This window comes from Leptodactylus fuscus, chromosome 2 (assembly GCF_031893055.1).
Source record: "Leptodactylus fuscus isolate aLepFus1 chromosome 2, aLepFus1.hap2, whole genome shotgun sequence".
NCBI classification, from domain to species: domain Eukaryota; kingdom Metazoa; phylum Chordata; class Amphibia; order Anura; family Leptodactylidae; genus Leptodactylus; species Leptodactylus fuscus.
The window spans coordinates 110,172,578-110,244,666 of NC_134266.1; the positions used below are offsets into that span (position 1 = coordinate 110,172,578).

At 42.4% G+C, this 72,089-nt stretch overlaps 1 protein-coding gene across 1 annotated transcript; it reads right to left on the minus strand.

Moving 5' to 3' along the window:
- Positions 1-6,837: 6,837 nt before the first annotated feature.
- On the minus strand, positions 6,838-57,009 carry KDM5B (lysine demethylase 5B). Its single transcript, XM_075264376.1, has 28 exons — positions 56,636-57,009; positions 45,200-45,277; positions 42,686-42,808; positions 42,398-42,568; positions 40,721-40,771; positions 37,311-37,430; positions 37,133-37,229; positions 36,005-36,090; positions 33,375-33,533; positions 33,054-33,173; positions 32,820-32,978; positions 32,554-32,735; positions 32,310-32,472; positions 27,944-28,063; positions 25,749-25,943; positions 24,946-25,127; positions 23,910-24,031; positions 22,833-22,983; positions 19,520-19,634; positions 19,071-19,423; positions 18,318-18,456; positions 18,060-18,239; positions 16,649-16,810; positions 16,068-16,547; positions 15,830-15,941; positions 13,223-13,425; positions 11,942-12,208; positions 6,838-7,752 (listed from the first exon to the last, which is right to left on the minus strand). Exons 1-28 carry the CDS (start codon positions 56,768-56,770, stop codon positions 7,615-7,617), a joined length of 4,563 nt encoding a protein of 1,520 aa, XP_075120477.1. The 5' UTR covers positions 56,771-57,009; the 3' UTR covers positions 6,838-7,614.
- Positions 57,010-72,089: the final 15,080 nt, after the last annotated feature.

The following is a 72,089-nucleotide window of genomic DNA, read 5'->3' on the forward strand; positions in this document are numbered from 1 at the left end:
GGATCGCCCGGATATTCCGAGATTGGTGTACAGGCAGCCACCGCGATCCAGACAGAGATGCAGTCCTAGAGTTCTTACAGAACGGCCTGGAGAAAGGACTAGCACCTGCCACCCTCAAGGTTCAAGTGTCAGCTCTATCTGCTCTCCTGGAGACACGGTTATCACAAGATCCTCTTGTCAAACAGTTCCTTAGGGGGGCTTCCAGGCTCCGCCCCCAGGTACGGCCCCCTGTCCCCAGGTGGGACCTGGCCGCGGTTCTACAAGGGCTATGTGCGCCCCCTTCTAACCATTATCTGAAGTGGACTGGAAGTACCTGTCATTTAAGGTGACTTTCCTGCTGGCAATAACCGCCGCCAAGAGGGTTGGCGAATTGCAGGCCCTAGCGGCCTCCGAACCTTACATAACCTTCTTCCCTGACAGGGTACAGCTAAGGTTTGTTCCGGGATTTTTGCCAAAGGTACCAACACTTCAGAACACCAACCAAGTGATCACCCTACCGGGTTTCTTTCCCTCTCCTGCTACGGAGCAGGAGGAGAAGCTACACACACTGGATCTGGTAAGAGCACTACGTATTTACCTAGACCGTACAGCACCATTCCGAAGATCAGAGAATCTTCTGGTTAATGTGTTTGGCCACAATAGAGGCGCTAAAGCATCAAAGGTAACCCTGTCGAGATGGATCAGAGAAGCTATCAGCTGTTCCCTTCAGGCCCAGAATCTTCCTGTTCCAGATTTCTTACGAGCCCATGCCACCCGAGCAGTGGCGACATCATGGGCAGAGACACGGTTCCTCTCTCTAGACCAGATATGTGCTGCAGCCTCATGGAGCTCACAGCTGACTTTTGCCAAACACTACAGATTGGACTGGCGTACAGCCGATGCTACAGCGTTTGGGCACTCCGTCTTGGCATCAGCCTGCCAGGAGGACCCGCCCTAGGGGAAACAATACTTGCTAAATCCCCAGTTGTGCTGCTGTTGGGCGTAGGGGGAAAGAAAGATTATGAATGATGATTTGTTTTCCCAAACAGCAGCACAAGGCTCCCTCCCTAGGAGGTGCTATTGTACAGATTTTGTGTATGTGTGTGTAGCTCATGGCATAAATTGCTCTCTGTATATCATACTTGTTACTAACACAAGGGAGGAGCAGGTCTTCCGGCCTCTTATAGGGGTCAAAAGCTGTTAGGTAATTAAAAATTCCACCTGTCCTAACAGCTCATTAGGGGCAGGAATACCCCAGTTGTGCTGCTGTTTGGGCTAAGGGAAAACAGATTATCATTCATAATCTTTCTTTATTAAATGAGGGGTACCAACAATTTTGTCTGTGTGTGTGTGTATAGAGAGAGAGAGAGAGAGAGAGAGAGAGAGAGATCGCCATCTATCCCATATGCAATAGAAATAACCACCTTTTGTATTGCCTTATGAGTTATTATAGCACCCCCTTATAAATAATAGTCTCTGCTTATAATTAATAGTTACACCTTACTAGTAATAGTTTGATAGTCTTCAGTAGTTGATACCTTTTTAATGGCTAACTAATAATGATGACAGATTACAATGTTTCGGAACGTCTAGGCTCCTTTCTCAAGTAAATTTAAAACCATTTCTGAAGGATGCATATTTATGTACAAAAGGACACATAGGGATAGAATTCCAGGAGGAAGGGGGGTAAAGGGTCATTAGCTATTGGTAGAATCAATGTAAGAACAATATAAACAAATTCCAGGTATCACAATAGCTAATAACCCTCTAACCCGCCCTTCCTCCTGGAATTCTATCCCTATGTGCCCTTTTTTAAAGGTTTTAAATTTGGTTGCGAAAGGAGCCTAGAGTTCTGAAATGTTGTAATCTGTCATCATTATTAGTCATTAAAAAGGTATCAACTACTGAAGACTATAAAGTTTTTTGTTTTTTATATTTCCTACCCACTGGCTAACACGGTACGAGAACAAATATTTTCCTTATAGTAATAGTAATCTTATAAATAATACTCCCCCACCCTATCAGGAATAGTTTCCCATTATAAGTAATAGTTCCTTATAACAATTAGGAAAAGTATTATCTAATGGGATGACCAATCAGTATGGGCTACCTCATAGTCAATGGCTATAATGTGAATAAAAAGAGGGTTCTGAGGTTATAGAGTAGTTTTAGAAGCTCCTCACCACCAGAGGTCCTGCATCCAGACTAATACACTGCCCTTCAGAACACAAGTAGTCCTCAGTATATCCCTTTAGCTCCTTCCCTTTAAATATGGTAGCCGCTCAGGAGATCGCAGGCATTAAGGTCTCTGGCATCTCAGTCTGGGTGCTACATGGGCGCCGCCATTTTATGGAGGATCAACTGCACTTGGAATGAGATTTGTGTCGGCCATCTTTTGCCAAGACAGCCAGGAGCCTATTGAAAGGCTTCTAGGTTTGTCTGGCATTCATTTGTATGACAGGCTGCTTTATGATGATACTTTTATCATCATTATTGTAATGTAGCGGGAAAGGGTTAAGACGGCTACCTACCTTTGTGTCTCTCTTCAGAATCTCATCGCTCTCTCCAAAGTGCCCTGCTCCTATCTCATCCGGATTGCCAAGTACTCCCATCTTCCCCTTCTCTTTCTTACTACTGCTGCCCCCTTCCCTACTGTCATCTAACCCCCTTCTAAGTCTTTAAGTATAGAGATAGTTAATTATTAGGTGGGTCAAGGAAGTATATGTCTTTACTTTGTCTTTTCCTTCACATTTAGTGTATTAGTGTTTAAATATATTGTATTATCCTAAACTATACATTGTCATAATGTTGAAGGTAATAGAAATAATTAATAGAAGGAAGAGAGTTATAAAGGGATTAATATTATTGAAATGATTATTAGATTATTATTTCTCCCTTTTATTGAGGAAAGCTCCTATTTAGTTCCAGTATCAGAACAAGCCTGTGTTTCTGTTCCCATCTGACTCTGCTGTTGCTCATACTAATCCCTTACCTCTCCATAGACTTCTATGCACGTATAATCTGTCAAAACTTTCAAAGAGAAGGTTAGTTTAGCAAAGGGAGGCGAAAGCAGAGAAATAGCTTAAAGACATGAAATAGAAGCACTTTTCCTCAATTAGAAGAAACTGTGATATATCTTAAAATTTATTTTACAGATGTGTAGTTTTACAGATGTGCCTCTTCAACCTCTTAAAGACTGGGACACTTTTTGTCTTTTTGTTCCAGTAGCTGTCACTATAACTTTCTCATCAACACAGCCACGAGGGCTTGCTTTTTGAGAGCAATGTTAACATTAATGATACATATAATGCATTGTGCAATAAATTATTTGTGGTATGGAATAGCACAATCGCAACTGTGCTGTATTTTTTCTACATCTTTCACAGAGCAGTACAAAGATCATGATGAAGAGGATCTGTCGCAAAGTGTAAAATGCTAAAAGACACCTCATTTTACAGCTGTTGTGCCTCCGACCAATTGGTATTTCAAATCCATCCACCCAGTCAAAAGAAGCAGCTCCTGGTATGTTGTACTTTAGCAATTGTTCTCCAATTGGACGGTAACCTTTTATTTTGTAAGAGAAAACAGAGCTACCGGACTCCAGCATATGGGGGGATCCCTGGAGGACGGAGCAAGCGGTTCCTTGGAAATAAGAGTCAAAAGTGACAACCCTCAAAAATTTGATCACTGAGCAACACTGGTATAAGGTATGGTACATGATAAGTTACACTCACCGGCCACTTTATTAGGTACACCTGTCCAACTGCTCGTTAACACTTAATTTCTAATCAGCCAATCACATGGCGGCAACTCAGTGCATTTAGGCATGTAGACATGGTCAAGACAATCTCCTGCAGTTCAAACCGAGCATCAGTATGGGGAAGAAAGGTGATTTGAGTGCCTTTGAACGTGGCATGCTTGTTGGTGCCAGAAGGGCTGGTCTGAGTATTTCAGAAACTGCTGATCTACTGGGATTTTCACGCACAACCATCTCTAGGGTTTACAGAGAATGGTCCGAAAAAGAAAAAACATCCAGTGAGCGGCAGTTCTGTGGGCGGAAATGCGTTGTTGATGCCAGAGGTCAGAGGAGAATGGCCGGACTGGTTCGAGCTGATAGAAAGGCAACAGTGACTCAAATAGCCACCCGTTACAACCAAGGTAGCCAGAAGAGCATCTCTGAATGCACAATACGTCGAACTTTGAGGCAGATGGGCTACAGCAGCAGAAGACCACACCGGGTGCCACTCCTTTCAGCTAAGAACAGGAAACTGAGGCTACAATTTGCACAAGCTCATCGAAATTGGACAATTGAAGATTGGAAAAACGTTGCCTGGTCTGATGAGTCTCGATTTCTGCTGCGACATTCGGATGGTAGGGTCAGAATTTGGCGTCAACAACATGAAAGCATGGATCCATCCTGCCTTGTATCAACGGTTCAGGCTGGTGGTGGTGGTGTCATGGTGTGGGGAATATTTTCTTGGCACTCTTTGGGCCCCTTGGTACCAATTGAGCATCGTTGCAACGCCAAAGCCTACCTGAGTATTGTTGCTGACCATGTCCATCCCTTTATGACCACAATGTACCCAACATCTGATGGCTACTTTCAGCAGGATAATGCGCCATGTCATAAAGCTGGAATCATCTCAGACTGGTTTCTTGAACATGACAATGAGTTCACTGTACTCCAATGGCCTCCACAGTCACCAGATCTCAATCCAATAGAGCATCTTTGGGATGTGGTGGAACGGGAGATTCGCATCATGGATGTGCAGCCGACAAATCTGCGGCAACTGTGTGATGCCATCATGTCAATATGGACCAAAATCTCTGAGGAATGCTTCCAGCACCTTGTTGAATCTATGCCACGAAGAATTGAGGCAGTTCTGAAGGCAAAAGGGGGTCCAACCCGTTACTAGCATGGTGTACCTAATAAAGTGGCCGGTGAGTGTATATATCAGGGGTCGGCAACCCATGGCATGCGAGACATATTTTGCTGGCACGGCAGCCAGCACGGGACCTGCATGTATTAAAAGAAGAGAGAGCATCCTTTATTGCTCTGCTACAGCAGTGATATAGGATGCTGCTGCTTCTCTTGCTGCCTTCTCTGCCCACCAATAAGAGATTGGTAAAGGAAGCCCGGGAGGCAGAGCTCATCAGTACATAGAACAAGGACCTTGCCTACTACAGAGATGAGCTCCTGCCATGAGCATCCTGCAAAGGCTCCCAGAAGAGGAGGAGGAGAATTAAGAAAACTCCTGCCAACAAGGTGAAAGTAAAATATATATTAGGTACATGCTGGGATTTCTATGCCTATTAATGTCAGGCTTTTGGGGGTATTAATTTAGTTTTAGTAACTCCATCTGTCTCACATTAATAGCAGTGAACCCCATTATGTCCCTCACATTAACCCCCTGTGTGCGTCACATAAGGGTTACTAATATGTGAGACATTTGGAGGTAATAGTAAAGGACTTAAATAATGAAGATACTTAATTATTAACTCCATGTCTGTCACATATCAGTAACTGTTATATGAAGCACACAGGGGCTAATGTGAGGGACATGATGAGTTTAACTGCTATTAATATGAGACAGATGGAGTTACTAAATTGTAATGCAGATGACCAGACTTTTTATCCACAATTGTGGATACATTTCATTGGGCCCAGACACAGCCATTGCTTAGGCTGCAAGTGTTACCTCACTGTTACCAGTCGCATGCATTTATCCACTAATTGTTGTGTTACACATGGACCTACATTACTCCTAGTTGAAAAGTTCACACCTATGCCCGGTCTCCGCTTTAGCCATTCTGCCGGATTTCCGTCTTCTGCCAAGAGAAACTGGACAGGAGACGGAAACCTGGCGGTCAGTTTTCAAACCCATTCATTTGAATGGGTTTGCAAGGCGACTGCCCGTAAGAGTCTTCCAGCTCTCTGCGGCGAAAGTTTTTTTGTTTTTTTTTTAACCGGACACAAAGTCGGAAATGCAGGACTTTGTGTTCAGTTAAAGAAAAACCCGGCGTCGCTGCGGAGAGGTAGAAGACGCTTACGGGCGGGCACTTTGCAAACCCATTCAAGTGAATGGGTTTGAAAACTGACCGCCGTGTTTCCGTCTCCTGTCCGGTTTCTCTCGGCAGAAGACGGAAACCCGGCGCAGGTGTGAACCTGCCCTAAGTAGTGGTAAATGCATGTGGCTGGGAGAACAATATGACAGTATCCTTATGTTACAGTGTGTGCTATATGACTTTAGTTTAGGTGTCGTCAGTATTGATTTTTTATTTAAATTGCTGCACCGAACAAAAAAACGCAGCCTACCCTTGTTATATACAAAAATACTACTACAGCAATAGAAAACTGCATCTGTTGACCATTAAGTGCCAATGCTGCTCTGCCATCATATTCTCAAGGCCAACAGCAGGTGACCTCTGGAATGGGTGTTCAAGGAAGTAACATTTTAAATCTAAATTTTAATTTTCTGTCTGGGATTTCACTTTAAGGCTGGTCTTACATGGCCGTAATGTAAGTCCGCAAATGGTCCGCAATTGAGGGTTTTCAATTGCGGACACATTATATTCAATGTGGCCTCTTAGACCACCAGATATTTTATCCATGGTATGGCCGGGTTGCAACCGTGGTCCACAATTTATAGGACAGAACTCTATGGGCGACTGCGGCAGGACACGGACATCTGCGGAGTCTATGTTGCCGATCAGCAGCTTGCAGACCGTACATTCAGTATGGTCGTGTAAGACCAGCCTTAGGGCTATTACCTTTAAGATAACATATGTAGTAGGGTTAAATATATAAAGCTGACCTCCAATAAAATTACATGTATAGTAAAATGAGCTTTTTCTGTTATAACCAAGGATTTTATTCCACAATATAAACTGCAAAATTTAATACAAGCTACAAGAAAAGCCAAAAACAAACAAGAAATAATAATTAATAGGGATTTAAAGGGAAGATGACATACAGCTCAGTTTGCTATGTCTAACACTCTGGCTCCCCTAAGCACCTACTCACCCAACATTTCTGTACAAGACCCTAATTTGAAGGGCTTTATTTTAGAGCATAAGGTTCAGCATCTGATTTCAGTTTTGGAATTTAAGAAAGAAAAGAAACAAAACCAAAGTTATTGCTCAGGAAAATGTTCCTACATAAAAAGAAAACATAGAAACTGTATGGTCTTAAATAGAACTGAAACTAAGTCTTGGTACCTCACCCCAAGTAAATGAATTAATCCAGACTCCCTTGTGTACTGCACTAACCTGCAATCCTTATAATTATGAGGTACGAAAGGGACAAAAGTTTTTCTTCAGATACCAAACAAGCTATAACAAACTAATTTTGCTGGAGAACCAGCTGATCTGTAACTTGTAACAGCTGCAGAGTTGAGGAAATTATAGAAAACAATTCATCTTTCAGTAAAGTCCGAGATCCCTGGAAGGAGCAATGGATTTATAGGGTCTGAGAAGCACCATTGGGAGCCGGATCTGGAAAGGAAACCAGGCATGTGTCTAAAGGAAAGTAAAAGAATCCTAAAGCTCCTGTGAGTATTGTTCTCATCAATCCCACCTAGAACTTGGGTAGGGGAGTACAGTCTTGGTTCACATAGAGGATATATGGTCCTGGTCTTATTTCAGTGCAGTCACGTTTGCTTCGTTGCAGTGAGTGCACACATAATCCTCTTTTTCAGCTGTTTCTGCAGACACACCAACGCAGACCTGGTGAAACCAACGATTACAGTTTCCATCACACTGTACCCAATCCACCTGCAAAAGCAAACAAAATACAGTCTTAGTTAAGACAATTTTCAGTTTAATTTGGTTAGTTAACAGCGCACAAGACTATTGGGATGGCAATGTCTAATCTACAAATAAAGCAGTTAAAATGTAACAGTTCAGCTGTTAAAATGTAATTGACATTTATTTTGTCCAATAAACCATCTAAGACAAAGATTTTCATTTTTTACAAGGGGTTAAAGGAGAAAAAGCACCCCACAGTTTGTTACATGGCAGAGCTCAGAATAGAATGAGCGCTATTTGGATTTTGAAGGGCAGATTTTGCTGGAATACGTTTTGAGTGCCATATCGCATTTGCAGAGCGCCTAAAGCACCAGTATAATGGACCTCCCTGAAAAGTGACCCCCATATTAGAAACTGCATCACTCAAAGAATTTCTCATCATTTAGAGCACAATAGTGGGACCAAAAATAACTTACAAAGTGAAAATTTAAATTTATACCGACTCCACGGACGCTATGATAGACAGTTTGTACTGCAGCAGTAGGGGAGAGAACACAAACATGAAATCAACAGCCACCAACATATGTCCTGAACCCAAAAACAAGCTAGAACAGCTTAGGGGCAGGAAAAACAAGAAAGAAGGGTGAAACCTGTGACCCCCAAAGAACAAAATGAGAAAAGGATTTTATGGAGAGTATAAAAATCTATTTTTCTCCCTTATATCATTACAGGAATGTCCTAAAGCAGCAGTCCCCAACCTTTTTTGTACCAAGGACCAATTTCATGTAGGCCAATTTTCCTGTGGCCCGGCAAGAGGTGGGGATTGCAGAGAGGTTTTTGGTGGCATGGCAGGGTTGTGGTGATTGAGTGGCTCATAGTAAAACACAGAGTGCATATTTAATTGCTACATTTATACATTTCCCTATACTTTATTAAAGGGAGTTCTCTCTCCATACTGTACATAACTTAAAGGGGCTCTATCACTAGGAAAAGTCATTTTTAACTAATCACACCTTTGCATAGCCCTTAGAAAGTCTATTTCACACCTACCTTTTGTATGTAGATTGCCTCAGTGGTCTCTGAATAAGTCTGTTTATATTCATATGCTAATTAGACTGGTGCACGATAGAGCGTGCACACCTCTCCTGTTGTTTCCTATGGGAGGCTGCTGCTGATGATGACTCAGCTTCCTGTTTGCTTCACACACATAGAAGATAATGGGAGAGAGGAGGCTGCTGGGAACTTCCTGTACAAGCTGGAGGCTCATTAGCATATGAATAAAAACGGACTTATTCAGAGACCACTGAGGCAATTTACATACTAAAGGTAGGTGTGGAATAGACTTTCTAAAGCCTATGCAAGCATGTGATTAGATAAAAATGACTTTTCCCAGTGATAGAGCCGATTTAAGAGACATGGACAGCTCCCTTAACAGAAGTATGGGTAGTGCGAGGGGGACCATCACTCAAAGGACACCATTACTATAATAATCCCCCCCAAAAGGTAGTATTACCTATGTGTGTGAGAGGGAGGAAGGGGAGACTATTACCTGTGGGGGAACTATTAGGACACCATTACAGTAATATTAGGTTTGCAGGCATTATTACTGTAATGTGGTAATATTAATAAGGACTATTACCAGTGGTGGCACTATTTCAGTAATAGTGGCATTGGCAAAAGTCACAAAATGAATCTGGAAGAAATAGATTAAAAGTGTGGACAGAGGTCGAGGTGGCAGTCTGACAGATGTGGGTGGCATAGGCTAATGCAAAACAGCCCAGGAAGCCCTGACATCTTGTGGAATGAGCCATAACCCAGAGAGACAGCATCCTGCCATTCAGCTTATAGGCCTCTCTGACAGCAGACTGTATCCACCTGGAGATGAAAGCCTTGGAGGCAGCCAGGCACTCGTTTGTTCCATCTGTGAGCGCTTACAAGGAGTCTGAACAAAGTAAAAGGGTCTGTGAGAGGCAAATAGAACCGGATGGCTCATAAAGACAGTAAGTCAATGCCCTCATTTATGTGGAAAGATGAAACCACCTTTAGCAGGAAAGACTGACGAAATAAGAACAACTTTGTCCTTGTGGAGAACAAGAAAGGGAGGATTCCCAGACAGAGCAGCCAGCTCTGAGACATTGCAGATTGAGGTGACAGCCACCAGGAAGGAAACCTTCCTGGACAAAAGGTGAAGAGAGATCTCACGCAATGGTTCGAGGGGGAAGCCTGTGACACCTTGAGGACAAGATTGAGGTCCCACAAAAGGATGGCTGAGAGGATCACAGTGCGCCACTCCATGCAGGAAAGTCTTCACATGAGGCTGGAAGGCAGTGGTGTTCTGAAAAAGAATGGAAAGCATGGACACTTTTCCTTTAAGAGAAGAAAGACCAAGTCCCTGGCCCTGACCTGACTGGAGAAAAGGCAGGATTCCTGGGAAGAGAAAAGGAGAGTGAATGGAAGTCATTACTCTTGCACCACTGTTAGTAGGCCTACGTGCGCTGAAAGATCTTAGCAGAATGGTGTTTTCAGGCCTTGAGCAAGGTGTGGATTACATGCTCCCAAAAACTAAAACACCGCAGGGCCGCGGCTTTAACAGCCACGCCGTTAAATGCAGCTGAGGTATAACGGGGGTGGAACAGCGGCCCTTGAGACAGAAGGTCAACTTGCCACAGTCTACAGGCACCACGAGGTCATCCCCTCGGAAGACCTCGCATGTGATCATGGGGTCACCAGCATTCCAGGCACCGATGCATTAGTGAGAACTGGGTGTATGGCGAGGCACTCTATGCAAGACAGAAGACCTAAGTCAAGGTCTTGCCAGCCTCCTACAGACACTAGGCTAAAACTGACTAGCATAGTGTCTGTGGAGAGGGTATAATCCAGAGGCGGAGCAGACTTCTTTTGAAGCTGGGAGTCTCAGTAAGGGTCCCCGAAGCAGACCAAGAAAAAGACCACTATAATACAGCCCCCAGAATAGAATTGGGCTACAGCACCGGCAAAGAAATTAAAAAAAATAAATACAAAAAAATATGGAGACCCAAGCTCCAGAGGACCTAAGGATGTAATGATGGAATGTAACCAGATGGAATGGGCTGTGAAAACAGCCCAGGTGGGCTACAGGGAATAACTACTTCAGATGCTTACCTGATCCACCATCTTCGGGTACTGCAGGGTCACTGCTTTGGTGTACCTCGCACATGATAGTGAGATCACCAGCATTCTAACCGCCTATGCGGTAGTGGGGACTGGGTGACCAGTGAGGTGCTCCTTGATAGAGGGCAGCACCCACAGGGGGTGCAACTAGTGTGGCGTACACACTGAAGACCCCTCTGCACCAGAAAGAAAAATAAAAACGGTGCAAGATGGTCGTGTTTGCCTCCTACAGACACTAGGCTAAAACAGGCAGAGAGTCTGTGGAGCGGTTATATCCCGACATCATTTGTTGTTCCTAGTTCAGCTTAGTGTGAGAGGAAAGGTGTTGGGGGAGGCAATGGGAATCATTATAGCTGTGGGTGCTAAATATGATTGCAGTATCTTAGGGATTATCAATGACCAATACTACAGCTAACACCCATGCCAGCACCGGCTTGCCTTTAGCCCCAGGCAGCCACACAATACTATTACTATTAAATGTATTAGAATGTTAGAACAGTGGAAGCCCTAATCCGTTGCAAGGAAAGGTAACAGCTGCAAGAAAAGGTGACTGAGTATGCACACATGTTCACGGAGTGGAATTTGTACAAGCTAAAAAATTCAGCTTCAGGAATTTGAAGCTAAATTTTTCTGCTTGACCAGATTCAAACAAAATTTGTAAATTTTTATGCCTCCTGTTAACTTCACTGGGAATTATCACGCAAAATCCACCGGAAGATCAAGCTTGAGCATTATTTTTATTATAATAATTCTTCACTGAAACAAAATGGATGGCTGATTTTAGCTGGAATTTGTAGCTCGTTTTTAAGCGGAATCCACCTCAAATTCAGCCGTATGAACATATCCTACCACTCCATACAACTGTACAAAATATACAGCAAAAGATAAGAGCTTTAGGACTCCTATGCACACTTACTGTACTATTTTGTACCTCCGATTTTGTGCCAATATATATATTTTTTCTAGTGGATTAATTACCAACGTATCATCTGACTACGGAAAAAGCATTACACAGTGCAGACTACCGGTATGTTTTTTTCAATTTTGGGGTGATTGTACCACTGACCTCATCGCCTTCAGGTTCCATGCAGTGGTCTGCTGGACAAACTGCATTATCATCTTCAGATTCAGAAGTAAAAGAACACAGTGAGTCACTATCACAGATCTCTAGATTCTGCTCTATGCCGCACAGATCTTTGGACTGTAAGGATTTCACTCTCTTTTTACGTGGAGCAGATGCTTTCTTCATTCTACCATCAGTGCCCTCACGACGCCTTTTCAACTTTTTGTCTGCACATTCGGTCCACTCCTTCTTCATTAAGCATGATGAAGTCTTAAAAGAAAGAAAGAAAACAAAAAAAATGCTGCTATTGATGAAATTTGTAAATTATGTAAGGTTGGTAACCACACGCTAAGCATAAAAAATAAACCCTGGTAATGTTTACCTGCCACAAACCACAGTGCCTGTTCAAGTCATACTAATACAGGAGTGCGGGTTCTCAAGGCATTAGGCACACAGGCTTAGTTCAGACGTAAATTACGTGTGGCTTATTTTGGCACCGGAAAAAAACGCTTCCTAATTAGGAAGCTTTTTTTGGACCTTGCCACGCTTTTCGTAGCTTTTTTTGTAGCATTTTTATTATTTTTTTTTTGTAAAAACCGCTTCAAAAAACGCCAGGCTGTTTCCCCTTCCATAAAGTGAATGGGCCGAAAAAAACGAGTTACGTTTTTTTCTCCGCTGTTTTTTTTTTTTGCAAAGAACTGTGCGGAAAAAAACGCACGTTTTTCGCCTCCCATTCACTTCTATTGCTTTCTTCAGGTGGAAAACACCTGAAGAAAGATTATGTCGCCACCACTATTGTAAAGGGGCGGATTTTGAAGCGAAATCCGCTGTCAAAATCAGCCTCTTTGGCCCCATGTGTACTAGCCCTTAGACTGCATGTAGTGTCGATTTAACAAGCTGGTTATCTGTTCATCTTGTTCTCAGACAGTTACCTCTCCCCTATTTCTGTGGAGTTATGGTCAAGTTTGTGTGATAAGAGATTAAAGGGGTTGTCCCATGAAAAGCATCCTAGCTATACTGCTAGTTTATGTGGATTTAAGACTTTTCCTCTGTATGTAATGCAAGCTGACTCAAATCCAGCTCTGCTACATCAGTTTCCACATCAGCTTTATACTGTGGTAATGCATTTACAACCAATCCCTCATTACTGACTGCAAACATAGCAGATAGCAGAGCAAGTGAAACCCCGCCCACCAATATGCAGAGAAATCCAGGACGTGAAGAGAACATAGAGCCTTCAGGCTGCAGAACATGAGTTATGGTAATACCCCTTTAAGTTCTTACCTCAGAACGTGTTGTGTTCCATCCTGTTTCCTGCTGCTTGCAGGGGGCCTTGTCTCTCCCAGAACATGTCTGAATTATGTTGTGCTCAGGGGTTATTGTGTTTGGTTGTATAACAAGAGCCTGATAAAGTTCATGCACTTCAGGAAGGGAGACTTGCAGAAGCTGAGCTTCCATAAGTAACTCATCCAATTCAGCACTTAAACCTGGGTGAAACAAATAAAAAAAACAGGGAACTAAAATTACCAGTAAGCAACTTAAACATGGCCTATCACGGTGAATTGGATATGCATCATATTACCTAAATAAATATTTCTCAAACACATTTTCTAAATTATAGTGAGGCCTTGTACAAAAAATAAAATTATAAAATTTTCCCCCATTAAGCTTCAGAATTTAAAAAATTTTTGCACATTAAAAGAAAAACTAAAATTTTGCAATAAGACTTGATATTAGCTGTGGGACATCCCATTTCTTTTAATCATCTTTGAGATATTTCTACACTTTGCTTGGAGTCCACCTGTGGTAAATTCAGTTAATGGAAATGATTTGTAAAGACGCACCCCTGTCTACATAAGGTCTCACAGATGGCAATGCATAAGAAGAAAAACCAAGCTTGGAGGAGGAAAGAACTGCTCATATTCAGGCTTGTGTAGGGGCACAGATCTGTACTTAAAAGTTCCAAATCACACAGAGGTCTCCATCATTCAGCTACCCCACCAAACTAAGGGCATTGATAAGAGAGGTGACCAAGAACTCAATGACTCAATCCAAAGATCCTGTGTGTAGATGGGAGAAACGTCCAGAAAGTCAACCATGACTGTAGCATTCCACTTACAGTATCTAGGATTTATAGCAGAAAGGCAAGAAAGAAGTCTCTCAGTAAAACCAAGAGAAGAAACCACAGCACATTCTAACAATGTGAATTAGATTTCACGTATAAGGCTGGTCTTACACTACCGTAAGTCCGCAATTAAGGGTTTTCAATTGCGGACACATTATATTCAATGTGGCCTCTTACACCACCGGATATTTTATCCATGGTGTGCCCGGGCCGCAACCGTGATCCGCAATTTATAGAACATGTCCGTAATGGCCGTGAATTATGGCACTGCACACACTCGCCCATAGAACTCCATGGGCGAGTGCGGCAGTTTACGGGCATCTGCAGTGTCTATGTTGGTGATCAGCAACTTGCGGATTGTAAACTCATTACGGTAGTATAAGACCAGCCTAAGTGTCAAATTTTAGTCGAATAAGAATTTTTTTTTTTTCCTTTTCTATGCAGATTTTCCTTAACAAAAATCACATTTGGACTGAAATGCTGCATAATTAGCTGTATACTTTCTTTAATTATCTCCCACATGGTGGACAGTGGCTATGCTTACATACTATGGAACATTTTTATGATATAGGTCTTACACAATATATGTGAAATGTTCAATGAATCTGAAATAATTTGCATTGCGTGAGTGGTGAGCTTGGTGGAGGCAGAATCATGTTGTGGGGATTTTCAGCAGCTAGGACAGGGAGACTGGTTAGGGTTGAGGGAATACTGGATTTAACAATGTACAGAGGTAATGGAAAACTATTCCAGGACTTGGACTGGGATGAATGTTCACCTTCCAACAAGACAATGCCCCTAAGCACATAACCAAGACAACAAATGACTGACTTGAGGGCAAATCTGTGAAAGTTTTTGAGTGACAATGCCAAAGCCCTGCCCTGAACACAATTGATCATCATTGGAGAGACCCAAAAATTGCAGTCTACCGACTGTACCCATAAAACCTGACAGAGCTTGAGCGATTCTACAGAGAAGAATGACAGAAAATCCCCAAATCTAAGTGTACAAACCTTGTAGCATCATACCCAAGAAGATGGGAATTTGTAATTGCACAAAAGGTGCCTCAACTAAGTAATGGGTGAAGGGTCTGAATACTTCCATCAAGGTAATATTTAGGTTTTCATTTTCAATAAATTAGTAATTAAAGTTTTCTAAACATTCTATTTTCACTTTATGGGGTATCAAGTGCAGAATAATGGGGGAAAACGTGAAATTTTCTTTTCATTTAAGAGAAAGGCTACAACAACAAAATGTGAAAACTTTCTGAATGCATTCTATATCCATGGATTTCATTTAAAAGGCATAGAATTCTCACATTTCAGGCAAACACTAAAGTCTTAATTTTAAAATGATTCTCAGAAAGCATCAAAAACTTTAAACTTATGGCTGTATTCACACAATTTACATCAGAGAATTTTACAAAAAATTCATAAAAACTAAACTAATGTCTGCTTCTAAAATGCGTAACCGATTCACAACTGTAGATTCACAACACCTTCCAAAAGAAGAGTTCATGCCACACTTATCTAGGTCCACATCTACATCTTCAAAATAGCTTCAAAAATGACGTACCCAAAATACATATTTAAAAAAAAAAAAAAAAAAAATCATCTGATAAGAAAAAGAGTTTCACACACTTAATGCATACTCAAATGCCCAAATTCCTGCAGAAATCAGGTCTAAACTTTCAGTAGAGCAGCTCCCAACATGCCATGTGGCAGATAAAACCAGTCATGGCACAAAGATGAGGATATATCACTTACTGTTCAGAGGGATACAATTGCGTCCAGGTGAAAATGGAGACTGGATATAGGTAGTCCTATTGTCCCATTCATGGGACAAAGAGAAGGAGGTGGCCCCAACACTCTGTGATACCTGTAGAACAATGTACTTTAAATTTAGTGCATTATTTGCGTAATAGTGTATTTGTATAAGATAAAATAAGCTAACATAGGGTGAAAATAGAATAGGTGAAAACAGTGTCCTTGAATGTTGACTTACATTGCAAGTATCTGAAAGTTGCCCAGCTGTTGCTTGCCATCTGTTGTATAGCTGACTTGAACTGACTCTTTCTTGTGCAAGTTTTAGATCTCCAGAAGACAACATATGCTGTGCCCGATGCTGCCAACTGACTGTCCTCTCTATGAGATAGCGCAATGCATCTCCCTCTGGCAGACGAACACGCAAACGTTGTAAAGATGCCAAAAGAGGAAGGATTTTTTCTAGAGGTGGTTTTTTTGAGCGATGGCACTGTGGGCACAGCCAGACTAGGGATCCATGCTTTGGAGCTGAAATACAGCCAGTATGGAAGCAAGCCCGGCATAGCTCACACTGTATCATGGGAGCCATGGGTGCACCCTGACAAACACACACTTTCCAGTCACTCTGGTCTTCTCTCAACAACATTCTGTTTTCATTAGAGACCCGCATAATGTGTAAAGATTCCATCTCACGCAGTCTGGCCTCACCAAGAGCTGCCATCTGTTAGGACACAAAAGAGTGCAGATTTTACTTTCTACAAAGATTTTAAAAATTATAATTTCCTTAATCTCTGAGAAACAAGTTAGTCAAGTCATACTTACAGCAGCGGCAGTGTCTTTGCTTTCAGTCAAAGCTTTCTCCAATTCCAGAAGGCCATCTGGCTTGGGATATTTCTTCTTTCCTGCTAAAGCTGGCAAGTCTTTTACCTTTCTTATTTTTCTTTTCAAGCTAGAAGAACCTACATCACAACGAGGGGAGAGAACCTGAAACATAGATAAGGCATTATAGCATATCAGGGTTTAGGCCATTTAAAGGGATCCTATCATTCAGAAGTAATTTTTTTCTGCCCAACACGTCGGAATAGCCTTAAGAAAGGCTATTCGTCTCCTACCTTTAGAAGTGGTCTCTGGCCCGTCGTTCGGTAGAAATACCAGTTTTTACCGGTATGCAAATGAGTTCTCTCGCAGCACTGGGGGCAGGCCCCAGCGCTCAAACAGCACTGGTGGCGTCCCCAATGCTGCGAGAGAACTCTCTCCAGCGACGCCTCCATCTTCAGCAGCAACCACCTCTGTCATCTTCTTCCGTCTGGGTCACACCCAGACGCCTGCGCAGTTGGCTCTGCCATCGAGACGCTAGCAGAGCCGAGTGCGCATGCCGGCAGGTGGCCATTTTTTTGGAGGCCGCTCTTGCATGCGTGCGCAGTAAACTACAGGAACATACTGCGCAAGAGCGGAGTGTGACCCCAGACGGAAGACGACGACAGAAGAGGCGGTTGCTGCTGAAAATGGAGGCATCGCTGGAGAGCGTTCTTTGGCAGCATTGGGGACGCCCCCAGTGCTATGAGAGAACTCATTTGCACACCGGTAAAAACTGGTATTTCTAACGAACAGCGGGCCGTAGACCACTTCTAAAGGTAGGAGACAAATAGCCTTTCTTAAGGTTATTCCGACGTGTTAGGCAGAAAAAATTACTTCTGAATGATAGGATCCTACCAATTTTGTGCCTCCTAATCCAGAGATATTTGAATGGAGCAGTGGTTACAAATGTGCCCTGACACTCCATTCAGTATGTATAAGACCAAACTAGATAGTCAATTACAGAGTTCAATCCATCTTCTATTGATAGAAAGATTCATTTCCTGGTCCTCCCTGACTCCCACAAACTGGCTGAGCAGTCATTTCTGTGTATCATAAGGTCCGGTATGAAGAGACCAGCATGGAGCTGGGAAGACTGAGGGGGGTATAGGATGAGGAAATTAGTGAGGCATCACCTTTTCTTTCTTTTTTTTTTTTTTTTTTAAAGAAATCCTGGCCCTTTCCTTAAAATTTCTAACCAAACAATCCCTTCAAAGACATAAGCATTATAATCAAGTTTAGTGATTCTCAATATGTACTGCCTAATAATGACACATGAAGTAAGTTGACAATGTGTTTGATAGTTATGATCATAAAACCAAACAAAAACACAGAAAAAAAGATTATAAATTTAATCAAAATTAAGGTTTTGAATTACCTCTAGCAGCATGTAGGGAGAGCTGGGTGTTAAAAAGGTGCTTGTGGCGCATTCAGTCCAGGCCTGAACTTCACCAACAAGGGTTTCAAGTCTTGGCAGTGGACCAAGATGGACAGGAATTGCTCGCCCATGATTCACAAGCTCCACTAGAGTGTCAAGTAAGGGAACTCTGGGACCAGACTGAAAATGATCACAACAGATTATTACTCTTAGTGATAATGTTTTTTCAATATCTTTGAGTTAAAAAACAACTCTTACCTGCAAATTTTGGACCTTCTGTAACCAATCTTGCGCTCTCTGTACTGCGTCCTTCAGAGACTCCACACTTGGAATGTATGCTGGGACAATCTCCACTTCACGGAGTGCTGAGGTCAAAGTATCAAGATCATGTCGAGGCCTATGAGAAAGAAAAACAGAAACATAAGTATCACCACTTTATAAAGAGAATATGCACCAAAAATATGTCATTTTGTTGTTTGTGCACCACTTGTTAAATACAGTGGGCAAAAAGAGGATTCCTTGGCCTGCAAGATTTAGTACAAAAAAAACTGGTGTGCGTTATAGCTGAAATCTATACTGACGCACCGTAATTAATACAATTCTAGAGCCTCTTAAATCTGGTGCATCTGATGATCTGATTGGCATAGAAAACACCAGTCTTATTAAATTCTTGAGATGTAAGCTCAGAGCTTGCAAAGGTAATTTACATTAAACATCTGGGAAGTGACTTCTTTATACCAACAAAGATGCAGCAAGTAAGAGACGTGCACACACTGAACATCTGAATAGTTTTATACAGCATCACTTTTCTTTTATTCTCACTACACAATCTACACATTTACTGAACCCTGCACCAAAATTCCTGGATACTTGATAAGATCCAGCTTAATTATACAGCAATAAGAAACAACCAAGATGGATGGAGCATACAAGTAGAGTAAAAGCTGTAAATCACAAGTACAATTTTTTTTTGACAGCTACAAAAAAATAAAATAAAATTTGGTACTAGACCTTGCTTTAAGAAGACTTTTGCACTTGTCATCCCAATGTTCAGACATGGTCAGCAATTCTTGAAGTTTAGCCATTGCTTTCTCCACAGGTGTATAAGGTGCGAGTCCTACACCCAAGTCTATAAGTCGCCTCATGACATCTATTGTTAGAGTCCCAGAATCCCGGCATGCTTGCTGCTGTTCCTCTAACCAACGTGCCTGTTCCAAACGCTCTCGAAGGCTTCCTAAGGGTAATTCCAAGTCAAACTGAAAACTGGAATCAAGAAGTTGCTGTAGTTCAGTAGCTCGTGGCATTTCCGCTGCTAAGAGCTTCTGGCTCCGTGCCTGAAATTCTTCCACACGATTTAACAGGTCCTAAAGAGTTAGATATATATATATATTTTTTCCTTTACAAATAATTTAACATGTAACAAAAATAAAATGTTGTTACAGTGGAAATTAATTTCTTACTTTGAGTTGAGGAGTTTGGCTGATGCTGCATGGCAATGACTGAAGTTGTTTTACAAATGACCTGAGTTCTGCAACTGTGAGCTGGTTCTGAGACTTTCCACCACCCGAACGAAATCTACAATACAAATTATAGTTAAAAAGCAAAGAAGCACAAATGGTTCAATCTATTAAAAGATTAAAAAAAATAAAAAATCTTCAAGTAGATTAAAGGAAATGTGTCATCAGAAAGTCCTATTCTCCAAAGCAAAAATTTTTATGATTTTTTTGTTTAATTTTACTTTTCTCTCTCATTACCCATATATTAACCCATAGGTGATTGCCATGTGGACTTTTTATGCTGTTCACTAATGGGCCTCATTCTGCCACAATTTACATTCTACGTCAGTTGCGATGAAACAATGTGGGGTCTCTTACCCACTCAGATGCCTAACAACTGAGATCGTCAAATCGCCAATTTAACCCCTTAGACACCGCAGTCAATTGTAACCGCTATATCTATATGGTTTTGGTGGGAGTGGGTTGCCTCCTGGAGGCATCAAGTCTGATGAATTTACTTGGCAGGTGGGGTCCTAATTAAGGCCCCTAGGACTGCACATTTATGATCCTCTAGAAGACTGCATGATAGAAAATGACAAGCGGTATAATGAATTGAACTTCATAATTAGTGCAATATATTATAAAAGCAATCAGAGGGGGACAATATAAAAATGTATTTTAAAAAAAATAAATACACCAGCTTAATCCTCCTGAACAAAAATCTTTACTTCCAGTCTGTGCGCAACGACTTCAGCCTGCACACAGTGAAGAAGAAATGAGGAGCCGTCTCCCAGATCGGAAGCTAGGCAAGTACGGTGCCAGTGGGAGGGAAGGTTTAGTCAGTTACTTGTAGAGGGCCAGTAGTGGGCGGGATAGTATAGCTAGGGAGACGGGGGGAGGGGGGGGGGGTGAAACTTAGTGAGAGGGGAGGTTGGGGAGCAGTGACAGGGAGGTAGTGTGGAAGGTACAACAGGAAACAATGCAGGAAGCTAACTCTACTAAACAAATGCAGATGATACCAGGAGCTCCCACAGAAACCCAGAAATCACTCAGAACAATAAAAAATATATGGTTATACTTTTAACTCACTAACAGCAATAACAGACCTTTTATTAAAAATAAATAAATACATTTTGCTCAGAAAACCCCTTTATGATCAGTAGTAAATTTGTTATAAACCTAAATCATAGTAATTTGTAGGAGGCATTCTACGGTTTCCAAATATGCCTCAGTTACTCATCTTTGGAGCCCTATTTTTTATGTAAATCACTTTTTTATTCATATTGAAATTAAGGAAAAAGTGCTTAGGGGTATGCCTTCACTTGCCTAGGCTTTGGTCTTAGCTCTAAGAATGCAGGGCAAAACACTTTCCTCTTATTTGTATAAGAATAAGTGTTTGATTGTAGGAGGAACTGGTAGACCACAGATCACGGGATTCATTTAAGAGGGGGAAGTGAGGGGTGGTAGAGTCTTCGACCATATGCACTTCAGATACAATGAGGAAAAGAGACCCTCTAACTAGGAACTCTATATACATCTCTATATATATCTCACAAACAAAAAGGGATAATTTGATAGGTTTGGCTGGATAAATAATTAAAATATACCTTTTATTAAATAACAAAATGTTAGAAACAGGACACAACAATGAAATGAAAATAACTCTAAGACTAGCTAAGATGGTCTGCCTTAAATGTCGCACCAAGATTGTAATGAGAGGGGAAAAATAGGAAGAGAGGATCCAGAGGAGAGTATGGTGTTTATGTATGCAGAATTATGTCTGCATAACCTTTAAGCACACCAATATATATATATGCCGCTAGCGGAAAAAAGAAGCCTGGCGGTCTGCATAGACCACCATTGTAAAGGGGCGGATTTTGAAGCGAAATCCGCTGTCAAACTCCGCCCCTTTACCCACGTGTGAACTAGCCCTAAATATGCTGCCCTTAATAAGTAATGGGCAGTCTTTTGTAGAGATGAAATATGACTCACAATTTTTCAGAAAGGATGAGTGATAGCTCTCTTAAATGAGCAAACTACCATGTAGCTTGTTCCACGGAACTAGATATGTGGACAGATGAAACTACTCTGCTACAGTGTCATCCTCATATAAAGATGGAATTCCCCTAAAATATTCCCTCAGAAAATAAATAAATGACCCTAGTACTCACAAATATAAAGCAGAGCATTACCTAAGGCTGCTGTATTAATCTACCGTGTTTCCCCGAAAGTATGACACCCCCTGAAAGTAAGGCATGCGGGGGTTTCTGTTGAATTGCCTAATATAAAGCATCCCCCGAAAAAAAGGCATGCCCGGCAGTGGTGTGCGGGGTTTCGGGGGGCGGGGCTTAGAGGAGGTTTCGGGGGTGGGGCTTAGCGGAGCTTTCGTGGGCGGGGCTTAGCGAGCTCCACTTCACTGACACAGCAGCCATGTTCTGTGCGCACAGCAAAGCCGGCTGCTGCCTCTGCTGTTGTAGGATGAGCTCTCCCAGCTCATCCCAGAGGCAGAGACAGCAGCTTCCATACAGAAGAGGCAGCAGCTGGCTTTCCTGTGCACACGGAGCACAGAGCACGGCTGCTGTGTCAGTGAAGCTCCGCTAAGCCCCGCCCCCCGAAGCCTCGCTAAGCCCCGCTCACCACTTCCAGGACGAACAGCAGCACCAGCGCTGCTAGGAAGAAGGGAAAGGTAAGTATGATACCTTCCCCCCTCCCCTCCCCTACACTACCTACAACCGGCAGTCATGCTGACGCTCCACTAAGGAAGTGCCGGCATGTCTGCCGGTTGTAATAAGGCACCCCCCGAAAATAAGACAGGTCCTATATTTAGTGTGACAATTTAATATAAGACACTGTCTTATTTTCGGGGAAACATGGTAGTTTTCCATACACATACACATTTCTCCAGTGTAGTGTAACTGGATCATCAGGGAAGCAAACAAAAAAATGCAACATCTCAGTAAGAGTGCAGTAGTAAATGACCACTAAATGAGCACTAGGGTCATTAATTTATTAATTTTCTGAGGAATGATTTACATACATGAAGAGGAAAGTAGATTGTGGTGATTGTATAAAAAAATTAAAAAAAGAACTGATTAATTACAAAATAAAATTCTATATGCTAAAAATTCTTTACAATAATGTAAGTGTCATCATCCTGGAAATGTAATTTCGACATTCTACTCATATTTGTAATAGCACACACTTCACATATTTTTAAAATACTTAACATCCAAAATCAGCCCTGAATTAAGCTCTACAGTAAACTACATTTTATTACCTGGTATAACGTTTGCCATTCAGTAGTTGTTGTGCAAGTGCTGCACACTTTTCTGCATCTTGTACTACAGCTCGTAAATGACGCAGGAGGTCATTGTCTGGAAATTTTTTTGACTCTGATTCCTCTACAAGCTTTCGAAGACATAAGAGGCCTACAAAGTGACCAGATATGATATCACAGTAAGGTACACAGCATAATCATCAACACAGAGTAAGAGGATTAAAAACAAATACACAGGTATGTTTCTTCCACATTGGGTTGCAGAATGCCTCTGGAAGAAAAACCACTCCCAGGAGGACTTCATCATGTATAAAGAGGCAGTTCTCGCCTGAATGCACTCAACTCTACAAAGCAGGTATACTTGACCACACTCATATTGTCCCTATCCCGCAACCCCTAACAACTATTCAGTATCTTCAACTCCCTTCTCCGTCCTCCTGCGCCCCTTCGACATCACTTATCTCTGCTGTAGATTTTGTCTCTTATTTCAAAAACAAAATTGACACCTTCAGAGGCAGTCTCATCCTACACCCCCCATCACCCACTCTACCCAACTGTTTGGTGCTCTTCGTTTTTCACCTGTTTCTCCGCTGTCACCAATGAAAAGCTCTCCACCCTAATTTCCCTCTTCACTTCCTGCACACAACTCAATCCAGTCGCATCCCTGGACCTGTCCTCTCCAGCCAAATATCACCCCATCTCACTTCTCCCGTACGCCTCAAAATTGCTTGAACAACACATCCACACTATCCTATCTTTCATCCAACGCACTCTTTGACAAACTAGTGTAAGGCTTCAGATCCTGTCACTCCACAGGAATTGCACTAACCAAAGTCACTAACGAACTTCTAACTGCCTACTCCGTCGTTCTCCTCCACCTTGACCACTCCTCCACCTTTGACACAGTGGAACATTCCCTCGTTAATAATTCTCTCAACCCTTGGCAGCCCATTCAGCACGAGGAATGATTGTGTAAACAACACTTTGTGCACATGGAGACTAGACTACTATAGATGAACCTAAAAGAAAAAATGACATAAAGAAAGGAAAAACACGTGTTCAATAATTAAAACACACCTTTTTTATTGCCCGATGTTTTCAGAGCATCAATAACCTCAGTAGCCCAGTCATCATAGGATTCTGCGCGCAACTTCACAGCATTCATCATGGGATACAAATCATCTAGCGTGTAACGATACCTGTTACAAAAAAAGAGAATGTTTTGTCACATTATTACAGACCTATGTTGCGTTAAATACAATTTAAGTCCAACAAAAAAAAATTAATACATTACACACAATATGGTAAGAGAAATTCAATAGTAACGTAAAACTGACAAATCATTCCTTGACAATTATTTTCTTTATATCAGAGAAATTTTATTATTTTACACCTCCTTTCTTCTGTTCAAAGTTCACACAAATATAATCAGCATACAACAAACAAATTCGGCAAAAGTACACAGGCATAGAAGCATAAAAAGGTACAGTAATGTATAGATTTCCCAGACTCAGTGGCATATCATAGGGGATTCATCAGGTAAACCTGACAGGAGTGGAGGGGTAGGGAGTAAGCGCGCACACCAAAGTATGGTCTTGAACAGTATTAAACACAACACGTTTCGGGCACCTGCCCTTTCTCAAGTGTAATACAATTGCAAATTCAGTATATAATCAGAGACTATAATCACTTATTTGGTGTTTATTTGCTGAAATTATAATTGCTGGTTGGAGTTATAACCAGTCACAACTGCTCAATAGGCAGAAGTATTCTCAGTACCCAACTAGTGTCTAGTAGGCAGGTGGTACATAAATGTACATGTTGTACAACTTGCTCATATGGGGTGGTGTATAATTTGACATTCCACGTTCCACCTCTCAATAGAGAGCGCATAACTGTCCCTGACCTTTTATCTGTTTTACTGATTGAAGTTTAACTTTTATACATTGTTTTTTTCTGGTACCTACTTCTCATGTCTTTGCACTATTTTGAACGAAAAATAGGGGCACCACCTTATAATAATGTGGAAAAATGTCAAAAAAGGGCAAAGAAATAGGTTAACTGAACAAAAGTAGAAACTATACAAAGTAAAGAAGTCTGGTTTACATCTTACCCCAGCTTATACTTGTAGGTAGGGCATGAGCACAGAGCATCAACATGGTGCAGACATACAAGAACTCCAGGACTACATGGACAATATACCGCAGATGTGAAGCAGGTGGTTTTACACTTCACACATTGTCGTTCATCATCAGCTAAGATCTCAAGATTGATCTTTTCAGACTCTACAACCCCCTAGGAAAAAAAAAACAAAAACACACATACAAGAATGTTCACTAAAACTTGTTTTGAAAGTAATAACCCTGCATGCAGGGTTTCTCTGTCCGCTTGAGAAGTCTGACATCTTCACTTGCGGACAGGGAAGGACAGGCACGGAGTGCAAAAGAACGCACCCGATGCCCATTGAAATGAATGACAGGTGTCACGGACACAGCTAGTGTCCACTCCTAATGTCCGTGACAGATTTTGAGCGGACACTACCTGTCGGACACCGACGGTAGTGTGAACGCCCCCTAACAGTTTTAAAAATTGAATAATAATGAAAAATACATTTTGATGCAGAGTCTGTAACCTCCATTCTATAACCCTGGTGCTAGAACAAACAGTCCAAGTTCTCTGATCTCTTCTTGGTGCATGGTCGCAATGACTAGATTGGGTACTGCAAAGGTTGAGCATGTAAAATTGTTGTGTTCAGCTATTTGAATTATTGCTTAGAATGCAGGAGCAAAAGACCATTGTTCAATGGGGCCTCCAATTATTATAGATTACACCATGTGGTATGCAAAACTACTTTAAGGATGGGACCCCACGCCGCAAAAAACACAGCATGTCATTGCAGGTGTTAACAAAGCTTACCATTTTTCGAACAGCCTCTCTGTAGGTTTTCTCTTGGTCAATCATAATGGCTAGATCTTTCTGTACAGAGGAAGCCAGAACAACATCCAGTTCCTCTGCTTTACTGGCCATCTTGCAGATCATTTCATCATGAGAAAAGACACAGTATCTGTTCAAGGATCGATAATGTTCCACACACTGGCGTCCAAGAGGCAACTGCAAGGAAAGAAACTTTCAGGATGTACGCACAGCAAATTTTTGTTATTTTAATAAGGAAAGTGTTAGATTACGCTCAAAAACAAACAACTAATAACTACCGTATTTTTCGGACTCACTGACGCACTGGACTATAAGACGCACCTGGTTTTAGAGGAGGAAAATGGGGAAAAAAAAATTTGAAGCAAAAAATGGTAAAATATTTAATATATGGGAGTTGTAGTTTTGCAACAGCTGCAAGGCCACATTGACAGGTGACCCTGCAGCTGTACGGGGATGCATAGAGTGGGTTTTTTTGCGGGGCCAGAAGTACTTTTTAGTTATACCATTTTGGGGAATATCTATTGCTTAGATCACCTTGTATTGAAAAAAAAACCCGGTGGTTTATGACATATGATTTTCTACTTTTATATATATATTCTAGGGACAGGAGGTGATTTAGAACTTTTATTTTTCATATTTTTATTATATATTTTTAAAGTTTAGTTTTTTTCTTTTTTTACTATTTTATTCCTCCCCGGGGGCTTGAACCTGCGGTCACTTGATTGCAAGTCCCATAGACGGCAATACAAGTGTATTGCCGTCTATGGGACATTCTGTCTATTACTATTACGGCTGGTCATAGAGACCAGCCGCAATACTAATATAGCCATGACAGGCCGGGGAGCCTCATTAGGCTCCCGGCTGTCACCCGAACAGGTCGGCTCCTGCGATATCGCCGCGCAGGAGCCGGCCTGCAACTTTACAGGTACGGGGCCGGTGGGGACCGGCCCCGGGGGAGAAGAGGCCGCTGACAGACTGCAGACCCGGCATCCGCTGTACTAGAGAGGCGGATGCCGGGGAGGGATAGACGCCGGGGCCTGAGACATCGCTACGATCCTCTGCCCTGCCTGAAGCCAGCGGCGGGGGCACGGAGGAGCGGAATAGCATCACTCCTCCCGCTGCTGGCTTCATGCAGGGCAGAGGAACGTAGCGATGTCTCAGGCCCCGGCGTCTATCACTTGCCGGCATTCGCCTCTCTATTACGGCGGGTGCCAGGCCAGGCACATTCAGACTATAAGACGCACCCTTCTTTTCCCCAAAAAATTTTGGGGGAAAAAAGTGCGTCTTATAGTCCGAAAAATACGGTAAATAACTTTTGAAAGACTTGGCAAAACCTACCAAATATAACTGTGTTACCCAAATCCTATATACTCCCTCAGGCACTTTCTTATAGGTCTATTTCAAAACCCCATAACTAGGTCATTAAGACATAGATATATATCATTGCATATGGATGTTACAAGCAATCCAGATTTTTTGCACTCAGCTTAAATTCTTTCTTTTAGATCATTTATATAACTTTGTCCCTTTTTACCCTCAATTGGGAATTTTTTGACTAGAAATACCCCACTGTTTATAGATGCCCAAGAGGCAGCAGAAAACTTTTAAACTGTGTGGCTGTGGCTGCTCTGAAAAGCCATCATACAAGCCTTATAGATTTTAAGTCCTTGCAGAAAGGGTCATCTTTCTTAGTAGTATCATGTTAGTCATCTAGTACTTACAAGTAAATAAACTAAAAAAAACTAAATAAAATCTGGTAAACCGTTCAAGCCCTAAAGGCCCGGTTCACATCTGTGTTCAGTATTCCGTTCAGGGGGGTCACCAAGCAGACTTCCTGAAGTTCAATACCGAACACATTGAAAAGCAGTTAGCGAAGAAACCACACGGACCCCGTAGACTTAAATGGGGTTGTGTGTTTTCTGCACGAATCATGCGGAGAGAAAAATACTACAAGCAGCACTTTTCTCTCCACATGATTCATGCGGAAAACACACGGACCCCATTATAGACTATGGGGTCCGTGTGGTTTCTTGGCTAATCGCTTTTCAATGCATTCGGTATTCCATTATTAGGGGGGTCCCAAGCGGACTCTCCAAATGGAATACCGAACACAGATGTGAACCAGGCCTTACTAAATGCAAGAACATGTTACATACTATTTAAATACTAGCACTTACCCAGTCCACTGTGCAAAAATTAACAGCTTCTGCAAAATTGAAGCCTTGATTAAATCCACTATGATAAGCTCGTGGAAAAGTGATAACAAATTCCCCAGCACACTGATTGGTCCGATAAATCTGTAAGAGATTAAACAAGTAATTAATATACAATACAAACAAATCCAGTCAGAACACCACACTGGTTAGAGTGCGAAAAAGCAGACAGACAATCTACGGGGCTTGTAAAATGAAAAGGTAACAATGCTCCTGAAAAATTGCTCCAAGAAAATTTTGTCACATTAAACATGTTAACAAAAGCCTCCTAGAAATCTATAAGTGGAAAAGAATGTAGCATGCCACTACCTCTTTCATGGAAATTAGCTAGGTCAATGTTATATTTCAAAATTAATTATGGGCAGATTTTCCCTTTACACAACAAAAATCACACACACTATATAAGATAGATAGATAGATAGATAGATAGATAGATAGATAGATAGATAGATAGATAGATAGATAGATAGATTTATCTATATCTAGAATGAACTGTCTTTCTCATTCATATCATTTGGGGAGGGGGGAATTCTAAAGCAGTCCCAGATGGTGGGAAGAGAAAACTACTGCTAGCCAAGAGCACAAAAGGCATAATGGCCTATACCTCGGACAGGGAGGAGGAAACCTGTCCTGCACTAGCAGAATGAAGATACCCACACCAACCCAGATGATAGCAATGAATCAATGTGACCAGTGGTAATCATAATTTCCCAAAGAACTGGGCCCCTAAGATTCACAGAATGAAATGGAGAACCAGTTTTGAACTGCAAATGTCCTAAGATACTAAGCCAGGGACATCGGGAAATCGCTGTCCTGAAGGTTGCTGAGCGCCTACATGGACCTTCAAAAGAGGAACAACAAACTGGAGCAACACGAGCCCCCTGGCCCTGAGAAGGGGCAGACAGAGAGAGCTCTATCCAAAAGTTAGACAACCTAGTTGCCTAGTGGAGGCTGATAATTGCAGAAGGAACTCAAGGGGGTTAAATAGTTAGCAAAGCCTCCCCAGGTTGCAAGTTCCATAGAGGGGCGCCACAGAAGACCTTCAGAGAAAAATCAGCTCTGTGGAAGGAAGGGAAAGATCCCGAAGGATGGAGAGGGCCAGAAGAAGGCCCATGAAGTAGCTAAATATTGCCCCCAAATAGAATGGAGGTAAAAGATTTTAGGATGAGGGGCACCTTAGGGGAGGAATACGCAGCATATACTGGGGCAGTGGGCAGCCACCAACACTAACACAGCAATACAGAGAGTTCCAGAGGCAAAAAACTTTACAGGAACAGTAAGCCCATAACCTAGCTGAGAGGAGATAGGGACTTAAGATCGAAACAGACCCGAACAGACCTCAGCCAGAAAGAAGGCACACGGCATAGTGAAGCCTGTAGGGTAGGACCTGATCACAAGGAGCTGGGTGGACAACAATCTCGTCCCAGCAAGAGAAGGTAGGGTGAACACTGCAAGGACTGCCCATTGTGAGACCTCGAGGAGGGGCAATTTGCAGCTCAAAATTCTAAATAAACCATGTAGCTTGGGAGGACAGTCAGCTGAGACAAGACAGACTGCACCCTAGCAGGAAAGCAGGACTAGACTGTAGAACCCGCCACAGAACATAATAAATTCCATAGTTGAAAATGAGGAAAGGACAAGGCCCTTCAATCAACCCCAACTGATTGAGTGTGAAGGTCCGCCATCCAGGATAGAGTGGTTCTGAATGGATCACTCAAGAGTTGGGATGAAGCATACTGCCAGAAAAAAAGAAAGAAAAAAAATGAATGAATGAATGAATGAATGAATGAATGAATGAATGAATGAATAAGGATGCCCCAAAGGCAGATGTAAGGGACCAATGTCCCTTTGAGGCGGAGATAGCAATTAGTGAGATCGCGAGGAAAATATGTGGTAGAAGACCCCTGGGTTGCAGAGATTGCTGTTAAGATCGTCATCAATGGACAGGAAGGCAAAGATTCCCATCAAGAAGCTCGTATCCATGAAAGGAGCAGACAAACTGGGGACAAAGAGAACATCCTTTAGGTGTAATCAGGTTTCATTGAGATTTTTGCAATAAGGGATGAAACAAATACAAAACAACTGAACCAAAAAAAAAAGGGGAGGGGGGAAACAGGACTTATAAACTAGTAAAGCGACCACGCAGGGCCGAACAAAAAGGCAATGGAAAACCGTGGGGAATACCCCATCACAATAAGCATGAACCAGAAAAGAAAGGAAAGAGAAGAAAAATGGAAAAGGAAATAAATAAAAATAATTTTTTTTTTCATAATATCGGTAACAAGAGAGACAAGGGGGGAGGGGAGGACAAGATGAGGACACCAGGCACAGAAGGAAAATGGGACGGACAAACAGCACTACAGTTTCAGAGAAACATAACGGGGGGTTAACCCAGAGAGATGGCAAGACCCGTGGCAGAAATCTTCAAAAAAGGCTAGGTCATCATGCGAAGAGGGCAGAGAAATCTGAGGACTCCTGAAAAACCACCCACGGCTGCCAGAGGGCGATAAATTTGGAAGTGTCAGGTACATCTTCCACCACCAAGAACTCCATTCTGCGGATGAGGAGGAACTCCTGCAGCCACTCCAGAAGAGAAGGAGGGGTAGAGCTGCGCCAATGGCGGGGGATGACCGTCCTGGCAGCCGTGAGGAAGTGACGCAGAAGATCACCCTTAACTCTAGAGATCTTGCCAGGGATAAGGGAAAGGAGGGCCAGCTGCGGGGAAGGAGTAGGAGAACGGCCAGTAACCTATTCATACAATGAGAACACAGCTGACCAGAATGGCTTGATCTCCTCACATTCCCACCATATGTGCAGAAGAGAACCCTCCGCGGAACCACAGCGCCAACATCGGTCAGGAACCGAGGGATAAAACCTGTGGAGGAGGGTAGGGCAGCGATACCATTGGGACGAGAACATCCTTTAGAATAGGTAGAAGAGTGCCTACTCAACAGTAGAAGGGCAGTCATATGGAAAGGCGGCATATGGACCTGGTATAATGAAGAGAAGAGAAAGACCACCCAGGAAGTGGCATGTCGAGAAGGACAAGGGAATGTCCATAAACTGTTGCAAGCCAAGAGTTAAGAGCAGGAGTGCTCCAGGGAAGCAGAGGCCCCCAAATTGGAAGAGGGGAGATTGCTAGCTGTGAAAAAACAAGGACCCCCAGGGGAGGGGGTCAAAACAAGCCTGGAACTGCTAAGACATGAGGGGCCTTCTTCAATGGGGGCAAGGCCAGATATGGAGAAGAGAAAGGTACCGCAAACCCCATGATGCACTGAACCAGGAGGCGGGCACTGGATTAGCAGACAGAGGTGTACAGAAAACTGGACAACCTGCTGGGGTCTGAGATGGATAAGAGCACTATACACAAGTAAAGGGGGAAGTAGCAAGTGGGCACATTCCACAATAACACAGGAGAGAGAGAAAGTGAAAGATCGATTCAATACAAGGAAGACTGGGAATGGTGGGCAGCTGAAGGTCTGGATGACTGCCTCTGGCAAGGCATGTAATAATAGGACAGCTGTACAGAACCTACAGCTAAACCAGACAGGAGCGTAACTGAACCGAGATTATAGAAAGAACTCATTAAATCCATCTCATCAAGATGGGATGCCATGATGGTTCGGACTGTCTCAGGGTAAGAGACACAAAGAGATGATGACTAAACAAGGCAGGTCAATTCAGATGAAGTACTGCCACAACTGCCTGTCCAGACCACCTAAACGTCACTTGTGTAGGTGAGGTAGCCAGTTGAACAGATAGAGACTCCAGCAATACCTGAACATGCATCTCCTACTACACAAGACCAGTGGTCTATAACCCCTGAGTTATGGTTAGACAGTAGTAGGTCACTAAGGTCCACAGTATCAACAAGGAGATAAACACCTGTAATGAAAAGGTACTGGAAAGCTCTCCAGGCTTGCCTAGGAGAGAATAAATGCCCCTAAGGTCCTTTTCAGCTAATGTGCATAAAAATAAAATGCTTATTTTCATGAAAATGGAGCTGTGTTCCAGAATACGAAAGGTATCTTTGGAAAGTGTAGGAGACACTCTACAATGCAAAGTCAATTCTTTGATTTTTGCTAACGAACTTTGCAGCCTCTTCACTACCTATCAAGCACACCATGAGCACTGCACAACGGCTGAACTTGGTATTGCAGATCAGCTCCATTCACTTGAAGGGTACTGAGCTGCAAACAGGCCATGTGACTAATAAATGTGGTCGGTGAAGAAGAAGTGGTGCACACGGTGTGGTGTAGCTGCTTTGAACAGCTTACTATTCAAATTTTTAGCAATTACAGAACTACAAAAAAAACAAACAAAAACATACCGGCACACCATGAGCCATCAAAGTGTTTGGATTCATGATCGTAACCAGTTGATGGAGGAGATCAGGTTGAGCAATAAATAACTCTGGAGCCAATTTCTTCATCACATCCTCCAGCTGTTCTGCAGCATATCCGGGAGCACCATACCAAGTCTTGGGCTCACCCCTAGCAAAACAAAGATGTAAAACTAAGACCATATGGTATAGTTGGTATATTATACTTATGTTTACAGGTAAAACGTCTTACCAATGTAAGTAATTGATAGAATAGCTCCAATGATCCTCAATATGCCAACAAAAAGAAGAGAAGCACATGCCAACATAAAGCCAGGGTAACTTCATCCCACAGATATCAGCAGTTATGTGAGCCAAAACAGATGCCTCCATTACAGGCATATTATTTAAATTCCACCCACAGTCCAGGTATTCCTAAGAATGACAAAAAATAAAATCAATATTAGAGAATCAATAACTTGGCATTTCACATATAATTTTCAAAATTAAGATATATACCTCATCATCTTGTTTTACACGGAACCTTCCATCTCGCACAGGAAATCCACTTCCAAATTCTTTTGAAGCAATATCCGCTCCATACTCAACAGTTACATCTTCTTCTATGGTGCTTACTAGACGCCAAAACTCTTTTTCTACCAACTCTGTAGGTACCATCTGGTAAGTTAAAGGAGAGAGCTATACACTACTCTTAAATGCGGTAGTATGCCATAGCATTTCCTATATACTTACATGCACAGGCATGTTAAAATAGTCAGACTTGAAATTATCAGCCATTTCTCCAAACATTCGTAGAGTATAATCTCTAGCTGCTTGCTCAAAACCAAATGCTTCTTGCGGTTTACTGCATTCCTAAATGAGAAAGAAAAATAAAGAAAAATTTAAAACAGCTTGTGCCAAGATGTGCTTCGATTTTGTTTTTTCCTTTTGTCTCATGAAACACGTGAGCATTCAGCAAATAAAGAGTTCACAGTAAATGACATTATAAAATAAAATGTATCCTAATCAAAGAGAAACATTTTTTCCAGCATTGCAAGGCAGTTAAGGTAATACCTGTGCTAGACATTTTGGGCATCGCCAATCTCCTTTGGGCACGTCATGCAGTGGTGGAATAAGACAGAAGGTATGGTAGCTGTCATCACATCCATCACACAAAAGGAGTCGGTCCTCATCACTTCCACTCCCACAGAGAAGACAAACGTATAAATCCACCTTCAGAAGAGTAAACAAGGAAAAGTCTGGAGATTTCTTTTTTCACATTTTATGTAGCGAAAATTCCAAAAAAAAACCTCAAGAAAACAAAACGTAATTTTTATCTACATAAGGGACGTTCACACTTGCACCCGGTGTCTGCCTTGTGCCACTCCCCCGGGTTTTCGTCCTCAGCCCCAAGAAACTGCAGAGTTGACAGCTTTCTGGCTGTCAGCTTTAACCCCTTAAGGACCAGGCCATTTTTTGGTTTCGCATTTTCGTTTTTCCCTCCTCACATTTCAAGAGCCATAACTTTTTCATTTTTCAGTTCACAGAGTCACATGATGGCTTATTGTTTGCGGGACAAATTGTACTTTGTAATGGCATCATTCAATATGCTGTGCAATGTACTGGGAAGCTGGAAAAAAATTCAGAATGAGGTGCAATTGGAGAAAAAATGCATTTGTGCCATTTTCTTATGGGTTTAATTTTTACAGCGTTCACTGTTTGGTACAAATGACATGTTACCTGTGTTCTACGTGTCAGTACGAACGCGGTGATACCAAATTTATATAGTATTTGAAATGTTTTGATACTTTTAAAAAAATGATAAACATTGCAAAATAGAAAAAAAATTTTGTGTCATCATGTTCTAACACCTGTAACTTTTTCATATTTCCATGTATGGAGCTGGTTGTGGTGTCTTTTTATGCGGGACAAGATGACGTTTCTATTGATACCATTTGGGGAAAGATCTGATGGTTTAATCACTTTTTATTCAATTTTTTATAGGAGGCAAAGTGTTGAAAAAAACGCTTTTTGGCTGTTTTTATTTTTTTTTGCCGCTACGCCGTTCGCAGTACGGGATAAATGTTTTAATATTCTAATAGTTCGGGCATTTTGGAGCGCGGGGATACCTAATATGTTTATGTTTAATGTTCTTTAATTACTTTTATAGCTAATCTAGGGAAAGGGGGGTGATTTGAACTTTTATATTTTTTTTATTTTTTTAATACTTTTAAAAACTTTTTTTTTTCTTCTGTTACATTTATGATCAGACCCCTTAGGTACCTTGAAACCTAGGGGGTCTGATCGCTCATACTATTCACTGCAATACTACAGTACTGCAGTGAATAGCAGAATCCCAGCACTTCTATTAGACGATGCCTCTGGCATCGTCTAATAGATCTCGGGCAGAGACAAGCCTGGAAGCCTTCAATAGGCTTCCGGCTGTCATAGCAACCGATCACCGCCCTCATGTGACGTTCAGGAGGGCGGCGATCGGGGAAACATGGCGGCGCCCATGCCGCCTGCGCTGTTTACACGCTGCGGTCGCGTTTGACCGCAGTGTGTAAAGGGTTAACAGCAGCGATCGGCTCGGGCACCGACCGCTGCTGTTATTGGCAGGTCCTGGCTGTATTATACAGCCGGCATCTGCCGTGTATGGAGCGAGCTCAGCGTGTGAGCTCGCTCTATACATCCCCATGCGACCCATGACGTACAGTTACGTCAAGGGTCGCTAAGGGGTTAAAACCCATTTGAATGGGTTTTAAAAGCAAACCGCTGGTGTCCATATGCAGCCTCTATGCGGGGAAGTCTTGCATGTCCGGCCAAAAAAAAGGTTTCCCCGCAGAGAGGGGACACTGGGAGTTTGATTTTAAAACCCATTCAAAAGGATGGTTTTTAAAACTGTGGCGGAGCGTCACAAGGTCGGACACTGGGCGCAAGTTTGAACGCCCCATCAAGGATCACAATATGTAAATATGCGTCCCTCACTATAAGGCTTTAATCCTTTGCATGGTATTTTGCTCCAGAGCTCCATAGTCACTGGGTCCTTGCTTTTTTGTGCAGCGGGTACCTGGCAGCAGTATCCATGATTGGAGACAGCTCCAATTAAGGACAATTAACCCCTTACAAGATTGGTTAAATGCAACCATGGCATCTGAGAAGTTACATTCACTTTGTCTCCTCTATAGTTATGGAACATCTGTCCAACAGGGAGATCACTGGAGCCGTTCCATTGCTATGGTAGTCAGGAACCTTCTGAAGCCTCCCAATGCTATATGACTTCTCAAATGTGCCTGTGGCAGGGCTTAACAGTAACACAAGGATTTTACCATAAAATACAACACTGCAGTATTGGAGTCTATGGTATAAGCAATGTAATGATTGCTTTGATAGGTCAAGTCGCCTATGGGAGCTAAAAAAAAAAATATATATTCTATATGCAGCTCATATAAATTTCCTCTGCAAGTGCAAGGTCTGGTGAAGGGTGCACATCATTTATGAAAAGACATTCCACTTTATAGGAGGTGCACCCTCTACCAGCTCCATGGCTAGTGACGCAAGTCTTTCTAAGTCTGCCCAAATATTTTTGTAGTAAAAATAGGAAATGTTAAAGAACAAGGTAGAAAATAAATAAATAAAATTATAAATAATAAATTATAGTTATTATTATTATTATTATTATCATTATTATATTTAAAGCTTACTGGACTTCGGCTTTTCTTTGACTTCGGTTTTGGCTTTTCAATAGCAGATTCTACCGGTTCTCGTTTGACAAAGACTGGGTTTTCACCTACAATTTTATTAAAAAGAAGGGGATTCATTTCAGAAACATAAATGTGCAGTGCTGTAGGGCTATGCAATTAATCGAAAAAAAAAGTTACAAAGTCAAAAGTCAGCTAAAATTAATCATTGAAAACTTGGTCACATCAATTATTTCTGTTATTTTACATCAATGCCATCCAGTCTCACTGCCAATGACTAAGGGAAATGTCACTAACTGTACTCTAATCATAACAGGTGATATGTGAACAACAAACCAAAATTCAGTGGTGTGGCACATGAATAGTGGGCGTGATAGGTAAATACGGGAATATCCCAAAATAATAGTTCTATAATAAAGGCAAAATGTAAAAAATGGACTTTTGTACACCCCATAAATTTCTTTTCTTGTATTCATTTGAGGACACAACACCATGGGTATAGACCTAGCCACTAGGAGGCTGTGGAGGGTGCATAGCCTGGAGGCGGAGCCGACATCTTTTGCTATTCCTAGTGTCACACAGTGTGCCAGTTAGTTTGTACCGCAGCAGTAAGAGTGAGACATAAATAACCAAAAAAAGAACACAGAGCCAACATGTCCTGAACCCGAAAACAAACCAAAAAATTTCCTCTTTCATTTCCACCGCCGGCTTCTTTGTGCAGCGGCATTCCGTCGCAGCATCCCGCACCTGATTAGGCTCGGATGAATGGGCCTAATCAGGAGGGAGTCTCGAGCTGCCGTTGCCGCAACGGAATCTGCTGGAAGATAGGTCATGTCGATTTTTTTTCTCGCTAGCTGAAAAAAATAAAAATCGCTAGTGGAAAAAAAAAAACGCAAGTGACTCCCATTGAAATGAATGGGAGGCGTTTTTTTTTTTCAGGCAGATTCAACATCAAAATCTGCCTACAAAAAACTCTGTGTGAACTAACACTTACAACACCCATACACTTCAATGGAGAGGGATGTGGTTGTCTTGATTCCTACTCTCCAGATAGCGAGAGAATTTTGTTTATGTGCCATAAATGTTTGAGAAGGAATAAACCCTGTAAAAGGTTTTTATAAGATTGCCTACCATTTTCACATATAGAGGGTGTAGATCCCATCCTTCGGCGTAAAGTCCGAGGTATTAGTTCTGGTAACTCTCCCGATTCCACTTTAACCTTAACATCCTAGATGGGATATAAATACAGTCTTTAGTATTAATTTGGTAGACATTTTGACATTTAAATACAAGTAAATTTAAAACCTACTTCCGCCCGCATACGTTTAGCCCTTCGGGCACAGTTTTCTGAAGGTTGCACAGACTGCCTCTGTGGGATATCATGAGGTTTGTATTCCTTGTCTTTAACATCAGGAAAAAGAGTTGGTTTCTATAAATTTGTATAAATATATTGATTAATGTTACAATAAGTGTCACAAAACAAGAACTATAAAGGCAAAACATCAACAATTTCTTCTTTGCTACATAGAAAGAGGATATAGGGTGAATGGGTAAAGAGTTATGAGTACTGCAGTGGAGTCACATTCAAAGATAGCGAGGGAGCACTTTTTATTATTACAATTTATTTTTAGAGAACCACTAAATTCCTTGGTGCTGTACATTTGAGGGGTCTACATACAATATACAAAACAAGTAAAATACTACCAGTGACGAACTGTTACAGTGAATTAAAGAGCCCTGCCCACAAGGACTTACAATCTGAGAGAAGAGGGATAAGAGGCTGTTCGAACGGTGGTGTGGTGGCAATGGTCTTATTAAAGGATGTAGGTCTTCCTGAAAAAATTAATCTTCAAGGTCTTCCTGTAGCTTGTGATTGAGGGGGGACAACCTTAAGTGTCTTGGTAACAAGTTCCAGTGTAATACAGGATGCATGGGAGAAGTCTTGGAAGGCAGTTGTGTGAAGAGCAAATCAGAATATAAAGTGGAGTAAGAGGTTTTGAGAGGAGTGGAGGTTGGCTTAGTAAGTCAGTATTAACGTTTTAAACTCTATATGCTTGGTGATAAGTAGCTATTGAAGGAATTGGAAAAGTGGAGAGGCTGACGAAAAACGGGTGAGGCCATGGAGAAGAGTGTTACAGTAGTCTAAGCAGGAGATCACTAGCATTTTTGTAGTTTCAGGAGTGAGGTAAGAGTAGATTCAATGAAAAGTCTTGAACTGGAGGTGGCAGGAGGTGTTGAGGGCTTGGATGTGGGCCTTGAAAGATAGGATAGAATTAAGGATTAAGAACCGCTAAAGAGTATGGTCAATTTCCCTGACATTTGTTTACATAATGTGGCCTGTATTTAGACGTGTGTTATTAAGACAATGACTATAATAAATTTACAAATATAAATCTAGAATCTACTTAGGAGAGTCCTCTAGCTGTATAGGGCCAGATTTGTGTAAAGAAAAAAATCAACTTAACACAGAAAATAAGCTCCTTTTTAAAGGGGTGTCCCGAAACATTTGTTGTTATTGCTGTTAGTGGGTCTACCAGTGAAAACCCATTTGTGCAAAGAGTCCACTGCCGCCAATCACAGGCCTCAGCGATGACTGTTTCACAAACTGTACATGAAGGCTGTGACATGCCATTTATGAAGAGGTGAACATGAACAGAAAAGATTCTGCTGGAAACCGAGGCCAAGAGACAGGCGATACACGTTTGTTATGATCATTAGCCCACTGGAACCAATATAAAATTATTAAAAACTGAAACACTCCTTTAAGTGTGAGTGAAGAGTGTGGGTTGTTTTTTATTTGTTTGTTTTTGTTCTATCCTTAGGCGCACCCGGACGTACAGTTACATCCTGGTGCGCATGAGAAAAACATGGCAGCCGCTCTGAAACACTAGCTGCCGGGTCTGCACGGTTTCCTACAGCAGGGACCTGGCAGCATTGTCCTTGATTGATCAAAGATTACTCTCAAATGCAACCACAGCATCTGAGTGGTTACTTTCACTTTCTCTTTGCTTCTCTGTAACGGGACGCCCCCCCCCCCCCTCCTTAAATTTTTTTTTTTTTTTTTTTTTAAGTTTAAAAGTTTAAAATCAGCCCCTTTGCCTACTAGATCACATATTAATAAATAAGCATGAACATAAACACATTAGGCATCCCCAAGTCTGAAAACACCCAAACTATTAAAATATAAACACTTTTGTCCCATACGGTAAATGGTGTAGCAGGAAAAAGAATCAAAATGGCTGATTTGGAGTTTTTTTCACCAAATTACCTCCCTAAAAAATGGAATATAAAGTGATCAAAACAACAGACATTTCCCATCGTGGCATCAATAAAAACTAATATTGTCCAGCAAAAAAAAACAAAAAAAAAAAACACCTCTTTACACAGCTCAGTACAGTAAAGAATAGTTTTTTTCTTCAAAATTTTGAATATTTGTAGTTATTAAAATATGAAAAAAAACTATAAATTTTGTATGATCGTGATTGTACTGACCTGCAGAATAAAGCGAACATAGCATTTTTACCACAGAGTGGAAGCTGTAAAAACTAAACCCATAAGGAAATGGCAGTACTGCATTTTTTTTTTCTCAATTCCACCTCATTCTGAATTTTTTTCCCACTTCCTGGTACATTGTACAAAATAATAAAGGGCACCATTTTGAAGTACTTGTCACGCAAAAATCAATCTCTCATTAGATTACATAGGCAGACAAATTAGAAAAGTTATGGCTTTTGGAATGTAAGGATTAAAAAATGAAAACACAAAAATAAAAAATGTCTGCGTCTCCTAAGGGTTAGGATGTACATCCTTCAAATCTATTTTTAACAAGTCATTACTTCTAAAGGAAGACCTGGGACTGGTAGGCTCTGTCGAACTTTCTAAATATATGACAGTAGGTCAAATAGTAGCTTAACTTGTTCACAGCGGCACAGCTTATATAACATTCCAACAAATCATTTTACTGTTTTCTATGAAGTTGTGGGTTACTGTTATCAGATAGGAAAAAGGCCCAGTGTACTACAAGTTTTGACAGTCTTTTTGCAGGAATTATTGGTTTAAAGGGATTCTATCACTAGATTTAGGCAAATTTGTCTAACAACAAGTTGGAATAGCCTTTTGAAATACAAACTTTAATCTTATATGCTAATTCTTTGCATGGAGCACAGGGTGTTACCCTTGTGCTCCAAGCACTGAACCATCATATCCCATATCCCGCCTCCTCTGGCCGCTACACGCCGCTTCATCTGAGCAATTTTCTATGTTCTGGGATTTGTCAGAAACCAAGCCATTATTTCCTTATTGTGGCTGGGTTATCTTCTCAGAAATTAGAATAACATTACATAACGCTTATTACAGTAAGAACCTGATACCTGCAGGGAATAGAGATCAAGTCTATCTGTTGATTCCAAAAACAGCAGAAAGTAGCAAACACTATACTGCACATTATACATAGCTGGAAGTGGATGGTTTCATGCATTGTGCAGTAGCCAGGCTGTTCTATTGTAGGTTTAACCACTGCACAATGGAGGTTTATAATGTAAAGTCTTGGATAACCCACCATCTCTAACTGCAATTAAGTGAAACCATGAATAGCAGCGTCTTACTCTCCCTTATATGAATACAAAAATTAAAGTGCTAGTTCTCCAAATACATTTTCCAGGTTAGTATACATAAGATCAAATAAAACCAATCAAACAAACAAATTTAAACATTGCATACCTGTTCTGAGTTGTTCTCATCATTGAGCATTTTGGTACATGACTCTGGAGGCTGTAGAAAGAATACAATCATTTTCAAATACAGACACCAAGAGTTAGTTATTTCAATTTAAGCAAATACCTAAAAACTAAGGGATTGACTGATCACCACTAGTTCTGGATTCAACCCCTTATGGACACAGAACGTCACTTCAGATTGGCCTGTGGTTCCCAGAATGGGCAGGCAGTAGGTGGGGTTTTGCCTTTATTGCATCAACTGTTTACTCAGTTTGGCGTGTCGCTATTATCACAGTGGATATGATATCAGTGTGATAGGTGATTCCTCAGGCAAGCCCGACAGGAGTGGAGGAGTAGGGAGTAAGCGCGCACACCAACGTATGATCTTGAACAGTTTATTAAACACGACACGTTTCGGGCATCTGCCCTTTCTCAAGTGTGATACAAACTGTGTAGTGGTGAATACCAATATGCTGCTTCGCTTCTGCGTGAAGCAGAAGCGAAGCAGCATATTGGTATTCACCACTACACAGTTTGTATCACACTTGAGAAAGGGCAGATGCCCGAAACGCGTCGTGTTTAATAAACTGTTCAAGATCATACGTTGGTGTGCGCGCTTACTCCCTACTCCTCCACTCCTGTCGGGCTTGCCTGAGGAATCACCTATCATTGCATCACGCTCTTTCACAGTGTAAGGGAAAGAGCTGCTGCTATAACACCTTTTATATGCTCATATGGAGTTGTGACTATTTCACAACACCAATAGGTAAGAGACTAACTACATATCATCACCAAGAGTGTTTATAATTACTACACTATATTGGCGCTCGGTGTCTCTCCCATTTTATCTTTTTATGATATCAGTGTGTCTCTGTATCTGAGAAGCTGTAAGTTCTCATCCCTAATCACAATTTTAGTGTTAAAAACGCGTAGGAAACATGTTTGTGAACATGCATGAAATGTGTGCAGGCTTAGGTATTCGTGGTTCGTCATCAGCTCTAAGAAGGGTCCACTCTAGTACTTCCATGCATGATGCTGCTATCATAACACTATAGTGTCCTGATTTGGCTATTACAACATTATACAGATCAATACCTTTAATGTTAATAATTTTAACTATTTATTATTATTCTTTGCTAGCACATTTTTGTTGAGCACTACTTATATAATTTATTTTTATCAGCTAACAATAAAAGACAGACAGACAGACAGACAGAGATAGATAGATAGATAGATAGATAGATAGATAGATAGATAGATAGATAGATAGATAGATAGATAGATAGATAGGAATTTTATTTTTTTTATGGAAATTTGGAAAACAAATCTCAATTTTCAAAATGTGAATCCACAGACATGCGACCCAATTTTGGAAACTACACCACTCAAGGAGTTTATCAAGTGGCATAGTGAATATTTTTAACCCTTGAGTGTTGCATTAATTTAGTTTCCAGAAATTAAATGAACAGTGAACAAAAAGTGAAAAGCTAAAAACCCCAATCGGAGGTCACCTCTAACTGGGGAAGAATGTAACATCTGTTGGCTGTAAGTTACAACCGGGGAAGAATGGAATAGCTGTACACGCACTACTGATGCCAGCTACTCAAATACAGTATTTGCAATTTAACATATAGAAAATGTGACTGACGCAAAAATAAATAAATAAAAATGTGATGCTCACCAGTAAACTAGCTCCAGCCTGAAACAAGTTGTAAGGGTAGAGTATACGTTCATAATGACCACGAATATGTGACCCAATGGCTTTCCCCGTTGAAAAGCCCATTTTTACAGCAATCTTAGTCCATTTTCTCTCTCTGCATACCAAATCAAAACCACCTTCATCAGCCACCAACTGCAGTGAAAAGAAAACAAAGTTAAACCTCAGAATGCTAAATTACTCTTCCACACTTCAGAAGGCAATTCTTCCTCTGATCAAAGCCACTTAGAATTTGTCATTGATTTTTCCCACCTTATTTAGCTGAAATAAATCCAGTATTTTTCGTTCAACATGAGGTATTTTCAGAGTGCATCCCTGCAGTTCCCAGAACTTGGCAATCTGATCCAAGAAATTCAACTTCACCCTGGTCTGAGCCTGAGAAAACCAATAAATAATGTCACTTTTGTCATATACTTTACGATTTTCCAGAAGTTGGATATTGAGGACTTATCCTTGGAATAGTAGGTCATCTATAGTTGACCATTGAGGGTCTGACACCCTGGAACCACACATATCATCTGCTCAAAGTGACTGCACATTCATTTGTCACATAGTCTGTTTGCAGCTCAGTCTCTTTCAAGTGAATGGAGCTAAGATGCAACACGAAGCGCAACAGTTTGCATTATTTTATAGGCGCCACTTCACAGATTTCAGCACATCTGGAACTTTCTATTTATTTCCAGTTTCCCAGTACATTGTACAGAATATTAAATGGTTCTATTATGAAGTACAACTTATGCCGCAAAAAAAAAATGAATCCCTCATACGGCTGTGATCAGGAAAAAATAAGAATGGTATGGCTCTTAGAAAGCAGAATTTAACCTATTCTTGCCAGTGGCATTTTCGGTTTTTGACTTCCCATCTTCCAAACCCCATAACTTTTTTTTATTTTACCGCTCACAGAGCCATATAAGGGCTTAAAGGGGTTGGCCACTTTCAGACCAATATTGAAAAACAAATGTACAATAAAAAGTTGTACAATTTTCCAATATACTTTCTGTATCAATTCCTCACGGTTCTCTAGATCTTGGCTTGCTGTCATTCATTCTGTTACTTCTAGAAGATAAAACTCTGACCATGGTCATGTGATTTACGGTCCATGGTCATGTGATGAGCACACAGGTGCACAGCTGACTACCAGGCAGAAGTCTGATTATTGTGCTGTGACTAGAACGAGCGGCACCTGTGTGCTCATCACATGACCATGAAAGGCTATTCTTCTCCTACCTTTAGATGTCTTCTCTGCGCCGCCGTTCGATATAAATCCCGGTTTTCGTCAGTATGCAAATGAGTTATCTCGCTGCACTGGGGGCGGACCCCAGCGCTCAAACAGCACTGGGGGCGTCCCCAATGCTGCGAGAGAACTCTCCAGCGCCACCTCCATCTTCTTCAGGAATGGGTCTTCTTTGCATCTTCTTCCGGCGGTGGCTTCAAGCTTCTAGGCCCTGGGCAAAGCCGACTGCGCATCCCCGCAGCCACAAGAAAATGGCCGCTTACACAGTATTGTAAGCGGCCATTTTCTTGTGGCCAGCGGGCATTCGGCTGTCCGAGGCCTAGAAGTTTGAAGCAACTGCCGGAAGAAGATGCGAAGAAGACCCATTCTTGAAGAAGATGGAAGCGGGATTATATACCGAACGGCGGCGGCGAGAAGACATCTAAAGGTAGGAGAAGAATAGCCTTTCTTAATATCGGCTTTCCCGATCTGTGCCCCGTGTAAAGCGCTATTGGTCCCAGTACCGTAGCGCTTTACAGTCAGAAGGGCGTTCCTGACACTCTGTCAGGAACGTCCTTCTGCCCAGCAGCGCCTGACGCGCTGTAGATTGTGAGTGGGGAAGATGGGGAGGAACGCCCCCTCCCCTCCTGATAATACTCGTATATGGACGAGCAATGTGAGTAGAGGGAGGAGGCGTTCTTCCCTGCTCACACAGTACAGCGCGATAGGCGCTGCTGTGGAGAAGGACGTTCCTGACAGAGTGTCAGGAACGCCCTTCTGACTGTAAAGCGCTACGGTACCGGGACCGATAGCGCTTCATACAGGGCACAGATCGGGAAAGCCAATAGTGCGCTGAATTCAGCGCACTGTCAGCTTTCCAGAAGTATATAGAACTGCATGTGCCCAAATCTATGAAAGGTCCTCTTTAAGGCTATTCCTACATGGTAGGCATAAAAAAAATTGAGTTTTAATGATAGGATCCCTTTAAAGACCAAACATCCTCTGTAATCGTGTGGAAGATGTCAACAAAGGGTTAATAAGGAAAAAAATCAAAAAAATTGCTTGCTACTCCACTGACTCTAGAACATCTGGATTTTTTTTTCCTAGTTCCCACCATTTCTGGGCACTCTGTGTTTTTAGTTTCAGCACCTAATATTCCAACCAGGCTTTCTGCTGTCAGGTTGGCAGTCCTTGACTGTGTTCCAGCGCAGGGACGTCAACTTGACAGTAGAATGTCTGATTAGCATATTTGGTACTGAAACTAACAGCAAAAACTGCTCAAGAAGAGTGAGGACTAGAATAAAAATTCCAAATACAACAGAAACTGTGAAGCAGAATCTACTGAAGAATACAAAGTATAGGAGTTGGTGGATGTGGTGAGAAGTCTTTTTTTAAAAAAACAACTACTGCTACTATAGATTGTGGCGGGTTAACCACCAGGAAGGATTTTCAGTGATTAACCCATTGCAATGTGTGTCCCCAGCCTTAAACACAATAGCTAACAGAGTATAATGATTCTAACAACAAAATAACTAATAAAACAACCACATTACCTCAAGTTCATTAAGTCTTTGGATGCGTGGAGTGAAGTGAAGTTTATCAACATCACAAGCAAATGGAGGTTGCCAATCCTGAAGAAGACAAATTGAAAAGACACACTAAATCAGTTATTTTTTTAATTCTTTCCTGCATCTGTACATAATCTATACACAATCCACCGTTTTAACAACAGTTTCACATTTTGTCATAGATATATGGTAAAGACTGCTATGTTGTTACATACTTGTCACTGTTGAAAGGAAAAATGGGTACTTTAACGCTTTGTTCCTCTTTGATCCGTAAATTTTCCCCTTTTTTGGTGTTGGAAATAGATGTACATTATGAAACTTAAAGAGGACCTTTCATGGTCCGGGGCACAGGCAGTTCTATATACTGCTGGAAAGCCGACAGTGCGCTGAATTCAGCGCACTGTCGGCTTTCCCGATCTGTGCCCTGGGTAAAGAGCTATTGGTCCCGGTACTGTAGCGCTTTACAGTCAGAAGGGCGTTACTGACAGTCAGTCAGGCATGTCCTTTTCCACAGCAGCGCCTATCGCGTTGTACAGTGTGAGCAGGGAGGAACTCCCCCTCCCTCTGCTCACAGTGCTCGTCCATAGACAAGTATTATCAGGAGGGGAGGGGGTGTTCCTCCCCGCTCACACTTTACAGCACGATAGGCGCTGCTTTGAAGAAGGACGTACCTGACCGTCAGGAACACCCTTCTGACTGTAAAGAGCTACGGTATTGGGACCGATAGCTCTTTACCCGGGGCACAGATCGGGAAAGCCGACAGTGCGGTGAATTCAACGCACTGTCGGCTTTCCAGCAGTATATAGAACGGCCTGTGCCCAAATCGGTGAAAGGTCCTCTTTAAATGGGTTGGCCACTATCAGAAAAAAAAATTGAGACCCCTACATCATTGTTTGTATAAAAAAAAAAAAAGTTGTACAATTTTTCCAATATACTTTCTGTATCAATTCCTCACAGTTTTCTAGATCTCTCCTTGCTGTTGTTCATTCTGCTCACCTCTAGCAGATAAAATTCTGACCATGGTCGTGAGATGTAAATGTGAGGAATTCATGCAGAAATTATATTAGAAGACTGTAAAACATTTTTTTATACAAACAATAATATTGGTGTCTCTATATTGGTATGAAAGTGGACAACACCTTTAACTATCATATTTTTCAGATTATAAGACACATCCATACTTTAAAACATAAAAAGGGAGAATATTTTATTTTACTTACTGTGCACTTCTAAAGAGTAATATTCACATGATATAGGCGGTAGAAATATAGTACCACAATATCCCCAAATGCCAGTGCACCACTACTTAGGGGGTACACTTACCATGAGGTGAGGTTTTCAAAAAAAAAAAAAACGCTGAAGCCCAGTCACAGGCCTCAGCAAGGACCCCTGGAGTACATGATCTCAGACAGATATTTGAGAACACCTGGGGACCACCAGGTGCGGTAAAGTATGCCCAGGAGAGGTGAGGCATTTTGAGTAGAACGTTTTACTCAACTCCACTCCTCCCAAATATAATCTACCATATCTCTGCTTTATATTGGCATAATCTTTTAATCGCCCTTTCATTTATTTTGAATGTTAGAAGGCGTACAAGTGTAACGATGATTTCCAGATTTGCAAGAAAATTTCCCAAACTAATATCTAAGGGACCACTTCACTTCTGAAAGGGAACATAAAGGTCTGTATATTAGAAACCCCCCCCCCCATAAATCACCCCATTTTCAAAATAGCATTTGGGGAGTTTGTTGACTCTTTAAGCATTTAATGGAAATTAAAACAATATGGAGGTGAAATTTAGACATTTCATTTTTTTCACTAATACATTCATTTAGCCTTAACAAATTCACAAGAGATTAAAATGCTATTTTTTTGTCCCTAACACGTAGGAATAGCCTTAAGAAAGGCTATTCTTCTCCGCGACGCTGTTCAGTAGAAAGCCCGGTTTTCTTCTGTATGCAAATGAGTTATCTTGCAGCACTGGGGGCGTTACCAATGCTGTGAGAGAAATCTCCAGCGCCGCCTCTACATACAGAAGAAAGCCGGGATTTCTACCGAACAGCGGCGAGGAGAAGACATCTAAAGGTAGGAGAAGAATAGCCTTTCTTAAGGCTATTCCTACGTGGTAGGCAGAAAAAAAATTAAGTTTTAATGATAGGATCCCTTTAAAGACCTAACATCCTCTGTAATCGTGTGGAAGATGTCAACAAAGGGTTAAAAAGGAAAAATCAAAAAAATTGCTTGCTACTCCACTGACGCAAGAACATCTGGATTTTTTTTCCTAGTTCCCACCATTTCTTGGCACTCTGTGTTTTTAGTTTCAGCACCTAATATTCCAACAAGGCTTTCTGCCGTCAGTCCTTGACTATGTTCCAGCCCAGGGCCGTCAACCTGACAGTAGAATGTCTGATTAGCATATTTGGTACTGAAACTAACAGCAAAAACTGCTCAAGAAGAGTGAGGACTAGAATAAAAATTCCAACTAGACCAGAAACGGTGAAGCAGAATCTACTGAAGGACACAAAGTATTCCTACGTGTTAGGGACAAAAAAATAGCATTTTAATGATTGAATCCCTTTAAAGGCTATTCAGGCACCGCTAGTGTTATTTTAACCCCCCCCCATTTTAAAATAAAACCCTAAAACATGTATGTAGATCATACTTATCGTGCACGGTGGGCGGTGATGCACGATCCGATGTCATCTTCTGGCACGCCTTCCTCTTCTTTCTTCTTCTTTCGGCGACGCCCTCCGATCCGGGTTCTTCCTCAGCTTCACTGTCATCTTCTTCTGGCAGTTCAAATCCAGTGCTTGCGCACTGTTATTGAGAAAAATGGTGCCGGAGCGTGCGCAGTAGCTCCGTAGGGAGCGCTACTGCGCACGCCCCGAATTTGAAGCAATCGGATTTGAACCACCGGAAGAAGACGACAGTGAAGCCGGGAAAGAGCCAGTACCGGAGGGAGTTGCCGAAAGAAGAAGAAAGAAGAGGAAGGCGACATGGTTTTTTGACTGAGTTTTTGCTAAAACCGCAAGCGTTTTTTTTAAAGGGAAGTTTCCAGGTCGATACAGTCTGCTGGAGGGGAAAAAAAAAAACAAAAAACATAACACGGCATATGATACTGTCATAGATATTTAATTGGTAAAATCGGGTCCATTGGCTTGGAAAATATGGCTTGCAATGGGTTTGAAAACTAGCTAACCCCTCTGTGACACAGGGTGTACTAGTATGACCTGGCTGCCTGGTACTTGGCGTAAGAGGATGTACCTCCAGTGATGGCCATCCATGCCCACTTTGTGGAAAAACCACAACACGGACACGTCACGATTTCCAAAACCGGCGCGGTTTAGGAAAATGCAGCATGTCAATTATATCCACGGAAACACCGGCGGTTTGCCCATAGGTATAATAGTAACAGAAAGGCAGCGGAGTAAAACTCTGCAAACTGTTTAAAGCGCTGCGGGAAGAACCGCGATCCGTTGCCGCTGCAGTTTTTCCCGCAGCACTTTATAGCTGCAGGTCGTTCACCTTAGCCCAAAGTGTGTCTTAGCCTAAAACGAACAGCAACGATTGCTTGGAAACAGTGGAGGTTAGAGAAAAAATTCCAACTGCCCTGGAACCAGAGTCTAACAACCTGAATGGGTAGAGGAGATGAAAGATCCTTAACCCCATAGAGACACAGCCCAAAAGTGACTTAAGGACCAGGCCTCTTTTTTCAAAACTGACATGTGTCACTTTAAATGTCAATAACTTTGAGACGCTTTAACTTATACAAGTGATTCTGAGATTGTTTTTTCGTAACACATTGTACTTCATGTCAGTAGTAAATTTTCGACAATATGTTTTGTCTTTAATTATGAAAAAATAGGAAATTTGGTGAAAATTTTGAAAAAAATGCAGTTTTCAAACTTTGAAATTGCAAGCCTTTCAAATAGAAAGTCATACTACCCAAATTTTTTCATAAATATAATTAACCATGTCTCATATTTATGTGGCAATCAAATTTTAAGCACCCTTTCATTTTTTTCAGAAATTATAAGGCTTACAAGTCAAGCAGTAATTTTCCAAATTTTCAAGAAAATTTCCAAAACACATTTTTCAAGGGACTAGTTCAGTTCTGAAGGGAAATTGAAAGGCCTCTCTAATAAAACCCCCCAAAAGTCACCCCATTCTAAAAACTGCACTCCTGAAAGAATCCAAAACAGCAGTTAGAAAGTTTCTTAACCCTTTCAGCATTTCACAGCAATTACAACAAAATGGAGGTCAAATTTACATTTTTCAATTTCTGTCACTAATATATTCATTTAGCCCTAGAATTTACACATTTACTAAGGGTTAAAGGAGAAACTGCACCCCACATTTTGTTACACAATTTCTCCCGAACACGACAATACCCCATATGTGCTGGTACCCTAATGTACGGGCACACAATCGCTCTCAGAACGGATGGAGCGCTAATTGGATTTTGTAGGCCAGATTTTGCTAGAATACTTTTCAGGCACCATGTCCCATTTGCAGAGCCCCCAAGGTGCCAAAACAGGGGAAACCCCCAAAATGTCACCCCATTTTGGAAACTAGACCCCTCAAGGAATTTATCAAGGGGTATAGTGAGCCCTTTGACCCTACAGGTGTTTCACAGATTTTTTTACCGTTGAGATGTGAAAATGAAAAATTACTCTTTTTATAATAAAATGTCACTGTAGCCCCAAATTTTTCATCTTCACAAGGGGTTAAAGGAAAAATTGCTCCACAAATTTTGTTACACAGTTTCTCCCGAACACGACAATACCACATATGTTCTGTTACCCTAATGTACGGGCACACGGTCGCTCTCAGAGCGGATGGAGCGCTAATTGGATTTTGTAGGCCAGATGTTGCTACAATACTTTTCAGGCACCATGTCCTGTTTGCAGAGCCCCCAAGGTGCCAAAACAGTGGAAACCCCCAAAATGTCACCCCATTTTGGAAACTAGACCCCTCAAGGAATTTACCAAGGGGTATAGTGAGCACTTGGACCATACAGGAGTGTAACAGAATTGGCCCAACAAAAGGAAAAGTGACATTTTTTGCTATAAAATGTTGCTTTAACCTCAAATTTTGCATTTCCACAAGGGGTTAAAAGAGAAAATGCACCCCAAAAATTGTCAAGCATTTTCTCCCAACTACAGAAATGCCTCATATGTGGATGTAAAGTGATGTATGGGCACACTGTAGGGTCCAGAGCTGAAGGATCTCTATTGGGATTTTGGAGGGCAAATTTAGCTGAAATCTGTTTCAGGCACCATGTTGCATTTGGAGAGCCCCTGAAGTGCTAGAACAGTGGAAACCCCCCCAAAATGACCCCATTTTGAAAACTAGACCACTCAAGGAATTTATAAAGGGGTTTAGTGAGCACTTGGACCCTACAGGTGTTTCACAGATTTTTTTTACCATTGAGATGTGAAAATGAAAAATTACTTTTTTTCCAATAAATCGTCCATTTAGCACCATATTTTTAATTTTTGCAAGTAGTTAGAGAATTAAGAGCCCCCCCAGTTTGTTACACAATTTCTCCTGAACATGGCAATACCCCATATGTGGCCATAATCTGCTGTATGAGTAAATGGTGGGGCTCAGAATGGAAAGATGGCTATTTGGCTTTTGAGGGCAGTTTTCAGGTGCTATGTCGCATTTGCTGAGCCCCTAAAGTACCAATACAATGGAAACCCCTCAAAAGTTACCCCATTTTAGAAACTACACCCGTCAAGGAATGAATCAAGGGGTATTATCATTTTGAGCCTAAAAAATGCTTCCCAAAAATTAATGTACAAAATGAAAATTTTAATTTTTAAAGAAATATGTCATTTCGGTGCCCAATACGTTGCACCCACTTTGTATTGTCAGAGACCTGCACTCCTAAAACTATTAAGTGGGCGATCCCGAGGGGCAAAAAATTATATATGTGGGTGTAAACTGCTGCTTGGGCATACAGCAGGGCTCAGAAGGGAAGGAGCACTGAGCTTTTTAGCTTTTGGGGTACAGATTTAGAGGGACTTTCTGGGCGCCATGTTGTTTTTGCAGAGCCCTGGAGGTACCAGTGAACTGGAATTCCCCAAGAAGTGACCCCATTTTGTAAGGGCAATTTTAGGGTCTCTGCAAAAGTGTCATGGCATCCAAAAAAAAAACCCCAAACCGTCTAAGTCTGTGCTACAAAAACCAAATAACCCTTCTTCCCTTCTGTGTCTGGCTGTGCCCTAATATCAGTTTATTCCCACATATGACATTACGTGCATTATCCTGGGTACACCAGTGTCATACATGTGTCATACATGTGGCATAAACTGCAGTTTGGGCACACAGCAGGGCGCAGAAGGGAAGGAGCGCGATGAGGCTTTTGGAGTACAGATTCAGATGTTTGGTATCTGGACGCAATGTCATGTTTGTAGAGTCTGTAAGGTACCGGAAAAGTGGATTCCACAAAGGAGTGACCCCAGTTTGAAAACTGCACCCCTCAAAGAATTTATCAGGGGGTGTAGTGAGTATTAGTATCCCAGACGTGACTGCACAGCGGATGGCGAAGAGGGAATATATAAGCAGTGCGGAGAACATTGCAAACACCAAATTGCCTACTATGTCCCCGTAGCTCCTATGATTGGGGGAGTCACTCTGGGGGGTCACTTTGGGGTCACTTCTGGTGTCTTTTCGTTCATAAGCTGTAAATCTGGGGTGTCCCCTGATATTCGCTCGCACAGCTTATATATTCTCTACCTGATGCAGCCAGTCGTGTTCTAATAATTTGGCGGTTTTTGCGGGCTTTTGTTCTTGCATTACTAGATGCTGTATTTTCTTTATTTTTCTGGTGACGTGGCCATATAAGGGCTTGTTGTTTGCGGGATGCGATGTATTTTGTAATGACACCATTTTTGAGTGCCTACAACTTACCGAATACAATTTATTAACTCTTTTTTTGCTGGATTAAAAAAAAAAAATCAATTCCGGTATTGCGTTTTACCTTTTAAATTTTTCGCCATGCAGCGTACAGTATAACTAACATATTATCTTTATTCTGCGGGTCGGTACGGTTACGGCGATACCTCATTTATATTATTTTTTTATGCAATACTAATTCTGCAGAATAAAAACACATTTGGAGACATAAATCAATGTTTTTTGCATCGCCATATTTTGAGAGGCGTAACATTTTTATTTTTTCTTTGACAGTGTTGGTTGAGGGCTTATTTTTTGCGGGACAATGTGTGCTTTTTATTGGTACTGTTGTGAGGTGCATTTGACTTTTTGATCACTTTTTATAGCACATTCTGTAAGGTGAGATGGCGAAAAATCACTACTTCCGGCGGGTTTTTTCCGTTTTTTTTTTCTGTGGTTCACCGTGTACATTAAATATTGTTTCAGTTTTATTATACAGATTGTTACGGACGCGGTGATACCAAATATGTATTGTTTTTATTAATTTTTAGGGGTTTTTTTCTATATAATTCATTTTCTATAGAGAAAAAGGGTTTTTGGGCTTTATAACTTTATTAATTGTTTCAAAACACTTATTTTTTTTTTCCACTTTTTTTTTTTTTAACTTTTTCATGTGTCCCTATGGGACACTTAGAGCAGTGATGATTGCATCACTGATGCTCTAGTTTAGAGTGAGACACAGGCTGCAGTGACAGCCTGTGTGTTATCACTCTAGAAACAGGAAGTGAGTCGTACGGACGGCACAGACTCACTTCCAGAAGACGCCGGCCAGGATACAAAGGTGAGTGGGACTCAGGGCTGGCTGGGGTCACTAAACAGACCCCTGGCCACTTAGTAGGGATACCAGCACCCCCCGATCTCGCAGCGGGGGGTGCTGGGGAACCCTACACGATCGGGCAACCCGTTGTTTGCCGTGATCATGTTTGATCACGGCAATCAACGGGTTAAAACCCAAAATCGGCACTCATGTCCGATGGAGGGTGATGGAGCAGGGTGTTAGGTGTCAGATACAACTAACACCCGCTCCTAGAACGCCCGCACTGCGCTGCGGGGATTGTTTACATCCATGTGGTACTATTACCACATCGGTCGTGAAGCACTAGACATCCATGTGGTAATAGTACCACATGGGTCGGGAAGGGGTTAAGGGTTATTTCAGCCTGAAGCTGGCAGGCCCTACGTGGCATAAACGGCACAAATCCCATCCACACATTGCAGAAAATTACACAGAGGTAATGCTGCAATTTTAAAAACCATCACACTTTTGGAAATCGTAGCATGTCAATTATATCTATGGAAACACTGGTGGTTTTCCTATAGGTAGAACGGAATGGAGGAAAGCTCTGCGGACTTTTTGTGAAAAGCACTGCGGAAAAAACGCAATGCACTTCAGTCGCTTTTTTTTCCCCAGCAGCCTGCTATCATTTTCTCTCTCCACTGGGCCCTACCAGCCCCCGTCACAAGACCATCAGTATAAGGAATTAGAAAAAAGGTGAAGGTCTGCCATTCTACTAAAAGTCTAAAGCATCAAAACAGCTGAAATCTGCTCCTTCGGTCAGTGCTTTGAATATCAATATTGCATCTACCACCCAACAGTGCATAGGTAATAAAAGGGGTATTCCAGTAAAAATAATTTACTATTTATTGCCCATCGTCTATATAAATGCTAAAGGTTGTATTAGTGGGCATTCCAACCACTTGGATCCCCAAGATCACTCACATGATACATTCCTCCTGCTACAGGGTGGAGTGGTGGTGATGAATTATGGAATGAGGAATATACAAGTCAAGAAACAGCAAGGTGCAAAATCTATTATATCTCAGCAAATTTACAGGGGATGTCCATGCAAAAAAAAAAAAAAAGTTAATTTAATTTGGCCAGGGGCAGTGAAAAAAATAAAATAAAAATATCATACTCCCCCTTTCACCAGTGCTCTAGTGCCTCCCAGCACAGTCCAGTGTTTCTGGTGCACTGTCGTCTTCTGGTGGAAGTCCCCACCGAACATGACCACTGAGGACAATCAGCGGCTTCAGCGAAGGGCACGTGTCATCACTACCTGTGATGTCATGGGGTCTCTTCCTGAGGCCACTGATTTTGTTCCACCGCCACCCGGCCCATTTTAAAAAATATTTATTTTGCCCAGACAATCTCCAACTGCTGAAAGAAATGAATGCACACATGGCTTAAAAAAATGATAAAAGGTCTTTAAATTCACAGTGTACCATTTTAGAAACAAGATGATATAGACATAATACAGAATATCAAGGTATAAACACCACTTAATCTTTTTAACACACATATTACAACATCTACTAGTATTTCTACACTGCATCTACATGTCAGGTAAAAGCTAGAAAGCAGAAGAAGAGCTGACCAGGTTGTGGTTACAGTAAAGTGTAAATATATGCATGTGAGATCAGGGTGGTGGTGTCAGACAATGTATGGAAGTTTTTTTCATGCAGCATTTCTGCTGCTTTCAGCTTGTGTGTGACTGTTTGTAAAATGGTGGACGGTGCTGACTGAGAAAGATGGAGGAGAGTCAGTCTGAAAACATGGAGGGCCTAGAACTACAAGCTAGTCTTTTAAGCAAGCCAAGGTCTGACCACTCACATTACCACATCCTGCAGCTCACTAATAAAAGACTACAATGACAATATGGAGCTGCTGTAATCCTGTGCTGAGGATGCACTTCTATCTAGGCTTCACACACAAAAGCCCCAAAGTCATCAATAACCTGCTCCCTGCACTGCAATCCAGCCCAATGTAATACTAATAATTCTCCAAGAAATAAAAAGTCATCAGCTCAAACAGATGGAAAAGCAGAACCAATTGAAAACTGAGAGGCAACCTGCTGTGCACATAGCAAACATATTGCAAAAGCAACCAGGACAGCTAGAGATTAGTGGAAAAGAAATAGAAGCCTATACAAGATTAACACAAATTAAATATATTTGCTTCCCTGAAAAAAATATTCTGAAATCTTTGTGTAAAATCAACAGCAAAATGCATAAATAAAGATTCAAAGGAGCCATCTAATGTCACTAACATTATTTTATCTTTACCTTCAAACTTATTCAAGAAAAAAAAGTGAAATAAAAGAAACATTATGATGGAGCACTTCCTAGGATCTGACAAGGTGTAACAAGATATTTCCTTGCCATGTAATCGGGTCGGAGAGCTGTTTATTAGGCTTGTAGAAGTTTTAAAGATGGCTAACCAGCAGGGTGTGATCTTGATCTATCCTTCTATAATGGGATTATCAACCAGGAGCAAGGCAAACAAAAACACACACATACAACACACTGATCGTAGAATAGAAGATAGAGGAAAAATTACAATGATACAGAATAGAAAATGAGATCATAACAAAAAGACATCACAGCAAACAAAACCCTGCAAGCCAAAGGCACAAAAGAAGTGGGGGCAGGATGAGAGAAGAGACCTTCCCTATGGCCTCTGGATTCTAATGGTTTGTAGAGGACACCCATCAACACAAGTAAATGACATGATCTCCAGCAGGACATGTTGGACACGTCCTTGACTTGTGCACATAGGAGGTTTGCAAGTCCCTGGGCTTTATATTGAAGTTAAACTACAAGGAATACTTCCAGATCAGTATTTTCAGGAGCTCCAGCAACAGGAGAATCAGCTCCAGACAGCCATCACCTTCTCATCCTGGCTGGAGAGACATATACACGAGCAGGTCTCCATGTAACTGGTGGCTGCTGCACACATGAAATGGCCACTACTGCATTGTGTGTCACAGCCACCATGTCTTCCAGCCATCTCCTGCCTCACTGGGCCACCAAGTCACACCAAATTGACACACTTTCAGGGTCTTTGTCCCACCAGGTATCTACTGGAAGATAAAGGCTGCAGTTTGGGGCAACTTTTTTTTTTTCTTCCTTTTTAATGAAACGAATCTGTAGGTTATTGTAGTGCAGGGCTGCGGTGTCATGCTGTGGTAACCTCTGTGGTGTGGTGTCATGTTATGATACGGTACACCCCCCTCTCAGAGCACACAAAGGATTGGGGTCTCGGGCGCCATATTGAATACTTCCTCTAGGCCCCCAAGCAGGGTCCCCCCCTCCTCCCGAGAACACAACTAGTATTCGGGTCAGGTACAAGGCTCCTCACGAAGAAGGAGAATACTTCCGGGAGTTCACACCTCAACACGTACTAAAGGGGATGCCAACCCCCAGCTCCAGGGGCTCATCCCACACCAGCACCCCAAGATATGCCCAGCACAAGTACGTGCAGTGCCCTTTTCCTCAGGTTTTAAGACATCGCTTCTCCCCCGTGGTCCTTTTTGGGGGAACCTGAGGGGACATCTGGAGCCTGGCCGTGACGATAGTAGGATGGAAGTGATGAGCAGGAGACTGACCTAGTAAGACACCTCAAGCAGCATGAACTGACCAGAGCCCACTCCACGCGTGGACAACCTTCCTCATACTCACCGGCGGCGGCCGGACCTTGCAGATGCCGGTGCGCTCCGCAATCGGTCTGATTTTGTTGATATAGGCATAAGGGTCGGCGAACTCCTCTCTGGTGGGCTCGAACACCGGGCACTCCGGCGGGGGCACGAACTCCATCTCGCCGGGAAACAAACCCGACCAGGCTACACCGAGAAACCAAGACCCCGGTAACACCGGGCAAGCAGTCCACGAGGGAGGCGGAGCAAGCTATACCAACCGACAGAGAACGAGAGAGCGAGGCCGCAGGGAGCACAACGATGTAGAGGTGTACGTCCGCGGAGTAGGGGTGGCAGAAGACAAGTAGTCCCAGTGTGTACGCGCATCACGTCCACAGGGGGTCTCTAGCATCAATCAATGGGCACTTAGACCAGACTCTGCTCACTAGGACTGCACACTAGCCGGCCAGCTCACACGCTCAAGTCCCAGCTTTACACAAACACGCCGTAGTGAGGGTTCAATACGTAATCTCGTTATGCGAGGCTCCTAGTTCATGGTTTAGCGAAGTTCCGGGTGAACACTGGTCCGTTTAATAACAGCAAATACACCGTGTAGTTCTGTAAACCCCGTTTATTCATATCATTTTCACGTTTCTTGTCACCAGTACCACTCATAGTTTGTAAGAACTAGCGCTCCACATAAATGCAGGTCTTAATGGTGCCCCATCCCACGGCCCAGCAACCTTTGGACCCGCCTTTCACAAGTGACACATTTCATCCCACCTCGACCAACTGGCTTCCAACTGTGGGATCCACTCCTTATGTTTACATGGGCGGATGGATCTGTATACAGCTGACTGCCACACCATCTCCGGAACTCATTTTTTTAAAGAGCCTCATCTTGGTAGTGGATTGGTCGGCGGCGCCAGAGACGTCAGGCAGGGAGAGAGGCGTCTCTTACTAGCTGTATCTGGGAGTTCATTGTCTACTCGGAGCTTGTCAGCTGGTCACGTGGGCCCGGGGGAGTGGTGCTCCGGCTCGGACTGGGCGTGTCCGGTGAGGCACAGTGCCCGCCTTCTATTATGTGCTGGAGAGCACCATATGCAGCAATGCTTGGCTCTCACTACTATCACCATTGACAGTTCAGAGTACACATTCAGGTGGCTACAAGGGCGTATTGATAGAATTTTGGTGATTAGTCAGCAAAACAGAAGTGATCAAATGTGGCAACTGCAGGGAACGTAGAGCAACCGCACAATCACATTGTGTATAATAATACGTTTTATTTATATAGCGCCAACATATTCTGCAGCACTGTACAATTTGTAGGGTTCAGGTACAAACAAAAGATACATTACAGAGTGAGGGGGGTTCACATCTGTGCCCCGTCTCTGCTTTAGGCAATCCGGCTGGTTTCCGTCTTCTGCTCAAGAAAGTTTTACAGGGAATGGAAACCCGGCGGTCAGTTTTCAAACCCATTTACTTGAATGGGTTTGCAAAGTGCCCGCCCATGAGCGTCTTCTGCCTCTCCACGGTGAAACAGTTTTTTTAACCAGACACAAAGTCGGACATGCAGGACTTTGCGTCCGGTTAAAAAAAAAAGTTTATTTTTATTACAACAAAATTTTATAAGTCCTGGCAAGGACAACATCTGCAAGGAGTTTGTATGTTCTCCCCGTGTTTGCGTGTGTTTCCTCCGGGTACTCCGGTTTCCTCCCACACACCAAAGACATACTGATAGGGAATGTAGATTGTGAGCCCTATATGGGACAGTGACTGTCAATGTCTGTAAAGCGCTGCGGAATATGATGGTGAGGACAATGTGGGTCAGGTGCCTGCAAAAGTGAGGAACCAAAGGGTAAGTTCACACAGGGATTTTTGGTTAAAATCTTGACCAAAAAGACGGCTCCCGTTGAAATCAATGGGAGCCGCTCAGGAGTTTTTCCCAGCATCCGTTTCTTCCGGGTCCTGGAAAAAAAAAGCGAGGTGCTCATTCTTCAGGCCGAGTCCCCTCGCGATTCGCCTGAAGACACTCCCGACTAGGCCCATTCATTGGGCTTAATCCAGAGCGGAGTGCACGGCTGAATGCTGGTGCAGTGCACTGGCTTTCAGTCACGGCTACCGGCTTTTGGTTTGGAACCTGAGGCAGCCTCTGCCTCAGGTTCTGGACCAAAAATCGCTGTGTGAACTTACCCAAAGATGTCACAGCTGGAAGAAGTGGTCATGGTGGCCCAAAAGGAAGAGAAGGGAAATGTCAGCGATTAGTCAGAGACGTCACCTGTAAGTCACAAAATGTTACTGCACTGTATTCACCTAAAGGATAGAGGATTGATGGGGGTCTGTCTGCTGGCCTGAAAATTATTTTTTTTCTGCCCCTACTGGGAATTCAGCCTGATCATAGCTAGGCTGAATATAGGCGTTTTACTTGGTGGATAGACAAACCTGTGCTCTCATTCACTTTAATGGGAATGCCAAAGACAGCTGAAGTACAGTACTCTGCTATCTGCAGTTCTCCTATTATAGAGAATGGGAGCCTGGGTTCCTCCTTTCACAAAGTGGATGTATTGGGCCCCGTTCACACGGGGTGCGGAATGGTGGATTTTGGTCCTGAACTGACGTGGGAATTGAATGGGCCTAGTACGGAGGGTGCTGCCGCGAGGCGGATGCCGGGGCTGAATCCAGAAAAAAGTAAGCTAGTGGTCTACATAGACCGCTATTGTGAGGGGTGGATTCAGCGCCAAAATCCGCCCCCTCTTGCCCCGTGTGAACCAGCCCTTAAAGGGGCTCTATCAGCAAAATTATGCTGTATGAGCCCCACATATGCATGAATAGCCTTTAAAAAGGCTATTCAGGCACCGCTAATCTTATTTTAACCCCCTCTCCCGTATTAAAATAAAACTATAAAAACATATATGTAAATCATACCTATCGTGCACAGTGGGCAGTGATGCACGATCCGACGTCATCTTCTGGCACACCTTCCTCTTCTTTCAGCGACGCCCTCCGGTCCTGGCTCTTCCACGGCTTCATCATCGTCTTCGGCGGTTCAAATCCGATTGATTCAAATCTGGCGCGTGCACAGTAGCGCTCCCTCCAGAGTTACTGCACACACTCTGGCGTCATTTTTCTCAATGGCAGTGCGCATGCACCGGATTTGAACCAATCGGATTTGAACCGCCGGAAGAAGACGACGATGAAGCCGGGGAAGAGCCAGGACCGGAGGACGTCGCCAAAAGAAAAAGAAAGAAAGGGGGGGGTGTTATTCACGCATATGTGGGGCTCTTACAGAATAATTTTGCTGATAGAGCCCCTTTAATTCATTTTCATTGTTAATGCCGTGTTGTTGATTCTAAAACCTGGATACGTTTTATTTGTGAACCATTCCTTTGCAGATTTTGCTTTATGTTTTGGATCATTGTCTTGTTGGAAGATAAATCTTGGTCCCAGTCTCAGGTCTTTTGCAGACTCCAACAGGTTTACTTCCAGAATGGTCCTGTATTTGGCTCAATCCATCTTCCTATGTATTTTAACCATATCCCCTGTCCCTGCTGAAGAAAAGCAGCCCCAAACCATGATGCTGCCAACACCATGTTTGACAGTGGGGATGGTGTGTTCAGGGTGATGAGCTGTGTTGCTTTTATGCCAAACATATCGTTTTGCATTGTGGCCAAAAGGTTTGATTTTGGTTTCATCTGACCACAATCCACCTTCATCCACATGTTTGGGGTGTCTCCCAGGTGGCTTGTGCAAACTTTAAACAAGAGTTTTTATGGATATCTTTGAGAAATGGCTTTCTTCTTGCCACTCTTCCATAAAGGTCAGATTTGTGCAGTGTACGACTGATTGTCCTATGGACAAATTCTCCCTCCTCAGCTGTAGATCTCTGCAGTTCATCAAGAGTGATCATGGGCCTCTTGGCTGCATCTCTGATCACTCCTTGAATCTCTTTCATCTCCTTGCTTGAGGTGAAAGTTTAGAGGGACGGACGGGTCTTGGTAGATTTGCAGTAGTCTGATACTCCTCCATTGATACTCCATTTCAATATGATTGCTTGCACAGTGCTCCTTGGTATGTTTAACCCTTTCACTGCAAAGCAGGTAGCTCTACGTCCTCCCAAAGTGGCACATCAGTAGCGGAGGACATAGCTACTACGTCCTACCTACTAATGCCGATAACTCTAGACTGCATCAACATATCTTGATGCTTTAAAATGCATTTTAAAGAGAAGAATCTCATCTTCTTTAAAATGATACCAAGAACTTGATGATACAACTTACAGTTTTAAAGCGATTCACTGTTGAAAATGCTATTTGGCATTGAGATCCAACTGCAGATCTCAATTCCCAACAGAAATTCAACAGAGAATTGCGCCAAAACTGTACGTTGTATCATCAAGTGCTTGGTATCATTTTAAAGAAGACATTCTCCTCTTTAAAATGCATTTTAAAGCATCACGATATGTTGATGCAGTCCAAAGATATAGGACTCTAAAGTGTCCCCCCTCCTGTATAAGCAAGCAATTTGCGAACTGTAACAGGAAAGGAAGTGGGGCACGAGCAGCCCAGCAGCATGCACAGAGACAGAGAAACAATCTGACTCTGTGCATAACTTGTATGATACCAAGAGGGGGGTGGCAGGGACTTTTCTGTCCCTATTAACCCTTCTCCTGCCAATCAGAGAGCATACTATACATTTTCTGTCTGATTGTCACATGCAGGTATAATATAATTTCCCCCTGAGCTTTACTAGTGTGGTATTCATATGTAATACCCTCTAAACATAACCAGGAAGTTTATTGGCGCTGTGACCCTGATGTTTACCATTGTCCAGATCGCAGCACCAAAATAAAGTTGCACCAAACACACAACATGTTGTCAGGGTCCTGGGTTGCTAGGTGGGGTGGCATAGACACAAAAGTCCAGTTTCTTTAGTCTAAAACAAAGGTAGAGTTTTATTTTCACTCAAAAAGGTAGTGCAGCAACAAAGGAAACAATACAAAAATAAATACCTGCCCGGCTAGGCTCTAACTAAACATAGAATAGGTTACCTCACCTAGAATAACAGCAATCAAAAAGCCAGTAGAATCATTAAGGACACCGCTCCAGTGGTGTAACTAGGCATGGCGGGGCCCCGTGGCAAATTTTTGACATGGCCTCCTCCCCACCACCAACACCGAAGACCACGACTGACCCCCTCCTACGCATTTCTGTGCGCTCTATTATGCGCCATAGTGGCCCCTGCACACAGTATTATACCTCATAGTGGCCCCTACACACACTATTATGTCCCTCATTGACCCCTCCACATAGTATTATCCCCCTTAGTGGCCCCTCCACACAGTATTATCCCCCATAGTGGCCCCTCCACACAGTATTATGTTCCACTGTGGACACCCATAAACAATTATTAAACTCTGGGGTCTTTTCAGACCCAAGAGTATAATAATCAGAGACCCAGGGGGAGAAAAATATTAAAAAAACTCTGTTACTCACCTATCTCCCGGCTCCTACGCTGTCGGCCTCCGAAGTAGACCATCTTCAATTACGTCAGATGTCACATGACCCAGGACGCAGGTCGTTGTCATGAGACGTCAGACGACTAGACCGAAGCCTGCCCGGATCGTGGAGAGGTAAGTAACAGTGTTATTTATGTTTCTTACCTCTCCCGGGCCGCCGATCATTATACTTGGGGGTCCGAAAAGACCCTCTGCTGCTACGGCAATAGTTACGCCACTGCACAGCTCCAAAAATATGACCTCTCTGTTGGCTCTTCAACCAAGCTCTTCCCAAAGTCTGCTGCTGCAACTGGCTTCTTAAGCTCCCTTGATGAGCAGACTCTCTGCAGCTGAGTCGCTGCCTGAACATCCCCAAAGTATGGACTGGATGGGGTGGAATGACAGGTCCCACTACCAACCTACCTGCCATTCCTAAAAATCCAGCCCAATACTGAACATTTACCAAAATGCTCAGCAGCCGAAAGTTGTCTGTTGAGAACAAACATTCCTTCTGGAGTTTTCTCATCTCACCCACCTTAGTATTCTGGGTTAGATGTACACCCCCTCCATTACCTGACCAGCCATCAGCTTACATATCCCCCCCTTCTCCAGACCGGAGGGCTGGGCATTTGTGGCCATCATACAATGGACCCGTGATAGGGAATTAGCATTTCCCAATAATTTCCTTTGCCTGTGTTCTACATCAAACGCAAAATTTTGCAGAGACAGGAACCATCGGGTAACCCTAGCATTTCTGTCCTTATTAATTTTCATCCATGTAAGGGGAGCATGGTCAGTGATCAACTTAAATTTTCTGCCCAGGAGGAAGTACTTCAGAGCATCCAGTGCCCACTTAATGGCCAAGCATTCCCTTTCCACAATGGCGTAATTTTTCTCTGCAGGGGACAGCTTCCTGCTCAGGTACATTACTGGATGCTCCTCACCATTTACCACCTGGGACAGCACTGCTCCTAGACCTGCATTTGAGGCATCTGTCTGCACCAAGAACTCTTTTTTAAAGTCAGGGGCTATCAGCACTGGCTGCTGGCAAAGAGCTAACTTTAGCTTCTGGAACGCCACCTCTGCCTCTGGTGTCCAGTGGATCATCACTGACTTCCCACCTTTTGTCAGGTCAGTGAGAGGAGCTGCAATAGAGGCAAAGTTTGGCACAAACCTCCGGTAGTAGCCAGCAATGCCAGGAAATGCCCTGACTTGCTTCTTGGTCAGTGGTCTTGGCCAGTTTTGTATTGCCTCTACCTTATTGATTTGGGGCTTTATCTCCTTACAGAGATGACTTCCCCAGTCTGGACTATGAATGACCACATCGTCCAGGTAAGCTGCTGCGTAGTCACGATGTGGCCGCAAGATCTGGTCCATCAACCCCTGAAAGGTAGCAGGAGCTCCAAGCAGTCCAAATGGCATAACACTGTACTGGAACAGACTTAATGGACCAACAAAGGCAGTTTTTTTCCTTGGCTTCCTTAGACAAAGGTATTAGCCAGTAACCTTTTGTAAGGTCCAGTGAGGTTATGTACCTGGCATTACCCAACTTCTCAATCAGCTAATCAAGCCTGGGCATGGGATAAGCATCAAACTTTCAAATCTCATTCAATTTTCTAAAATCATTGCAAAATCTCCAAGTACCATTGGGCTTTGGTATCAAGACAATTGGGTTAGACCACTCACTTTGGACTCCTTATTCAATTCCAACTCCAGCATGTGTTTAACCTCAGCTGACACCACCTCCCTACGTTCCTCTGGTATTCTGTAGGGTTTGAGGTTTACTTTCCTCCCAGGTTCTGTCTCTACATGGTGCTCTATCAGGTGTGTACGCCCTGGTAGATCAGAGAACTTGTGTCTATTCTTCTGCAGGAACTCTTTTGCCTCCTGTTGCTAGGGCCCTGATAGGGTCTCATTCACACGGACTGGAGGGATTGGTAGCAACGAATCACCTACCTCTATATTTGAGGCCACCTCTGGTTCCAGGGCTTAATCAAGTTCACATGGTAGATTTGAAAAGGCTTCCTTTTTCCTGGTTGGTGAACCTTATAGTTGACTGGCCCTATTTTTTCCACAATTTCATATGGGCCTTGCCATTTCGCTAAGAACTTGCTCTTTACAGTAGGCACCAAAATAAGGACTCTGTCCCCTGGGTTAAACTCTCGGACTCTGGCAGAACGATTGTAAATTCTTCTTTGGGCCTCTTGTGCTCTTTGCAACACACGTACACAGTTTAATGTGAATGTGGGATGAAGATTTTTTTTTTTTGTTTTTTTGGGGGGTGGGGTGTCCTTATACCATATAAACACCATTATAAAAGCAGCCTGATGTTACATGCTATTCAAAAATATATATATATTTTTAGAAATTTCATGACTTTTTTTTTCGCCTCTGACGCTGGGTTCACACCTGCGTTCAATGTCTCCGTACTATGGTTACCGTCTTCTGCATGGCAGAAGACGGAAACCATAGACCGGGTCCGGCCGTGCGCGGCGGTGAGCGTTTTAGGCTCTCCGCCGCGAAACCGGATTTTTTTATCCGGACACAGAGTACTGCATGTCCGACTCTGTGTCCGGATTATAAAACCCGGTTTCGCGGCGGAGAGCGCAAAACGCTCACTGCCGCGCACGGCCGGACAGCTTTCTCACCCATTCAAATGAATGGGTGAGAAAGTCTCCTGCAGGCTTCCGTCTCCTGCATCTGTTTTATGCAGGAAACGGAAACCTGCAATAAGGAAAGAAGAACGCAGATGTGAACGAGCCCTGACATTATTTTTTCAATACACCGCATGCTCTGGATCTAGTGTTTTTTGAAAAATCTAAAGCAATACAGGCATTTTTCTGAATTTTTATTTTTCAGAAAAAAAACCCCACCATGGAAATACAATTTGTGAAGGTAGCGTGAGTCTGAGTTTATCATTGCCTATTTACTGAAGAATAGCATGTGGTTTTTAATTGCAGTTATGAGATGTATGTTACTATGCCAGTAAACAAAGGGCTTATTCAAACAAAACAGTGTTTCAACAGCTGTGTATTCACAAGTCTGTTTTTCTGAAGCGGTCAAAAACTGATATGTTCAATATTTGTCCGTTTTAACTGACGCACAAACCCAATACTGATAGATGTCTGATTTACAGTGCAGTGAACTTTGATAATATCATGTTTTCAATAACTTGGGTAAAGAAGATGCTATTAATAAATTAACCTAGTGCTGATCATTGACTCTTACTTTAAAGAGGACCTTTCATGTCCTCAGGCACATGTGGTTTTATACACCGTTAGAAAGCCGATAGTCGGCTTTCCCGTTATGTGCCCCAGGGTAAGAGATATCGGTGCCATTACCGATATCTGCCCACTGTCAGAAGGGCATTCCTGACAATTTAGCTGGGCTGTGAGGAGCACCCCCCCCCCCTTCCTGACAGTACTCGTCCATAGACCTGTACTGAAAGAAGGGGTGTTCCTTATCACCCAGCAATTACGCTAAGCTGTGAGGATCTAAAACCTATTGAACATCTGTGGAAGGAGCTGAAATGTGCAGTCTGGACCTGATATGGCTGGAACAGTTTGCTCACAAAGAGTGAGCCAAAATATCTGTGTACATGTGCAAAATTCTCATTGAGTGTTACAGAAAGCTTGAAGTCAGTGAACATCTCCAGAGGTTGTGCAACAAAATATTAAATCAAGGGCACCATCATTTTTGTCCAGGCCGGTTTCATTAGTTTCTTTTTTCAATTCTGTTCAACTACAATTCAAAAGCAGTGTCTGATTTTCATTAGTTGATATTCAGTAAATTTTAATTTATTAAAGGGGTTGTACCATCACAAGGATCCTATCTATACTGCTTGTTAATGTTGTGGATGTAAGACTTTTCCTAAATACATTGCTTCAGCAAAACTGCTTTGTTTGTCCACTTCAATTCATTGTTGACACTTCCCTTGACTTATCTGCTCAAAAGTCAAGTGATGTATCTGCTGCTCTCAGGGGGGAGGGGCTAAGTGCTCGGGAGCGAGCCTGTGTTTCTAGCTATTCCTGTGTCTATACCACGTGACCTAGCTTCCTGTTAGCAGATAGAGGAGAGGAGCTGCTTTCATTTCTTCTGTTCTCCCAGTTATCAGGCTAGCTAATTCAATTGTGTTCCTTATGGCAGAGACAGACAGCCTCTGTATGTAACACAGAATGGAGTTGCTGCTGCCTGTACTTCATAGTCCAATATGGGTGGGCGGAGCTACACACGAATTTGGGGGCGGAGCTAAACGGCAGGTTGCATGTGAAACCCTGCCCACCAAATGATGCAAGAAACCAGGAAGAAAAAAGATTTTACAGGAGTGAAGACTGGTGAGTATGCGACGTGGGAATACCCCTTTAATACTTCAGTCAGTTTCATGTTGTTTCAGTGACCATTGTGGGTATTGTTTCTTTAACCCTTAAGTACTATCATGGTGTCTATCATACACCACTATCATACACATATCATTATGATATACACCAAAAGGGTTAAAGGGGTATTCCCACGTCGCATACTCACCAATCTTCACTGCTGTAAAATCTTCTTTCTTCCAGGTTTCTTGCATCATTTGGTGGGCGGGGTTTCATGCAACCTGCCGTTTAGCTCCACCCCAAAATTACCATGGTATGATGCCCCTTTAACAAAAAAGTGTGAAACAACTGAAAATCTGTCTTATATTCTAGGTTCTTCAAAGTGGCCACCTTTTGCTTTGATTACTGCTTTGCACACTCTTGGCATGCTCTTGATGAGCTTCAAGAGGTAGTCACCAGAAATGGTCTTCCAACACTTTTGAAGGAGTTCCCAGAGATGCTTAGCACTTATTGGCCCTTTTGCCTTCACTCTACGGTCCAGCTCACCCCAAACCATCTTGATTGGGTTCAGGTCTGCTGAGTGTGGAGGCCAGGTCATCTGGTGTAGCACCCCATCACTCTCCTTCTTGGTCAAATAGCCCTTACACAGCCTGGAGGTGTGTTTGGGGTCATTGTCCTGTTGAAAAATAAATGATGGTCCGACGAAACGCAAACCGGATGGAATAGCATTCTGCTTCAAGACGCTGTGGTAGCCATGCTGGATTTTGAATAAATCCCCAACAGTGTCACCAGGAGAGCACCCCCACACCATCACACCACCCCCTCCATGCTTCACGGTGGGAACCAGGCATGTAGAGTCCATCCGTTCAACTTTTCTGCATCACACAAAGGCACGGTGGTTGGAACCAAAGATCTCAAATTTGGACTCATAAGACCAAAGCACAGATTTCCACTGGTCTAATGTCCATTCCTTGCGTTCTTTAGCTCAAACAAGTCTCTTCTGCTTGTTGCCTGTCCTTAGCAGTGGTTTTCTAGCAGCTCTTTTACCATGAAGGCCTGCTGCACAAAGTCTCCTCTTAACAGTTGTTGTAGAGATGTGTCTGAGGCTAGAACTCTGTGTGGCATTGACCTGGTCTCTAATCTGAGCTGCTGTTAACCTGCAATTTCTGAGGCTGGTGACTCGGATGAATTTATCCTCCGCAGCAGAGGTGACTCTTGGTCTTTCTTTCCTGGGGCAGTCCTCATGTGAGCCAATTTCTTTATAGCGCTTGATGGTTTTTGCAACTGCACTTGGGGACACATTCAAAGTTTTCCCAAATTTTCGGACTGACTGACCTTCATTTCTTAAAGTAATGATGGCCACTCGTTTTTCTTTACTCAGCTGCTTTTTTCTTTCCATAATACAAAGTCTATTTAGTAGGACTATCAGCTGTGTATCCACCTGACTTCTGCACAACACAACTGATGGTCCCAACCCCATTTATAAGGCAAGAAATCCCACTTATTAAACCTGACAGGGCACATCTGTGAAGTGAAAACCATTTCCGGTGACTACCTCTTGAAGCTCATCAAGAGAATGCCAAGAGTGTGCAAAGCACTAATCAAAGCAAAAGGTGGCTACTTTGAAGAACCTAGAATATAAGACACATTTTCAGTTCTTTCACACTTTTTTGTTAAGTATATAATTCCACATGTGATAATTCATAGTTTTGATGCTTTCAGTGTGAATCTACAATTTTCATAGTCATGAATATACAGAAAAGTCTTTGAATGAGAAGGCGTGTCCAAACATTTGGTCTGTACTGTATCTATATGTTCATATGTATGCATAATGTATAAGAATGTATACATAATTATAAAATTATGTTTTATACCGTAGTATACTACACAGAATATTGAGATGGTGTAAGGCTCAGTTTACACTGTACTTTTTCTATGTGTGGTTTATATTGTATATGTGGTTATATTTTGCCTGTATGATAAGGGCTAGAGATGAGCGAGTAGTATTCGATCGAGTAGGTATTCGATTGAATACTACGATATTCGAAATACTCGTACTCGATAGAGTACCACTCGCTATTCGAATGGAAAAGTTTGATGCAGAACCAGCATTGATTGGCCGAATGCTATACAGTCGGCCAATCAACGCTGGTTCTTCTCCTACCTTTAGAAGTCTTCTCCGCACAGCGTCCCCGCGGCATCTTACGGCTCTGAATTCACTCTGCCAGGCATCGGGCCTGGGCAGAGTGAATGTACTGATGGCATACTGATGTGTGAACATACCCTTACACTAACATGCTGTGTTTTATAAAAATAAATTTAAAAATGTGTTTTGAAAAAGCAGCTTTTCTTTACTGCAATGTGCGGATGAGATCAAATAAGGCTTGGTTCACACATGAGTATGCCATCCGTCCGTTTGAATTCAGTTTGAGACTTTAAAACGGACTGATGCACATACTGATTGTATACTGACACCTTTTTATGCTGATAGCAAATGCTGTCTGCCCCTAGATAAGGGGATTAAAAGTAGCAATTGTAAACAGAGTAGAGATAAGGACATTCATTATATGATATAAGAACATTTATTATATGTCCTTATCTCTACTCTGTTTACAATTGCTACTTTTAATCCCCTTATCTGTTTTCTAGGGGATATTTGTTATCAGCATAAAAAGTTGTCAGTATACAATCAGTATGTGCATCAGTCCGTTTTTAGTCTCAAACTGAATTCAAACGGACGGATGGCATACTCATGTGTGAACCAAGCATAAATCTCATTCACTTTGCTGTTACTATAAAATACTGAATTTCCAAAACATGGGGCCTTAGCCTCAAGGGGTTTTGCCATACTCAAAATATATCACCTGTGAAGGTCAGGGGTGAACCTACCCTTTTTGCTGCCCGAGGCGGACGACAGAGGCGGTGGAGCGGCGTTAGCAGGCAGGGAGAGTACCTGCTCTCTGCCTGAGCGTGAGGGGAGACCACTGGTGCAGCGCTGCGTCCACAGGGCCTCCCCAATCCACCGCTCGCTTCCCGTGCCGGGCTGCCGAGACGGTGACACTAAGCCAGTCCAGGACAGCGTGTCCTGGACTGGCTTAGGTAAGCAAAAATGCCAAACCCCCCCGGGGCCCGGCCTAGCGCCGCCTGAGGTCGCCTCATGGGAGATGCGGTGCTGGTGAAGGTGTGAAGATGATCGCTGAGACAAAAATCAACAGGAAATCAGAGTTCCCGTGTTCTCCTGTTTAAGTGGTTCAGTGGTCAGGCATGCGCTCTTGCACGCTTTTCAAAGAATATAGGTCCAGCAAAGATAGCCAAGTTCATTGCTATAGCAATCCCATGGACTTTGAATGAGTTAGTGATGTGCATGCTTAACAACCAATCCCTTGACACAAAACAGCATATGATAGTGATTGATAGTGGTCTAACCTAGACCACATCAGACAACTATTACCTATTCTGTGGATAAGTCATAAACATTGATTATGGGAAAACGTTTTGAGGCTGAAGCCCCACATTGTGAAAATGTAGTGTTTTACAGTACCAGCAAAGTGAATGAGATTCTGGCTAATCCCATCCATAGATTGCAGAAAAAAAAACATGGAAAGCCATAAACAAAAACATACGTTTTTGAAAAATGTCAATTATACCTACAGAAATGCTTGAATTTTCCCTATACATTTAATAAGGGAAGAAAATCTGCAGGGAAAAATTCTGTTTTTTAGCTGCATTCCGCAATGTGGGACCTTAGACTAAGGCTGAGGCCCCACATTGAGGAAAATCTTATTTACCGTATATACTTGAGTATAAGCCGACCCGAATATAAGCCGAGGCCCCTAATTTTACCCCAAAAAACTGGGAAAACTTATTGACTCGAGAATAAGTCTGGGGGGGGGGGATGCAGCAGCTACTGGAAAATTTCAAAAATTAAAATGGTTGGAGTTTTTGGGTGCAGCAGTTGCTGGGTGCTGGGGTTGAGGACTGGGGTTTTTCTCCCCACTTGGAATTCAGCCTGGCTGAATATAGCGTATCTGCGGTGCTGCTATTAACCCCTTCCCGACAGAACAGGAGCACTGCAGATACCCTATATTCAGTAGACCGGGCACTTTCAGACACAGGGATACCTAATGTGTTTGTGTTTCACAGTAATTTTCTACTTTTGTATGTATTCTAGGGAAAGGAGTGATTCAGAACGTTTATTTTTTTTTAAAGCTTCTTTTTTTCCCCACTATTTTATGGGAGATTCTATATATTGATATTGCGGATGGTCATAGACCTCACCCCTCTTCCTAAAAAAAAAAAAAAATTTTTTTTGCTGACTCGAGTATAAGCCAAGGGGGGCTTTTTCAGCACAAAAACTGTGCTGAAAAATTTGGCTGACGCTAGGTTCACACTAGCATTCGGGTCTCCGTTCTCTGCATGCAGAAGACGTAAAGCTGTCAGTGTGTGTCCGGCCGTGAGTGGCGGTGAGCGTTTTATGCTCTCCGCCGCAAAACCGGTTTTTTAAAACTGGACACAGAGTACTGCATGTCCGACTCTGTGTCCGATTTTAAAAAACCGGTTTCGCGGCGGAGAGCATAATACGCTCACCGCCGCACATCTTTCAAACCCATTCAAATGAATGGGCTTGAACCATGCCGGCAGGTTTCCATCTCCTGCCTCTGTTTTGTGCAGGAAACGGAAACCTGCATAACGGAGACCCGGGTGCAGATGTGAACGAGCCCTTATACTCGAGTATATACGGTAATTTTTTTTGTGTTGCAGATTTTGCTGCTTTTTTTAAATTAAAAAAAAATGCCAAGAATGGCTTTAATAGGTATGGGATGGGAAATATATTGGTCTCTTATACTTTTCTGACCTACTAAAATCACTCCAGGCTTTGACCTAAAAAACCATAGCTGTTAATGGTGGGTTCTGGCTGTGTTATACAGCTGGCACCTGAGGTGTATGGAGAGCGATCAGCTCTCTAGCCGTGCGATAAATGACATACAGGTACATCATTGCTTGTTAAGGGGTTAATCACATTGTGAAGCAAACTCTTGTGGTCATGCCATCTCTGGAATGTAAAAATAACTTGTTTTGTAAGAGCAGTTTATCAAGTGCAACACAAGATAAACTCATGTTATTGGTGACATCTTTTGTCTTGATCGGTTGAGAACGAATATGACCAAAAATGCAGGAACTTTCTATGGTCTGGGACATGTCAGAAATCCAGCCATGATTTCCTTATTGTGGCCAGGTGATCTTCTTATGCATGTAGTGCTCCAGCCCGTTTCTCTACCTGACCCTTCTTTTCTTTTCTAGCCACACCTGGTCCGGTCTTCTATTTACATGCCGCACAGCTGAAGTCAGCAGTGGTAACCTCTTCACAAATAACAGGACTGAAGAGCATATATTAACCTATTAAAAGCACTAACACACCTTTTTTTTATTAAAAAAAAATTTTTATTAAATTTTTTTTAAAATATTTGGCCCAGAAGACCCCTATAAGACCACTCAGCTCATTTACAGGTTAGTTCAAATGGCAAGATGACAAATGGCTTTGTGTGGTGGACAGGTGAGAAATAAAAGAATGTCAGGCCAAAACTCTGATACTGAAAAAAGGAAAAACAGAAAAAACATGACATCAAAGGCATGTATGGCCTTATTCATGTTTTCTTACTATCCGTGGACTTTAACATTAATAACAATCC

What these genes read in the sequence shown, in the direction of transcription:
- KDM5B (XM_075264376.1), bottom strand. Translation starts at nt 56,770, where the DNA reads ATGGAGTTCGTGCCCCCGCCGGAGTGCCCGGTGTTCGAGCCCACCAGA. An exon ending in CAAAGAAAAGCCGAAGTCCA is followed by an intron (nt 33,534 to 36,004) that starts GTAAGCTTTAAA and finishes ACTCTTCTGAAG; the next exon opens with GTGGATTTATACGTTTGTCT. An exon ending in AACTTTCAGATACTTGCAAT is followed by an intron (nt 15,942 to 16,067) that starts GTAAGTCAACAT and finishes ATTGTTCTACAG; the next exon opens with GTATCACAGAGTGTTGGGGC.